The following is a 72,089-nucleotide window of genomic DNA, read 5'->3' on the forward strand; positions in this document are numbered from 1 at the left end:
CCAAACCCGACTTGTGTAAATAGAAATTTAGAGGGGGGATGCGGCAGCGTAGCCTCGTCAGTGATACTTTGTCACGGAGTGGGAGCACGCATACAATGGGCTCCACACTCTCTGATACCAATTCTAGGGGAGGAGAGACAAACACCTCCCCTCAGGTGCCAGACCTTAAGCAGGACCGAGTGGCTAACCAGCGATAGGTCCACGCCTGACCAGTGGCTGACCGGAGACACGACACAGGAGTCGGTAATAAGGGTGAAGGAATTTAATTAGCAAAGCGGAACAACACTTATCATGTCATCAATTACAACAAAACATGGGAACTGAACAGACAGAACAAGTTTTAGATTCTGCACACAAAGTCTAAGATGACAGATGAGAAGAAATACAAGTATACAAAGCACTTTTTAAGGACAGAATTAAGGATAGAGTTCGTAAAGGCGGGAGTGGCGGGGCTTAGCTGTTCGGGTGGTTGAGGTCCGGTCCGAGATGGCGTCGGGCTGTCGCTGCCGGGTCCCCGGAGTCGCTACTCGCTGGCCCGACACTTCGCGACGAGTCGACCACCTCTCGGCTGACACTTCACACACACGCGCGGTTAGCCAGCACACCGCCACATCCAAAATCTCCACCCCGACTACCCTCCGCCGCATTCTACAGTCCCCCCCGCAGCGTCCCCATCTCCCTCTCTCACAGTCCCCGGACAGCCCGGGGCCCGGGACCGACGAATCAGAGGCTGCGACGAACGTAAACTATCGCGCCGAAACGTCCCGCGCCGAGCCCCTGGCTGGCCTCGCCGGAGCCCCAGACGGAATTCCGCGTACAAGAGGTCATCGGCCAAACAACTGCTTTCTCCCGGTCGGAGACCAGACAGAAGAGGGGGGGGGGGTGCAGGCGCGGATGTTTAGGATGGAGCCCCGTCGCCGGGCTTAACCGCCGCGGGGCAAAATCGCAACCAGCGCGAATTCTGTTTCACCACCCCCGCGTCAAGAATGTTATCCCTGATAACATTACCATATCAAAAACAGAAGTCGCGCGCGCTTCGCTGTGTGCGGCATGCATATTGTACTGAATACATAGCACAGACACATCCAGATAATACTGCGAAATACAGGCAAAACCCACTGACATATTACTGCGGAATACAGGCGTGCACAAGCATTTAATAGACACACGCTGAAGAACGAACTCGTTACACAAATTCAAGCGAAAAATTCTTGATCTCTAGAGATCATCAACTCGTCGGGCGACGGGCTCCCAAACCCGGCTGAGGTAATCAGCCCCGACATTGTCTTTCCCACGTATGTTTTCGACCGTGAAATCATACTCCTGGAGTAGGAGGGCCCAACGGAGCAGTCGCGAGTTCATAAACTGCGCCTCGCGGATGTATTTGAGTGGTTGGTGATCGGTCTGTAGGGTGAACTTTCGCCCATACAAAAAAAAATTAAATCGTTTGATGGCCCAAACGATTGCGAGGCCTTCCTTCTCGACTGCTGAGTAGGCTCGCTCTCTTTGTAGTAGCTTCCTACTTGCGTAGGCGACGGGGTGCAGCACCCCCTCTTTTCCCTGGAGGAGCACCGCCCCAAGACCCTGGTCGGAGGCGTCTGTGCGAAGGACGAAATCTTTTTTGAAATCAGCCACCTGTAGGATGGGTGGCTCTGAGAGCAGCCGCTTCAGTTCTGTGAAGGCGTGTTGCTCCCGGTCCCCCCACTTAACGGTGTTGGGCATCAGCTTCTTAGTCAGGTCCGTCAGGGGAGCCGCAACACTGGCGTAGTTTGGTATGAACTCCCGGTAGTAACCCGACAGTCCCAAGAATGCCCGAACTTGGCGCTTGGTCTTCGGTCTCGGAGAATCGCGGATCTTGCCCAAAATGGCCTTCATTGGGCCTAGGCTGCCCCTTCCAATGGTGTGCCCGAGGAAAGAGAGTTCCTCAAAACCCAAGTGACACTTCTTTGGATGGATCGTCAGTCCGGCTGCCCGTATCCGTGCGAGAGCGAGGCGGAGTGCTGTCATGTGGTCCTGCCAGCTTTCTGTCGCTACCAAAACATCGTCATAATAGTGGTAGACGTTGTCAATTCCTTCGAGCACTCTCCTCATTAGCTTTGCGAATACTGCCGGTGCCGTTTTTATGCCGAATGGCATGTTTTTGAACTGGTAATGTCCGCTGGGAGTTGAAAAGGCGGTCTTTTCTTTTGACTCTTCCTCCAGGGGCACTTGCCAATATCCCTTTGCAAGATCCATTTTAGAGAAGTACCTTCTTGCCCCAACTTCGGCGATTAGGCAGTCCGCGCGAGGAATAGGTTCCGCATCTGTTACCAGCACATCATTGAGTTTCCGGAAATCCACGCAAAACCGGTAGCAACCGTCCGGTTTCTTAACCAAAACGACCGGGGCGTTGTGCGGGGAGCGTGACTTCTCGATCACTCCCATCTGTAGCATGCTGGACACCTCTTTCTCGACTGCTTGCTGGACTGCCTGAGGTAGTGGATATTGCTTCACATAGATGGGCTTATTCGTCGTCGTAGGTAAAGAGCACTCAGCCCATGTCGTGAAGCCTGGTTGTTCCGTGAAAACGTCCTGATAGGTTAACGCCAGTCCCCGCAGTTCCTTCACCTGTTGCGGTGTCAGTTGGCCCGCTATGGCGATGTCTTGGGGGCCCACCTGCTCATCCAATGGCCACATCAGCTCGGTGCACGCCTCGTCCGCTGCTACTGTAGCAACAGTCTGCACCGGGAGTTCTGGTCGCGTCTCGCGGGCATTATATTTCTTTAACATGTTGATATGAAACATTCTCGTAGTGCCCTCGACGTCAACAACGTAATCCACTTCGCCTTTTTTTCCCACGACTGGATAGGGTCCCTTCCATCTCATGGTGAGTTTGTTATGCTCAGTGGGCAATAAAAGAAGCACTTGGTCCCCCTCTTGCAGCTGTCGTGGCCGGGCTCGATTGTCATAGTATGCCTTGTACCGCTCTCCTGCTTGGGTCAGTGCTTCGTGAGCAATTTGGCACGTCGTCTCCAATCTTTCTTTAAGGTCAATGACATACTCGTAAGCTGTCTTCACCTCTTCCTCAATCCTACTGCCCGTCCACAGTTCTCGTAAGATGGCAAGCGGCCCCCGCACATTGCGTCCGTAAAGGAGCTCAAATGGTGAGAAACCCGTGCTCGCCTGGGCTACCTCCCGGTAAGCGAAAAGAAGAGGTTCGATGAATCTATCCCAGTCCTTGGGCTGTTCAGCACACATTCGACGCAACATCTTCTTCAAGGTGCCATTCATTTTCTCCACCAGACCATTCGCCATGGGGTGGTAGGGAGTCGTCGTTTTCAGCCGCAGAGATAAAAGGCGCCCCACCTCAGCCATAAGTTCGGAAGTAAAGTTTGATCCTCGATCGCTGAGCATCTCTTCCGGTACTCCTACCCGTGCAAATATATGCAGAAGTGCCTCGGCGACCCTCTCTGTCTCGATACTTGGCAGGGCTACTGCCTCTGGAAATCGGGTGGCGTAATCTATCAACGTCAGAATATAGCGGTTGCCTCGGCGTGTGGTAGGCTTGAGGGGTCCCACTATATCCACAGCGACTTTGCTGAAGGGGGTGTCAACGAGAGGCACCCGCTCCAAGGGAACCTTCCGCACTGCGCCTCGCGCCACGGTTTTCTGGCATATGTCGCACGATGCGACAAACCTGCTCACATCTCCCTGTAAACCCGGCCAAAAGAAGTCCGCGAGAATGCGGTCTGTTGTCTTTTTTCTGCCGAGATGCCCTGCCATCAGCCCCCCATGTGCCAACTGGAGAACCCTCTCGCGATGCTTCTGGGGCACCACGAGCTGTGTCGTCTTCGCTCCGGTGCCGGGAACGTACTCTCGGTACAGCAGGCCATCCCGGAGACCGAATGTGAACGAACTGCCTCCCTTGCACCTCGTCCTCTTTCTCTGCTTGTCTGCCTCGAAGCAAACTAGGAGGCTACTGTCCTCCCGTTGGTCTTGCCTCATCTGGTCAGGGCTGACATCAGGGAGAGTAGCAGGCGCCCGTAGCTTACGGAATCCCTCTTGGGATTGTCGGGCCGCTTGCTGGCGGGTCGTGACCGCCGCCGTGGGCATGGTAACCTGGTCGGGGCACTTGTCGCATGAATCATGGTGCTCCTTTGGAGGAGCTTCTGTCTCTTCCGAAGTCTGCGGTTTCCACTCAGTATCTGGTGCTCCTGGACGTCGTACCCCTTCAATGTTTCCGAGGACAAGGTCGAAGAGGGGCTCCTCCATGCACCCCGCTGTAACTTCCCCTCGGTAGTATGGGGTGTCGATATGAATGCGGGCCTCAGGCAAGAACTTAGCAGAGCGGTCTACCAAGTACACGATCCGGTAGTCCCCGGTCATTTCTTCGTCCTTCACGAAGCTGCGGTTGACGATCACCATGTTACAACCTGTATCCCTGAGCACTCGACCCTTCCTTCCACTGATCAAGCCCTCTACGACCGGCAAGTCAGGCGCCCCTGACAACGCAGTCATGCTGACGACCGGGACACGTTGTCCACCCTTCAATTCTAAATAGCCATCCTCAATACATGTAGACACGTTCCCGGAGGTAGATGGTGTCCGATTCTTTTGCACTGGAGGGCCACGGTTCGCCCTGCACTGTGCCGCAATGTGCCCTGGTCGCGAGCAGATGTAGCACCGTGAACGCGTCCCCGGGCCACGCGGCTGTTCGGTCATCTCGCCAGCGACCAGGCTATCCGTCTTGGAGCCTCTTCGGCCAAAGTTGATGGTCCCTCGTGCCATCACATATTCATCTGCTCGTTGAACCAATTCCTTCAGGTCCGTGCTCCGCTTTTCTCTTATAAACGTCACCATTGCAGGCGCACAGTTTTCCAACAATTGCTCGGCTAAAATTAGCCCTTTCACCCCCTCGTATGTCTTGTCTGTTTTCGACAGTTCTATCCATCTTCCCCAGTAGTTCCCCAGTCGAGACACGAACTGCGAGGGAGTCTCGTGGTCGTTGGGCGTTTCGTTCCGAAACTTCTGGCGGAATCCCTCTTCTGTCAACCGAAATCTGAGGAGCAGCGCAAGCTTCACTTTATCGTAGTCATTCGAGTCAGGAGCCGGCATTCGGCCAAACACATTCAGTGCTTCTCCTGTGAGGCAAGTGCTAAGCGCAGTGGCCCACTGCTCCCGTGGCCACTGTTGGGCTGCCGCCACCCGCTCAAACCGCGTCAGATACGCGTCCAGGTCATCACCCTTTTCGTTAAATGGGGCCATCAGCTTGTGTGGACGAACTCCAAGCGCTCGGGTTGGCATCGTCGACGAGCTCGGTTCGCTGACCGAACTGCCACTAATGTTGGAATTCGCCCTTAACTGAAGGAGTGCCATCTCCTTATCAATTTCCTGGAGTTTTCGATCAGAGCGCTCCTTCTCCCGCGCATCTCGCTCCTTCTCCCGCGCATCACGCTCTTTCTCTCGCTCGTCTTCCAGCCTGCGGCGCTCGCGTTCCGCCGCTCTCTCTTCCCTCAGGAACTCGCGCAGCTCTGCTCCCTCCAGACCCAACTCCTTACCTAGTGCGACTAAGCGTTCTGTTTCCGCCATCGTGTTCACACCAGCAGTCAAAAAAAAAAAACGTATACGTCTGTATCGCTGTCTCGCGGTCAGCGCCAGTCAGGGTTAGCACAGGGTCCTGTCGCGGACGCCAGTTTGTCACGGAGTGGGAGCACGCATACAATGGGCTCCACACTCTCTGATACCAATTCTAGGGGAGGAGAGACAAACACCTCCCCTCAGGTGCCAGACCTTAAGCAGGACCGAGTGGCTAACCAGCGATAGGTCCACGCCTGACCAGTGGCTGACCGGAGACACGACACAGGAGTCGGTAATAAGGGTGAAGGAATTTAATTAGCAAAGCGGAACAACACTTATCATGTCATCAATTACAACAAAACATGGGAACTGAACAGACAGAACAAGTTTTAGATTCTGCACACAAAGTCTAAGATGACAGATGAGAAGAAATACAAGTATACAAAGCACTTTTTAAGGACAGAATTAAGGATAGAGTTCGTAAAGGCGGGAGTGGCGGGGCTTAGCTGTTCGGGTGGTTGAGGTCCGGTCCGAGATGGCGTCGGGCTGTCGCTGCCGGGTCCCCGGAGTCGCTACTCGCTGGCCCGACACTTCGCGACGAGTCGACCACCTCTCGGCTGACACTTCACACACACGCGCGGTTAGCCAGCACACCGCCACATCCAAAATCTCCACCCCGACTACCCTCCGCCGCATTCTACAGTCCCCCCCGCAGCGTCCCCATCTCCCTCTCTCACAGTCCCCGGACAGCCCGGGGCCCGGGACCGACGAATCAGAGGCTGCGACGAACGTAAACTATCGCGCCGAAACGTCCCGCGCCGAGCCCCTGGCTGGCCTCGCCGGAGCCCCAGACGGAATTCCGCGTACAAGAGGTCATCGGCCAAACAACTGCTTTCTCCCGGTCGGAGACCAGACAGAAGAGGGGAGGGGGTGCAGGCGCGGATGTTTAGGATGGAGCCCCGTCGCCGGGCTTAACCGCCGCGGGGCAAAATCGCAACCAGCGCGAATTCTGTTTCATACTTCAAGCTGCCGAGAGCAACAAATTTTCCTGTTCCAATAATATGTAAGGTGCTCATAATCCGCCGATGTTAAAAGTGATGTGTCTTGCGTGCTTAAAAACGCACGTCGCCGAAATCTAGGTGCTGTAATGTAGGCTGTAGCCGGGATGATTGGCAACACGGGGCCGCTGAGGGAAGCCTTTGCGAGATTATCAGCAATCTCATTTACTGTCACACTGCTGTGGCCGGGAACCCATACTAAATGAACAAGTCTCAAATGCGGAGGAAGTAGGGATAAGAAAGTTGATAAAATGGGACCGTCAACCTGTGCAGCGAGGGACGAACACAAATATAAAGAATCAGTAATTACTGCAACTGCTGTAATAGAGGGGTCTAGCTTGCGTAGAGCAAGTACAACTGCTAGAAACTCTGCTTGAAAAATAGGGGCGAAGTCTGGAAGGCGCAGAGAAAAGGACCAGTTTAAATGCGAGCAAAATATTCTCACACCTGCTTTTTCATTGCATTGCGATGCATCAGTGGCTATTACTATATCTGTTGGTAGGGTCCTCAGATGATCTTCTAGAAGACCATTTAGAATACTCAGTGGCAAAAGGTTTGCATTTTTTGGGAATATGTCGTCGAAATAATGTGGATAGTGGGCCCATTCCGAAGCGCAGGAAGGATATCATAAATGTTCACATCTAAAGGCTGAAGTAATCTTTGCACAAACACTACCTGGGGGGAATTGAAACGAGACCAGGGGACACCAAAAAAGGAGGTCGGCTGAGAACAGAAAATGCTTTGGGAACGGTGGAAATGGGATTCATAGATCCTGAGGTAAGTTTGCACAGTTAAAAATTGAAGTCGTGATAAGAGAGACGGAATGCGGGCTTCAAGGTACAGCACATTGATAGCCACAAATTTTGGAAGGCCGAGGCACATGCGAAGTGCTTCCCTCTCTAAAAGGACGAGAGGGCGAAGTTTATATGTAGCCGAGCCTGAAAACAACACTGATCCAAATTCTAAAATTGGCCTGACATACATTATGTAGATCATTAATAGCGCATCTCTGCGCATGCCGTACCGGTGATGACATAATCTCCGTAACATGCCCACGGCACGAGCCCCTTTCGCCGCGACATGGTCAATGTGAGGTCGCCAGGTGAGTTTGTTGTCATAAATGACCCCTAGGTATTTTAGGGATTGAACCTGCGGTATTATTTTTAACTGGCAAGTGAGAGAGACCACTACAGGAGTGAATAGAGGGAAAACAAGAGTAGCGCACTTGCCAAAATTTAACTTCAGGTGTAATGAGCTCAACCAGTGCTCAAGTGTATTCAAATATGACTGCAACAGACCATACAGAGAATGAATATCCGGCGCAGCAGCAAAAAACGCAATGTCGTCCGCATAGACGTAAGTGCGTACATGGCGGTGGAGAGGAATTGAGCTTAACAGAATATTAAAGAGCACAGGAGAAAGAACAGCTCCTTGCGGTACACCTCGCGTTTGTCTATACCTCTCTGAATGAACACCATTATGGACGCAAAAGAATTCCCTGTTATGAAGAGATGCAGATATCCATGCAACTATATAAACTGGAAATTGAAGAGACTGTAGCCTATGTATCAGGATGGAGTGTTCTACACTGTCGTAAGCTTTGGCGACATCTAACGTAACCAAAGCCGCGACCAGGCGTTGACGACGAGCAAGGAGAATTCTGCTCTCAAGATCAGCATGTACAGTACTCACGGATTGAAATAGGACATTCGGAGCGCTAGCCTTGCAGTGCCACGCAGGCATGTGGTAAACCACAGGCCGGCTGATTGGCTACTGGAAGGAACAATTCTGCTTTGTAGATGTTCTCCCTCTCACGCCATACCACAATGCACCACCTTGGTTCCATGAGCGTCTACGGGCGGCGCTCCATGAAGCGACGGCCACGCGCTCCGAATGTCCTATTTCAATCCGTGAGTACTGTACGTTCCATATTGAACACCGTGGCCGGAAACCGAGTTGGCACGGGCTGAGTATACTTTTGCGGTCCACAATGGCTGACACCCGAATTAGTAACAACATTTCTATCAACTTTACCACGTTTGATGTTAAAGAAAATGGCCTAATATTATCCAATTCATAGCCTCCACCCTGATTTTTAAGTAAAGGGATCACCTTGGACAGCTTCCACTCAGAAGGTATCCAAGCGTGTTTGAGAGAGTAGTTTATTAGGTGCAATAAGGAGTTGGGAGACTCTTCAAATAGAATCTTGAGCATCTTTCTGGTAACACCATCAGGGCCAGGAGCAGCAGCTGGCAATCTCTGGACAACTTGTGAAAGCTCTGATAGATTTACTTGTGAGGCATTATCATTTGGTACGACTGGTGCAAACAACAATGGTCGCATAGGTATTAAAGACGAGAACCGCTTTTGCAGGCCTGTGGCTATTAATTCAACCGCCTGGATAGCTTCTACAGGTGACATAACTAATGACTGAAAATTATGAGAGGACATGAGCTGTTTCCTAGACCGTAGAAAACCGAATAGTGCACGTCGGTTGCCCGCCTTTGAAAGATAATCTAAGTGTTCTGAGTCATATTTTTCCTTTGCGCGAGAAACTGTGCGTTTAAAGGTGGCTGCAATAAATTTATAATCACTCCAATTATTCGGACATTGGTTATGAAGAAGCTTTTTCCATGCTGCTTTCCTCCGTCTGTAATCTCTTGTACAGTCCGCATTCCACCAGTTAGAAGAATTCCCTTTTATTGGCCTCACCAGGAACTCCGACTTTTTACGGCTTTCCTCAATAGCCAGACATATGCTTGCTGACTGGTGGACCTCGGCGATGTTAGACACTGGAGCAAGGGCAGAGCGCAACGCCATCTGAAATCTGTCATAATTTACATGGGACCGTAACTGAGAAGACGCCGGAGTAACACGACATATGATATCAAAATGAATAGGTATATGATCACTTGAAGTGCCGCTATCAACTGTCGACTAATTCGTTACGCCAATTCCAGGACTAATGAACGTGAGATCTAAAACAGATTGAGTGTGTGAGCGAAGATAAGTGGCCGATCCTGAATTTAAGCACATCAGGTTGTGATCAGAAACCCAGTCCCAAAGGCGCTTGCCGCATGAATTAGTCCTAAAACCCCAAGACACATGGTGAGAATTAAAGTCCCCAGCCACGAGAACTGGGTTTTTACAGTTTACGAGTAAAAAATCCAGAGGTCTAACATCCTGGACTCCATTGGGGAAATAATTTGCTATTGAAAATGGAGAGCACCCAGGAAGTACAAAGTCTATTGCCAAAATCTCACAGTCAGGAGACATTTGTTGAAAAGATACCACAGCCCTGTGGCAAAATTTTGAAGAGACTAAAGTTAGTAAACCCCGGCCTCTTGACTGGCGGTCTAGGCGAAATGACCGATAATTATTGATATGAAAATGTTTGTCGGTTGAAAGCCACGTTTCTTGCAGAATTATGTCATCCGGATTAAGCTGAGTAGAAAGGCAGTGTAAATCTGTGGAAGCGGAAAGAATAGAGCGACAGTTCCACTGCAGAACTCGCAACGACGCTATGGTTGCGAAAGTCTAGCAGCAGCAACTGCCTGCTCCAAAATGGTATCCTTGGGTTTAGTGCCAAGCTGCTGCTTCTTTGATTTGGGCTGGGTGCCCTGAGAAGACAACGAATGAGACATGGGGGACCCACTGCGCTTAAGAAGCCGCGCATCAGGCTCCACCATCTCGGAATCATACATTACATCAACATCCCTCGAAGTACCCGAGGTAGGTACAGCGGAAGTGACAGAAGTTTGTTCCTGGGGTTGTGATGCTACTGGAATTTGAGACCGGATAAGAGGAGAGGGAATTATTGTCGAAAGAGGTGCCAAACTAGCCTACACGGCATGTGTAATCTGAGTCGCTAGAACATTTGTAAAGCACTCCGACACACTTGCGACAATCTTTTCTACCATTTTAGACATCGAAGCCTCCACAGCAGCCGCAATTGCCAGGGACAGCGTTGAGTCTAGCATGACACCTTGCCGAGCGGTCACACCGGCATAACCGCGGGCACGTTCTTTGACCTCTGAAATAGCGTCACGGCGCGAACAGCGTTTCCTGTCAATTATTTCCAGAATTTGAATTTCCTGAGCTCGAGAGGGACAATTTGAGTAGTTTGCAGAGTGCGCACCACCGCAAAGGCAACACTTCTCATTCTTCTCAGTGCAGGTGCTTATTGCGTGACCATCCCCACAGTTGCAACACCTCAAGTTGGATTTGCAACCGCCAGCGCTATGTCCATAACGCCAGCAGTTGTTACACTGCAGAGGCCGAGATGATAATGGGTCTACCCGAAAAATTAGAGGCCATGCCTTGATTTCAGAGGGGCAGAAAGTGCCGGCAAAGGTAGCAATCACTGATTCAGTGGGCATCCGCACGTTGTTTACATCCCGGCTACAGCGGTGCACAGCAACAACACCTGCAGCCGACAGAAGCTCAAGAGTCTCTGCCGGAGACAGGGAATAGTCTACACCTCGTACAATACCTTTCGTGCACGCCAGATGAGAAGGGATGAAAGAACTTACCCGAAGGGAGGCAAAGGATGAGGAGTTTAGTAAATCTCTTACACAGGCGAGGTCTGGCGATCTGCACAGAATCCCACCGCGTCCAAACTGGCGAACCTCTGAGATTGACTCATAATGAGAAGTCGTCGACTGGAGAGCAGCCCGAACAGCACCAGGGTTGTTCATCCTGATAGCACCACCATCCCTAGGCACCAGCGCGACAGGGATACTGCCGACACCACTGCGCAAAAAAGCTTCCAACGGTAGGAGATCAGTTGACAGAGAAGCCGACCAGAGGGAACTCCCCTGGCCGGGAGACTGGGTGGACATAGTCCGGGCTTACTGCCTTACCGCGCAAAGACGCAGAGAGAAGATGCCACAATCAGCCACCCGAAACTTAGCCGATCGTTCCCAGCAGGGCGTAAAGAAACTCCGAGAGCAGGTTAGCGCCGGCGATGCTGAACTCTACGACAGGTCCACGTAATCCTTGTCGTCGTCCTCTTCGTCTTCTTCAGACCTCTTTCCTTCACACTTTTATTTCAGACTCCCTATTATATGTGACGGGCAGGTAGTTGCAGCTGATCCGGATCACGAGAGGGAAACAAATAGAATAAGAATGGGCTGGAGCGCATATGGCAGGTTCTCTCAGATCATGAATGTCAGTTTACCAATATCCCTAAAGAGAAAACCGTTCAACAGCTGCATCTTACCGGTACTCACCTACGGAGCAGAAACGTGGACGCTAACAAACAGGATCTAGCTTAAGTTAAGGACAACGCAGCGAGCCATGGAAAGAACAATGATAAATGTAACGTTAAGAGACCGGAAGCGGGCAGAGTGGGTCAGGGAACAAGCGCGCGTTATTGACATCCTAGTCGAAATCAAGAAGAAGAAATGGGCTTGGGCAGGGAATGTAATGCAAAGGCAAGATAACCTCTGGTCCTTAAGGGTAACGGAGTTGATTCCAGGACACGGCAAGCGTAGCAGGCGGCGGCAGAAAGTTAGGTGGGCGGATGAGATTAGGAAGTTTGCAGGCATAGGGTGGGCGCAGCTGGAAAATGAGAGGGTTAATTGGAGAGACATGGGAGAGGCCTTTGCCCTACAGTGGGTGTAGTCAGACTGAAGATGGTATGTCTCCATAATCTCACGTACGAGCTGCATGATCGCGATGTCTGAAAAGTATGGTGGTTCTAGAGAGAACCGGTGTACACTTTTTCTTCTTTTGCTCCTCGGGATGATCCTGGGAACGATCTTTTATGGAGTTACGGTGTTCACATAGCCTAATGTTGAGGCATCGCCCCGTTTGCCCTATATAAACAGCTTTGTGTCGTAAGTGGTAGCGAGCACCCTTGATTGCGACGGAGGGTCGTGCAGCTCAGAGAACTAACCCAGGGGTTTGTTGATTAAGAGTCCAACACCTTTCTTGAGGGTCCGACAGCAGGAGGATAAAACACTATCGCAGCAGGACTCTGCCACGAACGATTAGGGGAGCTGATCGGAGGCAGTGGAAGTAATGAGGGCTCCAGTGTGCAACCAGTGCCGCAACGCTAAGTCCGCGGGTCCGAGTATGGGATATTTACACTGCCTCGACCGGGAACCATCGGATCAGTGAGGGCTTCTGGTGGGCGCTGTTGTATTATGACAACCTGCCGATCAAGCAGGGGGCGTTTTTAACGGCTATTAATAAACGTGCTGGGGCCGGCCTAGTCATTCGGGCGCATGCGCTGACATTGTCGTGTCATTCCTTGGGCGTGACAACTGGCGACGAGGATGGGATCCCGTGGCAATTGGTTTAGTTTACTGTGGGGCAAGCAAGCGCCATTAACAAGTGAAGATGACCACCGGAAAGCTGGAACCGTTCAACGCGGGCACAACCGAGTGGGCGGAGTAGCAGGAGCGCGCTCAGCTGTACTTCGCTGCAAGCAACGTCACCGAAGAAAAGCAGAAAGCGGTATTCCTGACAACCTGCGTGCCGACAACATATCCGCTGCTGAGAAGCTTGCTTGCGCCTACGAAGCCTGCGGATGTGACGCTCACGGCAATTTTCACAGTTCTGAGTTCCCACTTCAAGCCGAAGGTGTCCGAAGTCGCCGCAAGCTTGAAATTTTTTTCGAGGCGGAGGCATGAAAGTGAGTCTGTCAGCGACTACGTTGCGGCACTTAACAGGCTTATGGATGATTGCAATTTTGGACGGGCGTTGCGTGACCGCATGATGAGGGATCAGATTGTCTGTGGTATCAATGATACAGGAATGCAGACACGCCTCCTGGAAGCCGCGAATTCAGCCTTGGAATCGGCCAAGCAGTTGGTGACTGTCATTGAAGCCGCGAGGAAGGATGAAAACGTATTGTGAGCGCTAGCACCGTCGACAAGCGAGATAGGGACGGCAATTTCGCGGAACGACCGCCGAGAAGAGTTGCGGTTGAGCGGCGGAAAACACTCGGCGACGCGGTGCAGGCACAGCACTGGTATTTGCATCAAGTGTGGGCAGCAAGGGCACCTTGCAAGGGTCTGCAGCGACCCGGCGGTGGACCAGAGAAACCAGATGAGTCCGCGTTCAGTGCACAAAATGGACGAGATTTCCAAGCCACAGGAGGACGACACGGATGCACCTTACGACATGTGGGCGTTACAAGCGGCCGGACCCGAGCCCATGCAGGTCCAAGTCTTCGTTAGTGGTTTACCAGCATTGGACACCGGAGCCAGCGTCTCCATCATAGGTGAGGATAAGTTCAACGTCATGTTTCCTGGAGCACAATTCGAGCACTGTGACGTCAGATTGAAAGTTATCTCGGCAGTCTTGGGGAAAATTACGGCCTTTGCAAAGTTAGCAGCCCGCGAGGCAACGCTGCCACTGTTCGCTGTGGAAGGACCATGTCCGACGTTGTTGGGAAGAGATTGGATGGAAGCATTCGCGATTACCGTAACGAAACGGAAGGAGCTTAATGCAGTCTGTTCTGTGACAAGCCTCGTCAAGGAATTCGCAGACGTTATCTCGGAGTCGCGTGGGTACGTTAAAAGGCGCACAGGCCATGATTTCACTACAGGAAGGGGCAGAACCAGTTTTTTAAAGCGAGGCAGGTGCCATTTGCACTCCGAGACAAAGTATTAGCAGAACTGCAACGCATGCAAAGAGAAGGCATCGTACGCCCTGTCCGGACGTCAAGGTGGGCCGCACCTGTCGTGCCTGTGGTCAAACAAGACGGCAGAGTACGCATCTGTGGTGATTTTAAGTTCACCATTAACCCAGTAACGGTCAGCGAAAGGGCACCATGAGAGAACAGCACACGACGAAACAGCATACGTCATAACAGCGCACAAAAACAGCGCAGCGACGAAACAACAGACCGACAGAACAGTAGAGGAAAAAAATTAGCAAGCGCCAAAACAGCAAAACGACAAAACAGCACAGCGTAAAAACAGCAGGACGAAAGAAGAGGGCAGGGAAAAAGTAGCACGACGACAAAACGGCACATCGGAGTGCGGTGCAACGCTACTGGAGGGGTGAACAATCATAGCCATAAACGAACGGTACATGGCAACACATACGGCAGCGACCTATGAAATTAGCGAGTGCTCGTTTCACATACTAAGTAAGGAACAGGGTAGGGTAATATTCGTGATCTCAAATATGTACTTTTCTGGCGGGTAAGGGAATGAATAACGGTGAAGAAGTTGTTCTGCAAGCATGAATTCTGCGGGTTGACAATCATGATGTTGAATTCGGACAAATACGCCCAATCTAGGGCTCTAGAAGTACAAAAAGTCTTTATTCTTCAAAACTGCCGCTGTCGGCAATTTAATGCTCAGCAACATTGTTTGGAGCGAGGTGCAGGGCCTTCATACACTGAATATATCCAGTATGTGATGCTTACTTTTAGCGATGGCAGAATTGCCCGAGCCGAGATTTTCAGGTTGTTTGGTGTTTTACCAGGGCGCTGCACAGTGGCTGTCTGAGGCTGACCGGCAGTTATTGTACTTTGCGAAACGGGCTACTACAACTGACCTGAAAATTGATGCACAAGCGTGCATTGGTTGAATGTAATTTTATATTGAAGCTGTTTTTTTTTCACTTCAAAAAGAATTATCTCCAAATATATATTTTCGCGACATAATAATAATAATAATTATTGGTTTTTTGGGGAAAGGAAATGGCGCAGTATCTGTCTCATATATCGTTGGACACCTGAACCGCACCGTAAGGGAAGGAAGTGAAAGAAGAAAGGAAGAAGAGGTGCCGTAGTGGAGGGCTCCGGAATAATTTCGACCACCTGGGGATCTTTAACGTGCACTGACATCGCACAGCACACGGGCGCCTTAGCGTTTTCCCTCCATAAAAACGCAGCCGCCGCGGTCGGGTTCGAACCCGGGAACTCCGGATCAGTAGTCAAGCGCGACTTTTGATCAAAGCTACGTTTTCCGCCTAGGAGGCAATATCTTTAAAACACCAATTTTCGACAAATTAGAGCCTTCTTCCCAGGAATCACAAGAAACACCTAACCTAACAAACACAGGTGGGAGTAAACTGAAGCAGAGTTGGAGAATTAAATCAGGGAATTTCAAGCAAGCAAGGGCTATACATAACCACTAGTTCTGCCATATGCACCGTTCAAGCAACGCTGTTCCTGTCCCTGTTCCTGAACACTGTTCCTGAAGCAACGCTGTTCCGAGCACTCGCTAACTCCAAATGTCGCTGCCACAGGTGTTGTGATTTGCCGTTTGCGGTTATGGCTGTGATAGTTCACAAATCCAGCAGAGCTTCACCGTACTCCGCTATGCTGTTTTGTCGTGCTGTTTTTTCCCTGGGCTCTTCTGTCGTCGTGTTCTTTTGTCGCTGTGTTTTTTTGTCCGGCGTGCTGTTTTGACGCGTGCTGTTTTTTCCGTATGCTGTTTTCTTCGCCATGCTGCTTTTTCCCTCTGCTGTTATGTCGCTGCGCTGTTTTTTGTGCACTGTTTTGACGCATGCTGTTTTGTCGTATGCTGTTCTTTCGTGTCCCCCAGCAAAGGCTATCCGATTCCCAGAATAGAAGAACTGTTTGTAAAACTGCACGGTGGTGTCAAGTTCACCAAGCTTGATCTAAAAGATACGTATCAACAATTACAGTTGGAACCAGAGTCGCAGGAATGGGTCACAATAAGCTGAAAGGCCTTTTCCAATTCAACAGGCTTCCATTCGGCGTAGTGTCAGCGCCCGCGTTGTTTCAGCGCAAAAAAGGACAACTTGAATGTTGGATGATCTGCCGCAGGTTGCTGTTGACTTCGATGACATTTTGGTGACTGGCCGGACCGATGAGGATCACTGGAAGAATGCGTGCAGTGCCCCTGGACGCCTTAAGGAAGCAGGGCTCCGCCTGAAACAGGCCAAGTGCGAGTACATGAAGGAAACAGTTGAATACTTGGGCCACGTCATTACAAGCAAAGGCCTGCAGCCGAGCCCTAAGAACATTCAAGCGGTCCTTTCGGCTCCAAAACCACGAGATTGCAAAACGCTCCAAAGCTACACCGGCCTCATTAATTTCTACAGGAAAATCATTCCCCAGCTTTCGACAGTGCTTCACCCGCTCAATCACCTGCTGAGTCCGGGCACACCGTGGCCTTGGAAGATGCATTCTGTTGAAGTAAGGAATTACTGGAATCAGCGTCGACGTTTGCACATTGCGGTCCGGGGAAGGCTACAGTGTTGGTCACGAATGCGTCGCCCTATGGCATTGGCGCGGTTCTCGTACAGAGGGAAGCAGACGGAGTGGAGCGACCGATAGCTTTTGCGTCGCGAAGCCTGGCCTCTGCGGAAAGGAACGACAGTCAGCTTGACAAAGAGGCACTCGCTGTTGTATTCGGAGTTACGCGCTTCAAGCAGTACCTTTGGGGTCGCAGATTTGAAGTTGTGACGGATCATAAGCCGCTGTTGGGTCTCTTGCCAATATACAGGCCTATACCAGAGTCATGTTCTCCGCGTGTCCTGCGCTGGGCATTGTTCTTATCAGGATACAACTATGTCTTGAGGTATAGGCCTGGTGGACAGATTCCTCACGCGGATGGCCTCAGTCGGCTGCCCCTGCCCGTGAGGGAGGCTAACGTTGAATGCCCTTCAGAAGTTTTCATGCTCCAGGGTTGTTATCCAAGGGTGCTATCAGCATCAGTCGTGGCAGCAGCCACTAACAAAGACCCATGTTTGATACAGTTGCGAGAAGCTTTGTGGACGGGTAGAGGGCCTCCCTTGGGAGAGCCTTGGTAAGAATTTGAAGCTAGTTTCCCGGAGTTCAGCTTCCAGAGTAACTGCATTTTATTAGGGACAGATTGGTGACCCCTGCATCGCTACAGGCTGATATACTGCATCTTCTACACGAAAGTAATTCTGGGATCTCAAAAATGAAAGCGGTTGCCCGCAGCTATGTTTGTTGGCCTAGTCTGGATGGAGACATTACGGCAGCGGTCCAGGCATGCCTTGTTTGTCTGGAGAACCAGTGGATGCCTAGGCCATGGCCTTTTTCCGAGAGGCCGTGATCTCGTTTGCGTGTAGATTTCGCCGGCCCAGTGCGGAATGTGCATTTGTTCATCGTGGTGGACGCATTTTCAAAATGGATAGAGGCCTATCCGGTGACGACTCCATACGCAGCAGTTACAATCCAGAGCCTGAGAGATCTTTGCATGTCAGGGCTTGCCATACGTCGTCTTATCGGACAACGGCCCGGCGTTTGCGTGTGAGGAGTTGAAGGTATTTTTACAGAAGAACGGCATCCAACAGATACTAGTGCCACCATACCACCCAGCGTCTAACGGCGCAGCGGAGCGGGCAGTGCAGACCATCAAGCAGAAACTGAAGAAGGCCGGATCGGGAGATATTTGTACACAGCTGGCTAGAATCCTACTAACATACAGGACCACACCGCACGAGGTAACTGGCTGCTGTCCGGCTGAACTGCTACTGGGCAGGAAGCTGAAAACAGCCCTTGACATACTTCGGCCCGATCTCCGGAAGGCAGTCATGGTGAAGCAGCTACACGAAAATGTTCGCAGGAACTGGATGTCAGTCAGGATGTCTAACCTGGAGCCAGGAAAACAGGTATTCGTGCGGAATTTCCGACCTGGGCTAATTTTGGTGCCGGAAGCGGTGGAGTTGGACGAAGGGTTTGCAGCAGTGCTGAGACTCCCGGATGGCCGCGTGTGGACGAGGCACCACGATCATGTACGAGTAGCACCGCATGCGGTTCTTCCAAGCATCTGGCTGGTGAGATCGTTGCTGTGGAAGAGGGTGTACTGTCACCTGATACTACGATTGCAACTAGAAACATCGACTCAGGCCATTCTGAGGAGAACGCGAACTCACCACCGGAGTTTTCCTGTGCGGATGCTGACGCCTCGGGGTGTACCGGAACAACGCAGCCAACGCAGCGGACACCCCTTCGTCGCAGCGGCCGAACCCGGAGGGCTGTGGTGCGATATTCGCCATAAACCATATTTTCGGGTTGTGTTTCTTTCCGTTCATGAGCTTTATTGTGCATGTCCCCTTTTATATAAAAAGGAAAGAGATGTTGTGTTATAACAAACTGTCGATCCGGCAGGGGCATTTTTAACGGATATTAATAAACGTCCTGCGGCCGGCCAAGTGAGTCGGGTGCCTGCACTGAACAGCTGACATTGTCGTGTCATTCCTTGGACGTGACAGGCACCAGTACCGCAACGCTGACTCCGACGGTCCACGGCAAGCGTAGGGAAGAGAGGGGTAGGACCAACGCTTCCTTGTAGCCCGGGGACTGCTGCCTCTCGCCGCTCCCGACTGACCTTCTTTATATCCTTCGGATTGCACCACGGGAGTGAAAGAAGCCGTTAATTATTTCAAGGTTTCATTTGGTGACTGTTAATTGTTCCTCCTTTCGGTCCTTACACTCAGGCAGTTCTCACTTTATTTCTTCTTCAGGAGTACAGGTGGCGCTGCTGCACTACATTTTTGAGGAGGAATATATATATATATATATATATATATATATATATATATGAGGATGTGCAAAAGAACTATAATGGAGCGCGTAAAGGGTGATAAGCGGGTAGCAGTCGGGGAATTTCCAGGCAGGACAATGGACACAGCACTGAGGGAGACAAAAAGCGAACTTTCTCAGAATGTTGCAGAGGGCAATTTGGTGGTGGTGGCGGCAGGGCTAAAGGATGTCCTGAATGGTGAAGTCGCAAAAGTATATAGTGGAAAGATTAGCGGAGGAAGTTGATTTAAGGGCGATAGCACAGCAAGTCCAGATCGCTGTGTGGACAGTGCCGGAGGTACAAGGACGGAACCGAGAAGTTGCCTAGGATGTTGTGGCTGTTAATCGAGAGATAAGGAAATTAAGCCAGGAGAACGGCTTTGAAGTAACAGACATAAACAAGGAAGAGGGAGCTGATGCTGTGAATCGCATCACGTCGGTTATAGCTGAGTCATTTAGAAAAGACGATAGGGCAATCGCCCCAAATGAGGGAGCAACCCCGGATAGCACAATAGAAAACAGCTTAGAATTGATCAGTCTTAACTGGGAAAAGGCGGAAGCAAATATTCCAAAATGCACGTCCGCAAGGATAGATGAGATTCCAATGAAGTTAATTAATGAACTTGGCCCAAGATACAAGGAAACGCAGATAAAAGCATTGGAGGCAGTCATAACAAATGAGCAAATTCCACGCAGGTGGAAACAGAGTAAAATGAATTTGATCTATAAAGGGAAAGGCGATAAGACGAACATAAAATCCTTCCGACCAATTACGATAACATCAGTTATATACAGGGTGGCAATGCAGGCGGTGAAAATAAAAATGCAGTCATGGGTAGAAAGTAATAGAATGCTCGGAGGACTTCAGCAAGGGGTCAGAAGCGGTAGGCGCTTAGATGATAGCCTGTTCGTGCTTACCCAGTGCATAGATACAGCTAAGGCGGAAAACAGACCTCTGTATTTAGCCTTCCTGGACATAAGCGGTGCATACGACAACGTGAACAGGGAACTCCTGTGGAACATATTAAAAGATGAAGGTATCGGTCATGAGATAATTTATTTTCTACAGGAAATATATCGAGAAAATAAGGTTGAAATAACATGGGAAGGACAACTGTCGAGGCACGCAAAGGATTAAGGCAAGGTTGTCCTCTATCACCGCTGCTGTTCATGCTTTATATGATAAGTATGGAAAGAAGGCTACAAGGAAGCAATCTAGGTTATAATCTGTCGTACAGATTAGGCGGAAAGGTTGCTGAGCAGCGACTACCAGGTTTATTGCATGCGGACGATATTGTACTGTTAGCAGATAGCCAGGAAGATTTGCAAACTCTGGTTAACTGCTGTGGAGACGAAGGAGACAGTCTATAGGTGTCAGGTTTCAGCGCAACTAAGTCCGGCGTGATGATTTTCAACGATGCAACTGATCAGGAGCTTACAATACAAGGCCATGAAATAGCCCGAGCGGCCGAATACAAATATATCGGGCTATGGGTAAACGAAGGGCAGATGTACACGGAAAACCACGATAAGTCTCTGAAAGCAAAAGGGCGAAGAGATGCCGGGATAATGAAACATAGGTCACTGGGGGGGGGGGGGGGGGGGGGATGGTTACAACAGGTAGAAATTAGTGAGAGGTAAGGTATTTGGAAAGGAATAATGGTGTCGGGGCTTACTTTCGGGAATGCGGTTCTGTGCTTAAGGGCAGAAGTTCAGCCGTTATTAGAAGTAAATCAGAGAGCTGTTGGAAGATTGGCACTAGGTGCCCACGGGTAAACCACAAATGATGCAGTACAGGAGGATATGAGCTGGGCATCATTAGAAGCACGGGAATCTCAGAGTATTATACTATACGTAGAACGCCTGAGGAAATTGGACCATAACAGGTGGCAGCTAAGGTATTAAATACCTATACAGAAAGCGCGTTGACTCACAATGGCGGAAAAGAACTATAGCTATAGGAAGCTAGCTAACCAGTAAGTATGCCAGATACGAGGCCGGAGAAAGAGCATTAAACGATAGGTTAAAAACGCGGAAGGTATAAATTGGATAAATTCAATGAAAAAGAAGCATAGTGTAGAACTATATCAATACTGGAAACAGCAGATCAGGAAGGAAGCGTTTTATGATAACTCAAGAGGCAGTGCCCTACTCTTTGAAGCTAGGTCAAGGTGTCTTAGAACGCGCAGCTATAAAAAGAAATTTAACGAAGAGGACACATGTGCTGTGTGTGGTAAATCTGTAGAAACAAAGGAACACCTCATTCTAAAATGTGATGGCATCCATCCCGATGTCAATGCTGGCACAGTCACTCATCCTGAGGCCCTAGGGTTTAGGGATAACAATAGCCATGTAAATAAATGCGGTGGAAATTAGCAAAAAGCGATTGGGAGATTTGGGGCTCAAAAGCAGAGCGGTGTCATAGGGTTAAAAGTGTAGGAAGACGTATTTAAAGAAAATGGCGAGATTTAATAACTCACAACGCAGTTAAACAAAAATAAAAGAAAAAACAGGATGGTGGCAATTGCTATCACCCTGTTTCAAATGGAACGCTCCTACCTTCCATCCATCCATCGCAAGACATCAGCAGTTTGCAAACTAGGCTCATGCTGCAGGGTACGACGGGCAGATGTGGTTTGTCAGAATAATCCTTCATGGAAATTCTGTGTTTTTATCGTTCCTCAACAGTCATCGGTTGGAAGAAGTCTTCATTCACCTTGCAGGTGTTTCTATCGGATAGTGCATAGCCCCCATACTGAGCAGCATTTTCCTCGCACAGATGGTGGACCGAAACATTCAGCGTAATTCGATAGGATTGATTAAAAAAAATTGCAGGAATCTTGATGACTACCTTGTGTTTTCTTCTCAGTCTGAACTAAATCGGAGAATTCCTGACATTTTGAAGGTTTTTAAAGAATTCAGCTCAGGGTGAAATTTCACCGTTGAATCGCCCAAAGAAGGGGTTCTACAGTTCTTAGACTCATCGCCGTCGATGTACCAGGATCACATTTGCTGTACTTGCAGCCCCCGGTCTGCCAAGCTCTTCTTGATTATGCCTCTGGGCACTCAAAAATTTTCAAAAATGGTATCGCGACGTCCTGTATTAAGGCGGCCATCACAAAATATTGCATTCACTGTTTCGAAAAAAGCGTCTGTGCACAGGCAAACAGGCTCAAGGAATCGGGGTATCTCATGCATGTTATCTTGATGACTTTCGCCAAACTGGTGATTGGATTAAAGGGGGTCAAAATCCCAAGATGTTGGACGAGAGCGCCAAAGAGCTGACGTGGTGCCATATATAGAATGACACATGGGCTAAAGAAGGTATATATAGGAAGTCGCTATAGCGTCTCAGTAGTTTTTTCCGGGCCGAATAAGTTGAGCAGTTTGTGCTCACAAATTCGGAACAGGCAAGAAGGTGATGGCGACAAGAGAAATAGGCTTAGGTGCACCATTAAGCACCGCTCCCCGTTTGTACCCTGCAGTATGGGTGTAGTGTACGAACTGCCATTGTCTTGCGGAGCTCTGTATATAGGGCAAACGGGGCGATGCCTCAACATTAGGCTAGGTGAACATCGTAATTCTCTAAAATATAATTTCGGGGATCTTCTTGAGGAGAAGAAAAAGTGTACACCGGTTCTCTCTAGAACTACCGTAATGTTCAGACATCGCGATCAGCTCGTACGTGAGATTATGGAGGCATGCCATACAAGCTAGGAAATGTCAATCTGTGTGTCAGCGAGTCCTCTGTTACCATGGCAGACTGTGAAACTGATTTTTTAGTCTCCGCATTTCATTGATATCATATATGATAACGGATCTTTTGCTAAATTGTTTCTTCCCTAGCGATGAGTGGCACGTGCTGCTTACAATTCCTTTTTCCCTTTGACTTGGGCTTCTGAGGGGCGGGGGGGGGGGGGGGGGGCTGCTTGTTTTGGGTTTTTTCATAGTGACTTCTATTAAGTGCGTGTTTAAATATCAACAACAAACCCCAATTGCGAGTTCGCGCTTGTCTGCGTCGTTCCCTTTCCGTCTCTCGATCGAGTTCCTTTCGCGCTATTTTTCACCATGTTCCCACCTGTCATAGATGCGGCAGACTGCACGCGCCAGTGGGTTGTCCTTTTCTCAAATTACGCGCTTCAAATGCTCAAAGCCAGGTCATGTACCGAAATTGTGCAAAACAAAGGTCGTACACAAAGTTGAGGAGATCGTGTCTGCAACCGACTTTCTTGCAGTTTGTACAATGAACAAATTTCATAGCTCTCGACCTGTTGTGCTTAAAGTAAAAGTAAACGGCAAGGAGATTCTGATGGAATTGGACGCAGGAGCCGCTGTAACCATAATGTCTGAAAGAGACTTCGACGAAAATTGTTCAGACTACCCATGCCTCAAATACGACGCACGTCGATCTAGGAGTGTGTAATGTCACTGCACTGAAAGTGAAAGGCGCAGCGAACGTCAGTGTCTCTTATAAGAACCGAAGCTACGATCTGTCTCTGATAATTGCGAAGCAAGAAAATGGAGCTCGCATGCCGACGCTTCTAGGTCGCGAGTGGATAACAGCGCTTAAAGTTGACCTGCAGATTTGCTGTACAGAAGTTGCAACATCACGTGGATAACGTACAGGGTGGCAGCCAGGTGGTAGCAGCGGAAGCCGAGAAGAGGTTAAAACAGCTGTACGGCGATGTGTTTGAGCCAGGCTATGGTTCTATCCAAAGATTCACTGGTAGCATCAAAATGGAAAACGATGCGCAACCAATCTTTTTAAAGGCAAGACCAGTTCGATATGCCCTAAGCGAACAAGTGGAGAACGAATTGCGAGACTGAGAAACCTAGTGTGGTGTACAGAGTCAGGCACAGCGCTTGGTCTGCACCACTAGTGATCGTGCCAAAGAAAGCGGGAAAAGAGATCAGGATATGTGGGGATTACAGAGTCACTGTAAATCGGGGTATTGAGCTCGACCGCTATCCACTGCCCATATATACTAGAGGTCATATTCGCATCACTGGTTGGAGGAACCATGTTCACTCTACTGGATTTGTCCAAGGCTTACCTGCAGGTTGAGCTGGATGAGCATGCACAAAAGCTGCTGACGGTGAATACGCACATGGGGCTTTTCAGGTTTCAGCGATTGCCGTATATTAATAGTGCCGTAATAGCTATATTATGGAGCTGAAAGCCTTTACAGAGTAGCAAGCGCACCCGAAATATTTCAGGCCGTGATGGACCAGGCTTTACAAAGCATCCCCGGTACTGCCTGTTACCTGGATGATGTGTTAATAGCCGACAGAAACCTGACAGAGTGCTATCAGCGTTCTGAGCGAGTGCTACAAGCTCTCAGTAAGCACGGAATTTGCGTAAACTCGGGCAAATGTAAATTTTTCCAAGGAAGCGTTTGTCACTTGGGACACGAGCTAGACAAGAACAGCGTACACCCAGCGGCGGAAAAAGTGAAGGCGATTCGAGAAGCGCCAAAACCATGTAATGTGACTGAGCTAAAGGCATTTTTGGTCCTAGTAAACTACTACGCCAAATTTTTGCCTAATCTAGCAAACGCTCTAGAACCTTTCCACCAACTGTTGCGTAAGGGCAGCGCATGGAAATGGTCGAGTCAGTGTGACGAATGTTTAAATCGCTGTAAAAACTTGATCAATGAAGACATGGTCTTAGACCTGTACGATGTAACGAAGGAAATACATCTGACATGTGACGCTTCTGCTTATGGCTTAGGCGCAGCGCTATCTCACGTGGTTGAGGGCGTAGAGCGACCGATTGCATTCGCATCACGCGCGCCAGAAAGAAATAACATTTATTAGCACCCGTCAAAAGGTTGACGGGTATCCGAGGCGCAGCTCGGCTCGAACCGTCTCGTGTTTGTGCGTTCGCGAACAATTTCACTCTCAGCCTGGCCTAACTTGGCATGACCATGTTAACACAATCTTAGCATCAGCAAACCGCGCACTCGGCCTTCTTAGGCGTAATCTCAAACACGCGCCTTCACACTTGAAAAAACTTGCTTACATCATGATAATCCGGGCAAAAGTTGAGTACCCTTCTGCCATATGAGATCATCAACAAGCATACGTCATAAACAACATTGAATCCCTGCAAAACCGTGCTGTTCGCTTCATCTTTTCAGATTATTCACGCTCACGGAGGAAGGAAACCATAGGAGAGGCCCTCGCTCACGACCTACTGTATAAAGGGCGACCTGCGCATGCGGCGCTGCTCCAGCGCCGCTGATTTGCTTTTGCTTGTGTGGTTTTTGTTAGTTTTCCAAACCGCCGCCGCGAACAGTGGCGCTAGTGCTCACCCCCACCCCTTGGCCGCCCGCACGCACGTGCGCGAAACAGTCGGTTAGCTGAGTGCCTGATGGTCTGTTGGTGTGGCTAAATCTTGATTGCCAGATTCTATTTCCGTGACACTGTGGTTCTCAGCCCCGTGGGCGCCGGCTTTCGCGTTTGCGGCTTCATGCACGATGGTTTACTGCTGCGTGCCGTTGTGCAAGTCAAGCGGCCGAGCATCAAGAGGAATTTCATTTCATGAGTTCCCCGTGACCGATATTCGGAACCAATGGTTGAAAAACATCTCTCGGCAAGGCGAAGGTAAGTTACTATGCTGCACTTAGCTTTGAAACATGCTTTTAATGTGCATTTCGAACGACGGCGCCCGCCGAGTGGCGATCGAGCTTCGGAGCTCTCGTGCGCTCCAGCAGTCGAGTTTGCGTTGCATTGAGCGGTACTCGGAACGTACCCGCGTGAAGTAATTAATGTATACCTATTTTCACGATGTCCCTCTTTTTTTCCCGGGCCAGGGAAAGAGCCCTGGGTTCCAAGCGACCGAAGCAGGGTCTGCAGCCTTCACTTCAGGCCAGAAAGCTATCGTGAAGGCCTTAAGCTGAGGAGGTTGAAACCCGATGCTGTGCCAACAGTTTTTCCCGCATTCCCTGTGTACTTGCAGCCATCACCAAAGCAGACGCGACGCCTACTGAAACGAAAATTTCCTGCATCAGCTCCTTCTGTGAGCGAGACTCCTGGGCTTGTGAAAAATGACAGGTAAATACAGTTCTTTTGTTGCCGCATTTTTTTATCTGTTTACCTGTAAAAACAACATATGCTGGTTCTAAGTATGATGCTTAACTGTATAGCAGTCTGTTGCCGCTGTTGTAATAAAACTCGTTTGTTTATTGCATTTCAGGCAAAATGAATGTATTCCTGACACAGCTGCAGCAGAAGCACTATCCAGTGATGATGGAAACAACGAGGCTGTAACTGTTCAGAAATCTGGGAGTTCTGAACCTGCAGGACAACCTCCGCCAGGAGCTCCAATGGAGCCTTCAGGAATGTCTTTGCTAGAGCCAATCCAAGAAGCCTCCCCTGGCCAGCTTTTGCTTCCCACCTTTCAGTTAGCTCCAGAAGAAGCACTGAGAAGCGACCTGTTGTCTTCAAAGCCGGCAGCTAAGGGAACACAAACGAGGCTCTCGGTTTCCCGAGTTTCAGAACTATTCAGGCAGGTAGCAACACTCTCGAGAAAATGCAGACGGCTTGTGGAGAAAACTGTAAGGCTACAAGGGGAGCTCTCATTGCTCAGACATGAAAAGAAAAAAACAGGCAGTAATGAAGAAAACAAACTTCACGGTCCTTCAGGTATGGTATCCGTTATTGGATTGTCAATTACAATTACTGTTCATTGAAATTTTGCCTTTCACAATTTTGGACTCTTTCAGGAAAAAGTGGAGCAAAATGATGCAAGAGCCCTTTTCATTCAAGAGCAGCTGGCTTTTTTGGGCTCATCAAAGCGCTGCTGGCAGGAAGGAAACTATACGCCAGTGTGTACTCTGGCATGCCAAATCTCCATCATGTTACCAGCTGCTGAGAGACAGTGGCGTGCTGAAATTACCGTGCAGGTCGACATTGAAGAGGTACATCGGTGCTTGCACTGGAGAGGTAGTCTCTTCACTGATAAAGCAGCGGCTCCACGTAGAAGCAAAACTGCACTCCGAACAGGTAAAATACTCCGTTGCACATCAAGAAATTATTTATGTATGTTTTTACATTAATCTCTGCAGGCACGATGTGGTTCCCTTATTATGGACGAGATGTCTATTAAACAGGCTACTATATACCACAAGCAATCAGATGCTGTACATGGTCTGGTCAACTTGGGAGGTGCTGAAGTTGATTACAACCTAGAAGATGAATTGGCAACACACCTTCTATGGTTTGTTTTTGTTGGCCTCTCCACTCATTACAGGTATGTTGTTTTTAGCTGTGTCAAAAGATGGCAGAAAATTCATGATATCTGTCAAATTTGCAACTGTTATATTCTTTTGCAGGTTACCGGTTGGGTATTATTTTTCGAAGGCCCTAACTGGAGGACAACTAGAGATTCTTGCCCTTAAAGTAATGGCATCTGTCGAAGAGGCAGGTTTTCAGGTGGTGAGGCTAGTTGCAGACAACCACCAGGCAAACTGCAAATTTTTTTCAAGCTTGTCAGGAGGCCCTATCAAGCCTGTCATAATGTGAGTAGTCATTCAATGTTGCCTCATGTAATGCATGTGTTGCTATGAATATTTCTGTGCTAAATCTGCGGTCATGTTTGCATTGCGGCTGTTGTGTATGGAATTTATGATGTTGCTTTAAGCTGACATAATAATCATTATTAAACATTGCTTTTCTAGACACCCTCTAGATGAAAGTCGGCAGCTCTACTGGTCATTTGACTTCTGCCATATCCTGAAAAATATCAGGTCGCAGTTTCTTGATGAAAAGAGAATTTTCAGGAACAAAGGGAAGCTTATCCTGCCAGATTACTTAAGGTAACAAACAATGCTTTTTTGTTTTGTAACTTTTGTAGTATTATACTAACCCTTTATTTTTTCATAGGTTGGTCTGCAAGGTGCAGGAACGGCAGGATGCTTTTAAAATGGTGCAGTGCCTGACAAAGAAGCACCTCTGGCCAAGTAACTTCGAGAAAATGAATGTCAGTAGAGCTGTTGACATTTTCTCGCCGCAGGTAAAATATGCATTGGTGAACTTTATTGTGTGAACTTTGCATATAAGTATAAATGGTAGTCAGTCACAGTCTCTAGTACTGCTTAAAAGCCATCAACTATTTGTATCTCTTCAATATCCAGTTTTAACTCCTCAAACCTACGGCTGAAGTCAGCTTAGATGTTCACTGCTGTTTTTTTTTTAAGGTCACTTCAGTCCTGAGATTTTTGCAGCAGCACGGACATCGTCTTGGTGCTCCTGGATTCGAGGATAGCTTGCCGACAGTTGAATTCATGGAGACAGTGTACAAGTGGTTTTCGGTGCACAATATCAAGAGCACTACATTTTGTACCATCAGCAGGGATGCTTGGAAGATGCCCTTCTACACTGCAAGTAATGAAAGGTATATTCCTCATGGTTGAAAGATGAAAAAGCGCTTATCTTTCTGAAGTCTTAATTTGCGAGAATGCAAGTAAACTTGAAAGAGTATCCATTTTTTTTTTATACTGCAAAAAAAAGCTCGGTGCCATTTTCTTGCATCATGCTTCATTGTGCGTTTTTTTTATTTATCTTGTAGGCTTCTATGGTTGGAGGCAGAATGTCTGGACTATTTTGCCTCATGGAAGGAGGGCACCATTTACAAACTGGAATATCTCACTGTAGAGACTCACGAGGCACTGACAGTAACAACCAAATCCACTGTTATGTGCACAAAACACCTGCTAAATGCAGGATTTCACTTCGTGCTAACGGAACGGATTAATGAAGTCCAAAATTTGTATTTTATTGGACAATCAAAATATGAGCTTTAAAAAGGTTTGATACAGCATAACACTTTTTACAAAACATAGCTTGCTACCTGAAGCAAGCAAAATCTTTTAACAAAAGTGATAACACATGGAAGGAGAACACACATAAAAAGGATTCAACAAAAAAGACCAGAAGAAGAAATGCACAACTGAATTAGATCACTTTGCAACCATGAACCATTCGAACAGAGAGAGTAAAACATATATAGGAAGGCAGTAAATGGGGGCTTTGAGACAAAAATATTTGTGGACCGATCTTGCCAAATTGTGTGAAAGCTTTCATTCCTCGGTAGTTGTTTCTGCATCACAAAGTTGATAAAATTTAAGCGATGCAAATGCAATGTAATTGGAGCACTGCATAGAAGTGACTTGAAAAATTGGTAACGGTTGTCGCAGCTAGTGGAAAAAGTGAATCATTTTCCTCCCTTCTGCTTCATGTATTCCTTTCTGTAATATATGTAAAGAAAGAGAGCACCCTGCTGACACTGTTTCTATTGTTGCATTGTTGTATTTGACTCTTATCTGCCTAGCCTGAAACAGTATAGAAATAGCATAGTTTTTTTGTCCAATTTTCTGTTCTGTTTGTTGTGTACTATGTGGTACTTGTGTGCACATGCTGTTTTATATTTGTCAAAACCACGAGCCAACCAACATAGTCTGCACATATGTCGGGCATTTGAGCTGTGCACAACTAAGGCATGATGACAGCTAAAGAATGTTTAATATAATGCACAAATTGCGGCTGGTAGAATGATAAGGTTGTCCTGTATGCATGAATGTACCAAGTGCACGTGGAAAAGTGTTTTCATCATTTAAGAACATGAATTTGTTGCAAAACTTATATGCTAGTGCTTACTCTGTTGCTGCGTGCAGTGGGATGACCACCCCCTTTTGACACTATTACTTTGAAAGGCCAAAATCACCTTCAGTTGTGTTTAATATGTAGAACTAAAATTGTAAGTATGGTACACTAATTACTCTCTTGATTATTCTGGCTTCTATGATATGAAAAACATGCACTCCATATTTTTTACAAAATATGAGATACTTCAGTCACCCTGTACCCTAAAGGACAGTAGTGCAGGCACGCTGTAAAGAAAGCTCTGGGAGACTGCTAACTGCAGCCCCTATTCTTGAACATCAGTGACCAATAGTACATGTCCATCTGTGAATCTACAGCATATAGATTCATGAACAAGAACTAGCATTTGCGCTCTGGACATGTACTGATTTTACTTAACTGACTTCTTTTTTAAAATGTGCGTATTGTTCATTTACCACAAAAGACGAAAATCTGATTTTAGGAAGCACGTAATTTCTGGTTGATTCAGTAGCAATCAAGCTAAATCAAAACCCTGATTACTCCTGAAAAAACTGACAGTGACTGCCATCAAGCATGAGCCTAAGTCGGTGGTGTACATGACGCATTCACATTAAAAAGCTATTCTTTTCAATACTCAGTATGAGAGGTTGTAATGTACTCTAAACTGTGAGCGGTCGTTTGAATAAAATTTTATTCTGACAAAGTCAGACATGAAAGTCTGTTACATGTAAGATTCTTATTCAGCTCATATTGCGGCAGCAAGCTGCAGTGTCAACATGAAGCATGGGACCCCTATGGGCTGGTTGCATTCATACTCTACGGTAAATTAAGACGTGCTCACGAAAACCAAGTCTGATTTTTGAATTCTCACTGTCGCATCAGTCACTGCCCCTTGAATTGAGTTATTTTTTTAAACATCTGCCAGACCTGAGCAGTGTGCAGGCTCTCGGTTGCCTGCTTGCCAACATGAAACAAGCGCATGTTGATGTAATTTTCTGCAACACTTCTGACAAGGTGTATGTAATGATTGTCGAGTGGAGAGTTGTCGAACATGTGCTCATGAAGTTCATTGAAGAGCTCTCTACCGTGAATGCGTAAAGAACCTCGTGGAGAAGATCAGTGAGTAGTGTTCTTGGTGCCAATTTGTTCAGGCGCACTGCCGTCCTGATCACCGCCTCCGATTTTTGGCAGATCTTCAGTACACTTTCTGATGGGTATTTCAGCCCTCCTCTGCTTTTCCTCTTAATTAGTGAGTAAATGTTTCCTCGTTCTGTTGTGAGTAGTGCACTTGTGCAGTGCTCACAAGTCAGCTTTGCAGCCAATTTATGAGCTACATAACCTGCCATGTAAGCCACAATTCGGCCTCCACATTCACTGATGTAGCCTGGAGCTATGATGTAGTCATGGTCTGCAGCTGTTACCTGAGACTGCTGAACAGAAGTTGCCTCCTTGGTGCAGATATATTCAAGACGTGAGAAGAAATAACTGTTGCACTGCTGCATGACAATATGGAGATGCTGTCCAGGCTCAGACAGTTGCCTGTTGATACATCAGCCAGTTCACTTTGAACAATCACTTTTTTGAAGGCAGCACGAAACTGCTGTGTAGTAGGGTTGTCATTATGCCCGCCATGTGCTCGAATCAGGCCAAAAAACAGTTCCAAATGGTCCTGGCAAATTTTGTGGGCCGGAATGTACTTCAGCACTCGTTTTTCAGTGACAAGAAAATGAAAAAGACTAATCAGGCTTTGCATGCAGATGATAAAACCTAAGAAACCTGTCTTTCGGTTTGTTTCAATCATTCGTCTTCCATTTGCAGACTCCTTCAAGGAAGAGAGGTAATGGGTTGTGGTTTTGAACATGCCTTCGAAAGCTTCAATGTTCTTTTCATTTATAGGTTTCTTCCAACCTTTCTGATATGGGCTTCTGGAATTTAGGGCATCAAATGTCTCATTAATTTTCAACAAAAAATTCTCTGTTGCCTGTGTGCCAGAAAAACCTTCCAGGTCAAGTTCCTGCACTCGGCTAGTGCTGTCGCAACAGAAGTGCTCATTACTTGGGCAGCAAGTCTAACTTTCATGGGCTGCCGCTGCCACTCAATATGAGCTCTGCGCAACTTGTTAGCCAAATGTAGGCCTTCTTTCTGCTGCACAGTATGCAGCCACTCAATATGCTCCCATGACACTGTCCTTCCTTGGTGGTCAATAAAGTACCTCTTGTGTGCCAGTGCATTCCTCACAAGTTTTAGCATATGGCAGGGATCCAAAAAAGCTGCCACTGGTTCCTGGGTAGCTGGGTGTCGAAAGGTTGTTTTTAGGTCTCCCACATGTTGGAAATCACACCCAAGCTCTTGCAACATAGCTAGATTTGCGGGCGCCCCGTCACAAGTGAGTGAAGCAACCATAGCTCGAGCAACATGTGCCTTATGAAGGCACTGGGTGACAAGGTTAGCCCTCTGTGTTCCAATTAGGCCATCAACTAGGAAGTACCGAAGGGGCAACTTCCATCGCCCATTAAAAGCCACAGCCATTATAACGAATGCAGCCTTTGCTTGTGGCAAAGAGTCGCTGTCAATGCCACTGCCAAACTCAACAAACCCTTCAAAGTTGCGTTTGTTCCACTGGATGTTTTGCCGAATAGCCATTTCATCAACCATGAGGCTGCAAACTGTTCGGTGCCCCTTGCTTGCTGTTTCAGCATACTTCATTTTTAATGCATTGAAAGCTTCTGTTGAAAGTCCTGCCTGGCCATCAACAGTCTCATACCATTTTCGCAGAGTTCTGGGATGTGGGAGGCACGTGTCAAAAACTTTCCTGACATACTGATAGGCTCGTGGGGAATAGAAATTTAAAGTTAAGGCAAAAGTTCTTAGTTCAGGGGAGTACTGCTTTGGAGTGCCAATTCCACCATGCTTTCCGGCTTGTCTTTCAAGTAGGTCCTTATTTACTTTACCCAGGCCATCTAAAACAGACACTTGCTCTGTCAGGAGGATATTCTCCGTAGTTAAAGCTGACAGAACAGATTTTAGTTCCGCATTTTTCTTTTGTAGTCTCCGCCTTGTTTGCTGCAGCCTTTTTATGCTTTTTCTTGACTGAGCATGCATTGCAGAAAACCATGCAGCCCTTGCTCTCAAGTAAGCTTTTTCGGGTGTGTCCTCCTATGAAGAGAGATAGAAAATGCAATGCAACATTAGAACAATGCACACCCAATCCTTGCATACCACAGTTACAACAGTGTGCACATATAAAACACAAAGCATTCTGAATGTTCCATTAAAAGAAGGATGAAGGAGCTCAGTTAACCTTCTCGTCCTACTTTAATATCAAAGTGTTTCACCTCTGATGGAAATGCTCAGCATGCCATCACTCACAACGCACAGAAAATTCACTTGATCATCTTTTTCTCGCACATTGTACCATAGCAACAGATCATTTGCCCTGGCACATATTTTACCAGCACCTCACCTCGCATCAAGCCGGTAATGCCTACAAGGGTAACCCTGTTTTTGTCCAGATGGAAAAGTACAAAAATTCACCTGTAACCTTAATGATGAAAGAATGCAATGATTTACCTTCCAGGATTGCCATGATAACAGCCTTTGTTATTTCAGTCAGGATCACTTTCTTATATGGATTCCTCACACTTTCAGTAACAAAATTTGATTTCTCAGATGACTAATTCGCACCTGCTGTTTATTTTTTCTTTGTGAATTTTCGTAAGAATATTTACTTGGCAATGATGTTTCTCGACTTGCACCTGAGTGCCGTACCTACGCTGCTTTTTTTGTTTCTGAAACAATTTTGTTCCGCTTTGAGTCCCCCCCCATCTCCCCCTATGTAATGCCCCTAGTGGACCCTTAGGGTACTTGAATAGATCAATAAATGAAGCTGTGACTCACCGATTCTCCTCTGGTAGATGGAGAGGTGTCCAAGAAGAAGATTCCATAATGTGCTCCTCAGCTTGATATGCAGGCCACTCGCACACTTAAAAATTCATTGGTTTATTGATTCATCATTGCATACAATATACCATGCAGATCAGTTAGTAGATATTAGTAAAAAGTGCCACGGCGAAATCAAGCTAAGTCCATTCACACAGTCTGGGTGCCTGCACATGCTGTGTTAAAGATTATGCTAATAATGCATGCTGTGGATGGGCCACTCACGCTATCAAATACGCTCTTGGCATATGCACAAGCATTTGACATTCATGGTGCTGAATTCTGCTTCAGAAATAGGCACATTTGACAGGTCCATTTACCATTGCTGGCCTCCTTCGTGGCGTCCCAACAGAGGCTGGGGCGGTTGACAAAGTCGGAAGTTCCTGCATAAGATAAACTGTTTAGTAATGCAGCCCACCTTAGAATGCCTGTTGCCCTGTTCTCCTCCGCCATGCATCAAGGCATAAGAAGGAAAGCAGGACATGAGGCTAATCACAAAATTACTCGGCATGCCCACTACTGGGCCACGCAACAGCTTCAGTGCATATGTACTCAATGCCTTTCGATGTCACTGCAAAGGAAAAACGCTCGCACATTGTTAAGCTCATATCACCAAGCATGTTAAGGTAATGATATATGTCTACACATTTTATTTTTATTATACACTCAAAGTGTTGCAGAAATAGAGCAGGGTTAATAGCACAACTGTGTAGAAGCGTGAATACATACAGCTTTAAAAATTATTGCATTAAATTTTGTGTCGTGCAATCTCCTTTTCTGAATGCCCACTGGAAGTGACGTTAAAGAGGTTGGCATGTACCCATATAAGAAGTATTTCATGAAAACTTATACAAGGAACAACTGAAAAAGAAGAAAGCATGACAGTACAAATTTTTCATGTAGCACGCATGCCAGTTTGCACCGAATACTTTCTACATAGCTGTCAATGACCTTGTCCAAAATCAGTAAAACCAGTTTGGAATAACGTGAGAAAATTTTGTAGAAAAGATATCACTGACCTGGTGGAGTATGTCTTGCATAGCCAAATTTTTCTTGATACTGACAGATTATTTGTATTGGAACTCTGACGAGATGACTATATTGATTTGTGTAACGAACATAAGCAATGAAGGCACATGAAAGAATATTGTGGCAGTTACTAATGTGCTTATGTGGTTCCACAAAAAGGGACCATCCTATATGAAGGATCTTTGCAGAACCTACTGCACTCTGCTACTGTCTCCGAATAGCACGGGGCCTGACAAACAACTGCACGTTCTACTGCACTTTACATTGCAGAATTGCAACGACATCCTACCTCATGCAGTGAATAAACCTGGATGGAAACCACGCAGGACGATATGAAACTTACTGGTGTAAGTTGAAAGGCTTGAGATGGCCCTGGCTGAATGTCCAGCATTGTGGCCACATCCGTAGATGCCTGTAAAAAAATTTTGTTCAGGAGAAATGTGTGTGTACCGAGACATAACAAGCGTTCAGTTTTAAGCACCTAGTGAAAAGTGGAGAAGCATCACACTACTAGACCGTTTTGAGTTATGCCTGAAGGAATAAAGATATGACTGGTGTGCTGAGGTGGCTTGGTCAAAACTTCTTATGAGCCTGCGCCAGGAAGCTTTCTTTTACATAAAAATTCACCCGTTTCGTGACTCGTGCTGCGAGTTAAACTCAGACACTGTCAATCTTCTAGCAGTTGCTGTCACAAAATGGTATATCGTAACATACCTGTTGTGATGGGCCTGGTAAAGTTTCCTGGCTTTCAGTGACATCCATAGGTGCCTGTGAAAAAAAATTTTATTCTTGAGAAATATGCTTCTACCAAAGCATAAGATGTATTCAGTTCTAAGCAACTACTGAAAAATAGAAAATCATCACACTGCTAGGCTGTGTTTTCAGTTCTGTCAAAAGGATTATAAAAATGACTAATGTGTTGAGGCAATTCAGAGAAAACTTCCTCTGAGCCAGTGCCAGGATGCATTCTGTTACAGAAATCTGTTTTTGGTCGCTCGTGCTGCGACATAAACGCAGACACTGTTGTTCTTCGAATTGATGCAGTCATAAAATGGCATATTGTAAAATACCTGTTGTGATGGGCCTGCCAAAGTCTCCTGGCTTTCAGCGACATCCATAGGTGCCTGTAAAAAAAAATTATTCTGGAAGAATGTCATCATTGTCATCATCAGCCTGACTACGCCCACTGAAGGGTGAAGGCCTCTACCATGTCTCCAATTAACCCTGTCCTTTGCCAGCTGCGGCCACCGCATTCCCGCAAACTCCTTAATCTCACCCGCCCACCTAACTTCCTGCCGCCCCCTGCTACGCTTGCCTTCTCTTGGAATCCACTCTGTTACCCTTAAGGACCAGCGGTTATCTTGCGTTTGCATTACGTGCCCTGCCCAAGCTCACTTCTTCCTCTTGATTTCAACTAGGATGTCATTAACCCACGTTTGTTCCCTCATCCACTCTGCCTACTTCTGGTTTCTTAACGTTACACCTGTCATTTTCCTATCCATAGCTCACTGTGTTGTCCTTAACTGAACCCTCTTTATTAGCCTCCACATTTCTGCCCCATAGATGAGTACCGGTAAGATACAGCTGTCGTAGACTTTTCTCTTTAGGGATAATGGTAAACTGCCATTCATGATCTGGGAGAACCTGCCATATGCGCTCCACCCATTCTTATTCTAGTTATTTCCCTTTCATGATCGGTATTAGCGGTCACTACCTGCCCTAAGTAGGCATATTCTCTTACTACTTCCAGCACCTCGCTACCAATTGCGAACTGCTGTTTCTACTTTGGTTTTCTGCATATTATTTTTTAGCCCCACCATTCTGCTCTGCCTGTCTAACTCATTGATCATGCTTTGCAGATCTTGTCCTAAGTGGCTTAGCAAGGCAATGTCATCAGCGAATCGCAAATTACTCAGGTATTCTCCATTAACTCTTAACCTCAAATGTTCCCATTTCAGGCCGCGGAATACTTCCTGTAAACAGGCAGTGAATAGCATTGGCGAGATTGTGTCTCCCTGCCTGACACCCTTCCTTATTGGAATTTTATTGCTGACTATATGGAGGACTATGGTAGGCGTGCAATCGTTATAAATATCTTCCAATATTTTCACATAACACTCTTCCACACGCTGATTCTGCAGTGCCTGCATGACAGTTGAGGTTTCCACTGAGTTAAATGCTTTCTCGTAATCAATGAAGGTCATATATAGGGGTCGGTTATAATCTGTGCATTCCTCTATCACTCACTGATAGCGTGAACATGATCTATTGTTGAGTATCTTTTACGAAAGCCTGCCTAATTATTTGGTGAGATTAAAGCCTAAGGTTGTCCTGACTATTAGCGATTACGTTAGCAAATACTTAATAGGCAATGAACAGTAAGCTGATCGGTCTGTAATTCTTCAAGTCCTTGACGTCTCCTTTATAAAGATAATGTTAGCATTCTTCCAAGCTCCTGGTACTCTCGAGGTCACAAGGCATTGCATATATAGGATGGCTAGTTCTACTAGCACAATCTCCCCTCCCTCCTTCAACAAATCAGCTGTTACCTGATCCTCACCAGCTGCTTTCCCGCTTTTCATTCCTACTAAGGCTTCCGTTACTTCCTCTTCTCTTACTGCTACGGGATGTCCCATTGCTGTGCGCTGCGGCTTCTCTCATTAACGTTCTGATTGCATTGGCTACTGCATAGATTTGTGTCTCTTTGGCTATTTGATATCTTATCCATATTGCTAATGATATTGCCCTCTTTGTCTGTTAACGCATACATCATGTACCAAGCATACAAGGTGTTCAGCTTTAAGCAGCTAGTGAAAGATGGAGGTGGAGCATCACACTTTAAGACTGTTTTGAGTGCTGTCTGAAGGGTTAAGAAATATGATGACTAGTGTGTCATGGGATTCGGATAAATCTTCTGGTGAGCCCGTGCCAGGAAGCAATGTTTGTAGCTCCTACTCCAACATATACACAGCCACTGTGATGCTTTGAATAGCTGTAGTAGTCACAAAACAGCGCTGTTTGAAAATACCTGTTGCAGTGGAGACGCTGGAGATGTGTGACTTTGTGTTAGTGCTTGCTGGGCGCCATGCTGAGCAGTGGCAGCAACAGCTGTGCCATCGCCTGGCTGCTGTGAAAGGGGTTCCTGCTGTAAATGAATAATGAGGTGCATCACATGCTCGCAGTGGAACGCCAGCCTTAGCTAAAAAGATGCATGTAATTCAACAGACAGATGTACCAATCTGAGACTGTCAATATGGAACACAGCCAGTGGGCGAGAGTGCACCCATTTCTTAAGAAAGCAACAGCAGAGAAATGCATTGTTAGTACAGCAGGTCTACCATATTTTTGAGAAGGGAGAGTGGGGTGTCTCTCCTCAGGCTCACCCAGCTATACCCCATGAAATGTGTATGGTATGTGTATGAGGAATTATATATGCAGAACTGCCGTATCTGTATAATAAGGGAGCTAATTATACTCATTGGCATCCACCCAAGCGCAGCTATGCGGCTAAAGGAAAGCTATAAATTGTTTCCACAGAAACTTCGCAAAAGAAAACGGGATTCCCCTAAACATTTGGCCAAGCTTTCTGCCTGTGTTTTGTCTTTTTTTCTTTGTCTCATGCTTCCCTTTTTCCTTATGTGTATCACATTTACCGTATTTACTCGCGTAATTTACGCCCGCACATAGATTGTGCACCCCAAAAAGTTTCAAACTTTTAACCCGATAAAAAAAAAAACTACTCGTACATTTTGCGCACTATGCTGAGCCAGACCACCAGCATGTACGCGGGTGCGAACTGTGCCGTTTACCCGGCTTGCTCGCGCTGGCGGTCGCTGTCCCGGACGAACAGTTGCGCGCGCGCCCGAATCCAAAACTCTACCGTACCGTTTGCTATACGGTTTGCCGCTAGTCAGTCGGGCCACACGCAAGGGCCCCGTTTTATTGCCCGTTATCTCCTCCCACGGCTGACTTCGAGATTGAATCTTTGCGCGTTTATTGCTTTGAGCTAAGCACGTGCCGTCATGTCATGCCACCCCGCGGGGTGGCTATAGCGTGGGGAAGGGGGGGGGGGGACGTGTCAACCTTGTTGCCATGGGGCGAGGGGTGCCAACCTTTTATTTAGGACGTGTTCGGATAACTCGCTTGCGCGTAAATTGCGCACCCTCTTTTTGGAGCCCTAATTAAAGAAAAAAAGTGCGCAAATCACGCGAGAAAATACGTACGGTGCTCTATGCCTTATGGAACTTCTTTGTGGTTTCCTTTGTAAACGAACTATAGTTTTAAGGAATTACAGTGCTCTCTCAGTGACACTTCCCAGGTGCTATGGCCGAGATGACAACAAAAAATGCACCGCCTACTGCTAGGCGCAAATATTTGCACACTACAAGTAATAATTAAATAGAAATGATGCCCCAAGGAAAACTGTGGTGTGCTCGATGCTCTCTTTTTTATTTTCTTCTAATGATGGAGTGCGTAAGCTAATAAATAAATAAATTATCATGTACAGTAAGCAGAATTTCACCAGAGCCATATATAAACCGCAGCCAGTTTAGGAGTATAATGACACAATTACTTTTTATCAGTGCGGGAGTACTGTAGCCGCGCTACTCGATCATAACGTCTAGCTAAAGCCATTTATTCACAAATCGTTCTATTTCTTGCACGAACACCTAAAACATCATATTGAACGCATGCTTATGCAGTCAAGTTATAATAAAGCACCTTCTCAATAAGAGCATTTCTTTCCAATCTCTTGAGAATGTATAGAAGGTGGTTCTTCACCTGAAAGGGGACGGCATCCGCACGTATACGAACTACGAGCGGCGACATCCGATCGAAGTGCTCGGGCAGGAAATGTTTTGAACATACGCAGGTCCATTTTGCTGGCTCCCAGTCTCTTTGGCCTGGTCTAACGGCCTCAGTCCACTGCCTCCTTCGCTCTGGATCTTTCGGAAACCTGTTTGAAAACAATACTATTCACTGCACTCGGACAAAGAGCCACCAATAAGGCCGGGGCGGTACGAATACCACGTTCACGCCGTGTCGTGCATTATGTTCTGCGAGCATGCATTTTACGTGTGGAAAGTGACGCCCGGTTCTTGTCCTGGCGTGCGCGACCGACACCCAGGAACGCAGCAGCTGGGCATCGCAGCGTCTTTGTTGTCAATGGGAGCAGAAGTCTCACTTTCCGCCGTGTCTGACAGCTGCCGACAGCCTGGCGCGGCGCGAAATCGTCCGCTCGCGTTGATCTTCGCGGCGCTCGCATGCCATTGGCTGAGAAAACGGCCAAGTGTCATGGCGGAGCCCTCGCTTCCGGCTTCAAAAAATGTGACGTAGCAGCCTCTCCTCTTTTCCTTCTTTCCTCCATGTTCACGCTTAACCAGTGTCACAGCATTAAAACAACGTGCTAAGTTGGAACCACTATCATGTCGACGCCATTTCGCTCGCCTAACCTTACTTCCAAATTGTACCGTCATCCCACCCTCCACGGTGTCTTCTTTTTGCCTCTTTCCTCGCCGTGACCATGATAACAAAATAAAACGCATAGCTTGCCGTTCATCACTTTACGCGAACTTATTCATTCCTCGCACCATAATAGACTGGAACAACCTGCTATCACACATACCTACTGAGGTTAACTTTCAATCCTTTCAGCATTCGTTAAAGCAAACCATGGACTAACCGATTTAGCATTTTTGTTTTATTGTGTGCATTATAGTATTACTGGATATTTTCTTTTGCGTTGTTTGTTGTTTTATTTGTGCACTCTACTAGCTATATTTCATACCTCGTCATTACATGCATTATTTGTTTCATTTCGAGTGCCTGTGCTGTACTTTATTGCTTGTATCCCCCCCCCCCCCCCCATGTTATACCTTCGCACGAGAGCCCTTAGGGGTACAGTAAAGAAATAAGTAAGTGTTAAAGAACCCCAGGTGGTCGAAATTTCTGGAACCCTTCACTACGGCGTCTCTCATAGCCTGAGTCGCTTTAGGACGTTAAACCCACTTAAACCAAATAAATAAATGACCCTGACCGAGAGTAACTACGCGCAGGTGGAAAAAGAAGTCCTTGCAGTAATTTCTGGAGTTAAGAAATGTCATAAATATCTGTACGGACGTAGTTTCAACGTGATCACTGATCACCAGTCACTCGCCGTCATTTTTGAGGCAAAGCACCACACAAATGCGGTAGCTGCAGCTCGTGTGCACCGCTGGGGAATTTTCTTGCAAGCTACAACTTTCGCGTTGTGCACAGAGCAGGAACAAAGATAGCCAGTGCAGATGGATTGTCACGCCTTCCTCTGGCAGAGACCGGTGATGAAGCAGAAGTAATTTTTTTTAATTTTTCGCCCGTGAATAAACTCCCCTTAACCGCGAAAGATATCGAGCGTGAAACTGAAAGATTCAGTCGTCAGTGCTGTTCGTGAAGTGGTATGGCACGGATGGCCACGTGCTGTGGACGCGCCTTATCAGCTCCTTCGTGAGGCGATTTCAACCTTCAGTAGATAGCGGTTGTTTGCTGTGGAACAACATAGTTGTGATACCACAGTCGTTTCAATGGGAAGTCATGTGTTTGCTGCATGAGCAAAACATTGGCATTACAAAGATAAAGGCACTATCAAGGTCGATGGTTTGGTGGCCACAGATAGACAACTGCATTGAACAAAGTGTGAAGCAGTGGAAAATTTGTCAAAGCACAAAAGCTGTGGGGCCGCTAGCACCACTTTCATCTTGGAAGTGGTGCACAAGCAGTTGGAAGAGGGTATATTTAGACTTTGCAGAAAAAGAAAATTTGTTTTTCTTATTTAGCTGTAGATTCCTATTCCAAATGTTTGGAAATAAGAGTCAAGACTTCAGCGACCGTGCAATGAACGATCGAATCAGTGCGCTCATTGTTCGCAAGACATGGTCAACCGACAAAGGTAGTCACAGATAACGGGACGCAATTTCGTGTAAAAGAGTTTGAGGACTTTCTCTTGGCAAACGGGGTTAAGCAAACGCTTACTCCGCCATATTACCCCCAGTCGAAGGGTTCGGTAGACCAGCGAAATAAAAGTTTCAGGTCACTTCAGCATAGAATCGACCATTTTATGTTCGCTTATAGAACAACGCTGCATACATTCACCAGCCGAACTCTTTTTGAGGAGGAAGTTGCACACACGGTTGTCGTTATTGAAAACAAATCTGCAAGATGCAATAGATTCCAAATCGGAGACTACGCAGTGCATGCAAACAAGCGGGGGAGTTCATCTAGAGTATTTCTTGTTGGGGGGGATACAGTGTTCGCGCATTCAGTACGTCGGTAACAGGTGAAGTGGCGTCCAGGCAAGGTCGTGAATGTGAAATCGGCAATGACTTACCTTGTGGTCGTGGATGGACAGATATTGGTTTGTGCTTGCGGTTCACTTGCGACATTCTTGTGCAAAGTGTACTGTTGTTGTAAAAGAAAATGGGGTTCCTTTACCACTTGCAATTGACCTGCTTGTAAGTGAACGTTTCCTTGCACCCGCCTCAAACCGACAGGTGTTGGATCGAAGTGACGGTTCTCCACTCGCACGTGGAACCCAAAGTGCATCAGCGTCGGATCAAAGTGATACCGGTTCACATGTGCTACCAGTCGCAGCCCTCGTGATAAGCGGAAGCCGATTCGTCTGACTTACCACAGATTCTGATCTTGTTGGAGGGGAAGTATTGTGTCAGCTTAAGTTTATCACGCGTGTTATCACTTAGTTACTGTGCGCCATGTATTTGATGTACGCGGTTTCTGTGCACATGTGCTATTGTATCGCTAGCCAATGGCAAGCCTCGAGTCTTTTGTTTTGTAGATGTCACGTGTTTCAACCGAGAGATGGGGAAATTTTACAATTCAATTTTCTCAAAAATAAATGTTTCTTTTATTTTACTGTTGCAAAAACATCACATCACAGCCAGAAAGAACCATGCAGTCGATTTTTACTAAGAACAAAAATTGTCTGAAGTTTACCTTATCCCCTTAAAGAACTCCTGCCAGTCGAAATTGGTTGATTTATTTTTTGTGGAGGTTCGCGCTGTGCGAATAATGTCGGTTCCCACCTATCTATACTTCATCGCACAAGCTGTTTGCAGTACTGTGGCAGGTATTTATCTCTTGTCCAGTCAGGGTCTAGGAAGACAACAAGTAGTCCCTAAAATATTTTCAAACAATTATTGCAATAATTGAAAAGGTAGTTCGGGATGGTGCTTTGAAATTTCATTGGTTAAATTAGCAGTCTGCACGAAGACTGCACTGCGGAGGCTTGCTGCGAAGTGGTGCGCCGTCATCCGGAAACATGACGTCCGCCAAGGCAGCCGAGTCTCCTACGCGCAGCAGCTAGACACTGGTGTTCTTTTCTTCCCAGTGTTGGAGCCGGGCCGATAAGGTGAAAATTTGTGCGAATATACTGGTTTGTACTGGTTTCTGCAGTACCAGCACGAAACCAACTCGTTTTATGCTGGTTATACAGGTTCCAGTATGGTGCATACTGGTTTTCTGCTGGTTGTACTGGCTCCAGAAGAGTGCTTACTGGTTTTCTGCTGCTTGTACTGGTTCAAAGAGGGTGCTTACTGGTTTTCTGTTTCTTGTACTGGTTCAAAGAGGATGCTTACTGGTTTTATGCTGGTTGTACTGGTTCCACCAGGGTGCTTACTGGTTTTCTGTTGGTTGTACTATTTCCAACACGGTGCTTACTCGTTTTCTGCTGGCCGTACTGGTTCCAACACGGTGCGTACTCGTTTTCTGTTGGTTGTATCGGTTCCAGCAGGTTGCTTACTGGTTTTCTGTTGGTTGTACTGGTTCCAACACGATGCTTGCTCGTTTTCTGCTGGTTGTACTGGCTCCAACAGGGTGCTTACTGGTTTCCTGTTGGTTGTACCTGTTCCAACACGGGGATTATTCGTTTTCTGCTGGTTGTGGTTCCAACACGGCGCTTACTGGTTTTCTGCTGGTTGTGCTGGATCCAGCAGGGCGCTCGCTGCTGGTCCCGGCAGGTAACCTGATGATTTGCGTCTGGCTCTTGGTTCCAGCAGGCAGCTTACTGGTTTTCTGCTGGTCACAGCAGGTAACCTACTGGTTTTCTGTTTATTTTATTGCTTCCAGCAAAGAATGCTTTACTGTTCTGTTTGGATAGTTTTTAATTTGTTTTCGTAGTTATATTCCTCAGCTAACAGAAACTGACGGCTAAATCTGATCGACTGTGAGCACTAAAAATTGTTTATGAATAGTGCCCAAATTTAAGGAAGAGCTTTGCTTAGTAGGGACCTTTAGAATAGGGTTACGCTAGCGGTTAGTGGCATAGGGGAATAGCTGGGGGGGGGGGGGGGGGAGGCAGTGCGCAGGCGCAGGGCAATAATCGGAGGGAGGGGCGTTATTGACCTGCGCACTGGCCCCCCGCTACTACCCTATGACCCCAACCGATAGCGTCACCCTATTCTAAAAGTATCTAATAATTGGTCCCTACTAACACCTGTGGAACGCTTATAATGGTGGGAGATACAGGGTGCTTCACATCTCAGGCGCTACAAATTAAAAAAAAGGCTTTTTGGGTTAGAATAGCACTTTTTTCGGCATATCACTGTCAGCAGTTTAGCACATCAGAATACAGCTAAGACGGGCTGACTAGCACGATGGTTAACTAATAATGAATAATTAACATTATAGCTAGTTCTGTTAGGCTCTTAATTATTGAGAGGCGGGCAGGCCACCGTAATTAATAAACATAGCAGTTTTTAGAATTCCGAAAACGCGATTACTCTCGGCACTGTGGTCCAACAAATTTTGGCTATTTAGACGAGTTAAGTGCACTGGAAAGGCTGCTTTGCGTGCAGACTTCTCGAAAGCTCGTGTATCTTAACGCGATGTAGCCAAAATTTGCTGGCCCACAGCGCCGAGGGTGACCGCGTTTTCGAAAATCAAGAAACTGATATGGACATTCATTACAATGGGCTACATACCTCTCAACAATTAAGGAACCTAACTGTAACACTTAAAAAGTTGTCTTTCAATATTACTTAGCCAGTCTGCTGTTAGCACATCTTAGCAGTACTGATGCATTACACCGCTGACAATGTTATGCCGAAAAAAGCGCTCTTTTAGCTCAAAAAGCCTATTTAAAAAAAATGTGTAAAGTCTTAGGTGAAATACTCTGGCAGCCTGTTGTATAAGAATTTTTAAGCTTTTAACCAGTGCACATCGTGGAATCACAGCGCTTGCAGTCGAGGACTTAGAGAGGACACTCGCACGTCGTCGTCGCCTGCAAGTGGTGTGATTCCACAATGTCTGACAAGAATAAACTAGCCCAGCAGCACACCTTGAACGAGTGCGCAGCCTAAGTAAGACTCGGAGGGAGCAAGTACCACATGACAAATTACTCCATGAATTAATGCAAAAGTTATGGGCGACCAATGCGATGGATGGAGCAGAGTGTGCGGTAGCTTTAGTGCTGTCCAGTACGGAATAGCTCCTGCCGTTGACGGCTTCATACCTGCGAGCGGGTGCCTTGATTCAGTCCATCACCGCGTGACACGCCATACCACCACTTCATTCTCCCAATCCAATCCAGCAATCGCAGTGTGACACGCCGTACCCACTTTTTATAACACCCGCCGCCTCCCACTCTCAGTATTCCCTCCCACACTCCCTCTTCCTCCTCGTACACGAACGCTGAGCCGTTGAGCTCTGTAACAAAAAGTGATCTTAACATTACAAAACTGGCGACTGGGAAGTTGCAACATGGTTGGAATGTCATTCACATGGATGTATATAAAGCAAATGGAAGTGTGGTGAAAAAAAAATTGCGGTAATTACTCGGGAGTCGAACTTATAATCCTTGGATTGGAAGTCGGACACGCTACCTAAAGTTTTATAAGTTAATCGTGTGGTTTCACATATTATGGAAACAGTATCCGTGTCTGTGTGGTCAAGAGGAGCCGGTGAAAACACAGGTCCCGGGGATATCCGAATCATAGCCGCAGATCCTTATCCTTACAAGAACTTCCGAGGGATGACCTAGGGCTATACTTGTTCCTGATGTCCAGATAGGCTTTTCATCGGATATCCCGTTAGCTGGATATCCCGGACACTTTTACATCATATATTTTTTCTTTGTGCTCTGCACATTTAGGCATGATATTTGCTCCTAAAGTACCTTTGTCCGTAAAGTTTCGAGACTAATTTATTTTCTTCTTTAGAGATAATTCCCCAAAACAAATGTTGGTGCGTATGTGTAGCGCCATTTTTTGGGGCTAACCTGAGCTATTTATGTTAATTGCTGTGACAGGCGCTAGATGGCACTACACGCAAAATGTACGTTGCCACTAGTCGTCTGCGCATTCTACCGGGAGTGAATGTGGCGAGATGGACGTCCACCTCGAACAGCGTGTAAACATAAAATTCTTTGTGAAGCTTGGCAAGACAGCCACACAGACGTGTGAGCTCCTTCGTAACGCTTACGGCAACGTGACATCATCGCGGGTGCGACTTTTCGAGTGACACATGTGGTTAGTTTCGGGGAGAACGTCGGTGGAAGACGACACAAGGCAGGGGTGCCCTTCAACCTCACGGAATGAAAACAACGTGGCTCGGATTGGGGAAATCGTACAGCAAGACCGCGCCATTACAGTCCGCATGCTCTCAGATGCTCTGGACATTAGTAAAACAACATGCCATCAAATTTTGGGTGAGAGCTTGGGGAAACGAAAGCTGCATTCCAGACTTGTGCCGCGCTTCCTCACACATGACCAGAAGGACAAGCGGGCATCAGTGAGCGCTGATTTGCTCTCCGAGGCACAGAAGAAAGCTGCATTTGTCGACAGCATCATTGCTGAAGACGAAACATGGTGTTTTCAGTACGATCCTCAAACAAAGAGGCTGAGTGCCGATTGGCGGCACACAAGCTCTGCTGCGTCGAGAAAGGTGCGGCGACCGAAGACCAAAATGATGTCGATGCTGATAGTTTCTTTTCGATGCTTGATGTGTAATACACCACGAATTCGTCCCACAAGGGCCGACGGTGAATTAGAAGTTTTATATCCGCGTGCTCCAACACATGCGTGCTGCACTGCAACGCCGTCGCCCTGACTTATGGGCATCTCGACAATGGAGCCTTCTCCACGATAACGCAAGGCTGCACACTGCTCTCAGCGGGACAAAAGTTCTCGGAAAGCACGGTATTACAGTACTTTTCTATCCGCCATTCTCGCCTGACCTCTCTCCATGCGATTTCTTCCTGTTTCCGCGTGTAAAGAGAGCCCTAAAAGGTCGCTGGATAGGGAGCGTAGAGGCCATTCAAGACGCCACGACAAAGTAGCTGACAGCCCTGCCAAAAGAAGCGTTTTCCAACTGTTTCCAAGACCTCAAGAAGCGTTGGAAGCTGTGTATAGACTGCAAAGGAGACTATTTCGAAGGAACGCAGCACAAATGATTTCAATGTTAAACGCCTTTGTGTTTAATGAACTCAGTCTCGGAACTTTGCGGACAAAGGTATTACTTTTTTTATTTAGAAATGGTCAAGTGACCCATTATTATAAGGATGCGTTTCTAAAAAAAAAGCTATACAACGATGTTCGCAATCTGAGCTGCACATGACCTTAGGACGCGCTTTTGAACCCGATCACGCAACCTTCATGGCCAGTTTACCGAAAAGTGTGCCCAAAATGAGCCAGTACGTTCACCACCGTTCTCAAGCCCTGATTGATTGTAAAGCGTTTTATTCGTCGGAAAGAACTTGGTGCTAAGAGGTCGCGTTAAGTGGTACATAGCTTTTTACGACTTTGTCAGTCCACCCCACCGCCAGAACTTGCGTTCTGGGGTCAGAGCTAGCCAGCATGGCCTCCCACCGCTCGAGAGAAGAAGCGGTAAAGAGATCACCCGTAGGTGGCTCTATTTTACAATCCCACAGGATGTGATCGTAGTTTGCTCGCTGGCCACAGTGTTTACAGCTGGGGTTGTATAGATACGGATACACGTGCGCGAGGAGTGATGGGGTGCGTATCGATCTCGTCTGTGGACCACGCCCGTAACCTCTTCTCCTTTAGTCAGGCTTTTGTGCGGAGGGGGGAAAGTTCTGCTTTCTAGTTTAGAATGATTGGTTAAACCATGATACGTGATCATAAGGTCCTTCGTGAAATTCAGGGAGCGAGATCGACTCATCCACTGCCCGGTCGACGAAACCTCGGGCTTTATTGTGGGCTGCCTCGTTCCCCGGATTCCCCGAATGGGCTGGGACCCATATCAGTTCGGAGTAATTTGGTGAGAATTCGGTAGTGTTAAGGATTTTAAGGGAGGTGTTTGTAATTCGCCCATTTGCGAAATTATTGATAGCCATTTTAGAATCGTTGAGAATGGTGGTCTCTTGGAGATGCGCTAGGACGAGGGCTCTAGCCACCTCTTCTGCCGTTCAGAGGATTTGGTTTTGATCGTTGCGGAGAAGATGCGGTAACCATTCTCGTTCCCAGTCACAATTGCAAAGGCATTCGTATGCTTGTATTATGCCGTATCTGCATAGATGTTTCCGGCGCACTGTCCATATTTATTATGTAAGGCTTTGGCTCGTGCAATTCTCTTCTACCCTCGTGGTATATGGGGTGATGTTTTTGGGACGGATTTGATTAACAGGGCTGCCCCATAGTCGCGAGGCAAGTCTACTTTGGCGTCTTTATTCGTAGGTTTAAAGTTAATTCCAAGCCTGGTAAGAATACTCCTGCCAGTTTTGGAATTGGCTTTACCGAAGCCACCTTGTGGTAGAGCATCCGCCTCGCATTCGGGAGATGCTGGGTTCGATTCCCGGTGCCGCCGGGTACCACCGATTTTCTAATGGGTACAAGGTTTCCTCCGGCCTGATGCTCGGCTCTTCTGGGGTGAGATGCTTGGGAAAAAGGTCTTGACCGCAGTTGCCCTGACGGATCAGAGATGTTCCGCCGTCAAGGAACCTTAAATCCGCCTCGTGCGGTAGAAACCCATTTGTGGCCTTTTTTTTCTTACAAACTCGGACAGCCGGAAAAATCGGACTTGTCCAGGAACGCAGTGATATTCTGAATCGCTTCTGACGAAGGATCGCTTACTGTTGAACTTGACGCTGGTTAGAGCGTACGAGCCTTGAGTCGAACTCACCACTTGGGAGTGAAACACGAACCACCTTTGCAAGCTAAGTGTTCGAAACTGGGTTTGCCACCGAAAGGGCGCAGCGAGGTTTGCGGAGCCTCCTCCAAGCACACACCCCTAAAGAAACCGGGCGCCGGGCCGGAGGTGGCTTGCACCCATTTTTACCGGTGGGTGTCCGGCGGTGGGTTTCGAACCAAGTACCTCCCGCAGCTGAAGCGGACGCCATTAAATGGGCTTCTTTCAGTTCATTGCAGGTTTTGTGCATTCCTAAATTTATAAGCCTTTCGTTTGAGGCATTTAGTGGGACCCCTAATACGGCTTTGTAGTCCTGCAGTATCATGTATCCACTTTGTCCTGTTCTGCATTCGCAATTTTGAGATAAGGGGTGTCATAGAGTATCCTGCTTACCGCAGAAGCTGCACTAGTCAGCATAAATCTTTTTTCTTCACCTCTTGTCTTCAATGAGCTATGCGGCGGACTAACCGCGCCGTCGCTTCTTCCGTGGTTTTTAGCTTAGTGAGTGTGCCATTATTCTTTCCATTTGTTTGTAAATACAACCCCAGTATTCTCATGGTTTATAACTCTTTGACAGATCGTCCATTGACAGGCGTTTATTTGCGGGGGGGGGGGGGGCGGAGGCAGGGGGGTATGCTTGTTCTCCTACCTCTTTGTTTATGTCTTATCATAAAGAGTTCAGATTTTTGCTCCGAACAAGTGAGGCCGGGTTCCCGTGCGCATGCCTCACTAATGCCCACTGCTGGTGGTAGCAGTTTGCCTTTGTTTCTAAGCGGGTTGTTTACATTAAGGATGAAGAGATAAGAGATTTGCGTCGCCTTTTTATATTGATACTATTTCGAATAGGGCGTAATCTTCTTCTGACTCGTTTATAAAATGATGAATCGCGGTGATGTTACTATGCATGAGCGTGGCTGTGAAGGAGCCGGCTGCGTTACTAGTGTCATAATTAGGTGGCAGATACGCTCTGTAGCCTGGAATTGTAGTCCTGCCGCTAGCTTCTTGCAATTCAATCACGTCTAGGGTTGTAGCTGATGGTGTTTGTTGGATATGGAGCTGCAAGTGGGTCCGCTTACGGCAAAAACCTCTGCAGTTCCTCTGCCAAATTTCAATTTTTTGTCGCGGAGCCATGTTGGCTTATAGATGGTTGTGGCGTCGTGGACAGATCGAAGATGAGGGGTAGGCGGGCCTCGATGTTTGTTAGTCTACCGTTGTTTGCGGCATGTAGGGGGCTATTTGGGACACTTGTCCCTCTATTGTTGCAAAGCGAATATCTATTGATGTCTGGCCTTAGTTTGGTAGGTGCTTTCGACGGCTTGGCCTTTCATTTGGATTCTCCGACATCATTTGTAGGAAGGGGTCTCTTAGTTGCTACTCTGACGTCTCTTTCCATCGCGTTATTGGTCGAAGCCTGAGGCGCGGTGGGTGGCGTTCTAGCCGCAGTGGCTGTTTTTGCAGCGAGAGCTACACTGGGCTACCAGTCGAGCATTTCGCGGTGGCCGGGAGAGGACAGTTGTGCGCATGCGCCGTTACCTCGGCAACCTGAGAGGTGCCGCAGGTGCGGCGTGCGCTTCGCCGTCCCCGCGCCCGCGCGCCCGCTCCACCGTCGGAGCCATGCGTGACCTCACGCGGATGAGCAGTAGTGCACATGCGCCGATACCGTGGTAACCAGAGAGACCCCACAGCTGCGCGGCGCGCTTCGTCGCCGCCTCGCCGTACGCCGCTATATCACCAGAACCGCTCGTCGCATGCACAGCATTGCGTATAAAAGGCGGAGGTGTAATAATCGGCTGTATCACAACGTTTGACATGGATGCAGAGAAGGAGAGTCCGGCCGCTGCTAAACGGCGGTATAGACAAGCGAAGATTAACTCTTCCGATCCTGAGGTTCTCGCCTGGCAGTTGCCTACTCAACAAACAGAGAATGAACGTCAGAAGGCGAAGAGAAGCTCGAACAGAGAAGAGCGGCTTGCGAAACGAAGATGCCAGACTGCCTAGCGTAACAGACGGCGCATAGCCGCCGAGATGGAGCCCAATGTCTCTCATTGCTGAACATACAGTGGCCACAATAAGCTCAGCCAGGGAAACGTACCTCTCGCTACGTATATCCTGGCATAGTCTAGCTAAGCCGCTGCCAATTTTGGCCTGAGGCGCTTGTAAGAGGTGATTAATTTCAGCCAACTCTTTCTTAAGGCTAGGAATTTCTTGGTCTCAGATTGCAGCTGGATTTTAAATTCCTTCTCTCGAGTATGTATGTGTTTTGAGGCCTCTGCCGGCGAGCTTACCTTTTTTTTTGTTGGAGCGGCTGTCACTGCGTCCGCGTCTCGAGCTTCTCTACTCCTTCCCTGCAGGGCTCCCCAGGGGTGGAAAGGAGCTGGGAGTGTTCCGGCTCTTTTTGTTGGGTCTGCTACTGATTGTGCCACGGCTTGAGCTTGCGCTGGTCTTTCCATCGGCCGCCCCGGTCAGCGGCGGGAAGGAGCTGAATCTGTCTCTGGCCTGGTTCCTTGCTTGGTTCCTCGCCCGGCTCGAAGATCGCTGCCTGGATCTCGGCTGATGACCCACGTGGCGCGGCGGCGCATCCTCGTTAGGTTTATGTTTGAAGCTTGAAGGTTTATGAAAAAGAAGCAAAGGAATCATAAGTTTCATAAAAAAGTACAGTAGTAGGTCCCAAAGTAAAACGGTCAGGGGGAGCTCCCATGAGACATACATGAGTAAAGTAAACAAGTTTGCCAGATGAGCTGGAACAAAGTTATTGATCAAATTAAAACCTATTAGTATAATTTGCGGCAGTGAATAAGTTGTACACTAGTAGGCGGGCATAATTCATAAAAAAACGGCATAAAACAGCAAAGCGTAAGAGCATGAGAAATAACACGAAGAACATCAGATACCTATGGGCAATGAATAGATGCAGAGATTATAAAAACTGAACCGGAGGCAAACAAAAGAAAAAAAATATTTGAGATGAGTAGCAACATGACCGTTCGCATCCGGAGTGGGGAACAGAAAATGATATTCAGGCAACTTTAGGTATGACATGAAGCTGAATGAGTTGATAAGATATTTTTTTAGTCCAGTGTATAAAGAGGGCTGCGAACGTGCGGATTTTACTGCTAGTGGTAATGAATTACAGGTTTTTATGGCGGAGAAGAAAAAAATTGTTTTCCATAATTGGTGTTCACTTTTTGTAGAAGCATATTGTTTTGTTCAGAGAATCGAGTGTATTAGCAATGAAAGATGCGGAGAAACAGAGAAGTTGATTATTGTCTTTGCGAGCGCGGTAAATAAGAAGACATAGCCTAAGATAAAGGAGAAATTTACCGGCACTATGCTTAGGTCAGAGTAAAGAGGTGGAGAAGAGGCTGTGTATGGGCAGAAAGATATAATTCGAAGCGCTTGATTTTTGAAGACGAGAAATACAAGACTAATGGCATGAATAGGTATTACCCACGATGATATGCAATTATTAAAGTGACTGTTAATGAAAGCATAGTACAGAGATAAGAGAACATGTCATTGAAAGAAATGTCTAGTTTTTATTAACATCCTTGTTCCAAACGAAATTTTTTTACTGATAGATTTGGTGTGTAGAAGAAATTTTAGATGACAGTCAAGCGTGATGCCGAGAAATGTAACGGATTCGGAGGCAGTGATAATATGATATCCCAGATCAATGTCTGAGCTCGTGATGACATGGTTTTCATAAAAGCGGAATATCATGAAAGTGGTTTTTGTCAGATTAAGTTGTAGCAAGTTATTATCACACCATAAAAAATATTCTGCAAGTTCATGTTTAATTGGTTTATTAGGCGCGTGAAATTGCTATCCTGAGTCAATGTTGTCGTGTCATCCGCGTAAAATATACATGTTGTCTTAAGGACAAAGGTAAGTCTTTGATGAAAATGAGAAAAAAAAGTGGAGCTAAAATGGTGTGCCTTGTGGCACTCCTAATTAATAGCTATGGGGTAAGAGAGTGTTTCTTGTGACAGGACAACTTGTCTACTGTTAGTGAGATAACTGCGTAAAAGAGTTAAACAGGTCCACAGATGCCGAGAGATTCTAATTTAGTGTAATGTATAGTGCGGTTAATTGTGTCAAATGCTTTTGCGAAATCTATGAAAACGGCACCGGCAAAAAACCCATTATCATTATATTGCTTGATCCCGACTCTGAATTCGATTAGTGCTAGCTCTGTGGAGTAATTAGGGCGGAATTCAAATTGCTCATCTGCTAAGAGTGAAGTGAGAGAACGGACGAGGAACCAAGATCAAAGACAGGAACAGCCGAATCTTCCTCTTGAGGCCGAGCCTGAGCACAACGCGAACCATTGCATTATGCACATGCATGCATAAGCTGCCACGTGGTGTCCTTTTAATCAGGTCTTGCGCATCATTGCATAGAGATGCAACACCATACAAATTTTGTGTATGCTTTAATAAAAAATGGATGTGAATAACGCGCTACACACTGACAAAAACGACAATTGGAACAGCGGACACAGGAAAAACGCGCTATTCACATCAAATATACAACCAACTAGCCCACATTGCTGCCTTGTTTAGTAAAAGCTCGTGCCATTCTAAGTGGGTCCTGAATCGGATCACTTGATTTCGTGTTCAAGCAACCCTGCAAAACTTCCTCCACTCCCGCGTCACGCTAATGCACTTCCATCGAGCGAGCGGCCGTGCCCGCGCACCGCACACGCCGTCTGTCAAGAACCAAGGTACTTCTGAAGCACTTAGCTAGGGTTCATCTGTGCCGCCGTCTCAACACTGCGCCAACATCGGAAAATAACGAGCTTACCAGTGCATTAGGGTAAATAAGAAAAAAAAATACCAAACCTGTTTCGCACTTACCATGAAGGCTTTTATTTGTAAAAAGAAAGGGAGATGCAAAAGGTTTTCCCTCACAACAAAAAAGTGCACTGAGCTCCATCCGCGCACCGAGGACACTGCCCTGCTGCAGTCTCCAGAACCGGTCTAAACTGTCTAATCGGTTCTGCGCTTCTCTTCATTAAAGCACCCTTGGAAAAGGAGTGCAACGAGGAAGCGACGTGAATTGCAATCGTTTGGGATTCGGAAATCTAGGCTCTCTGCGTTTTTTCTCTGCCCGCGCTAGCCTAGCTGTCAATTATTGAAAACGGACATCACTAATAAGTTCTCGTGCTATTTATAATTCCTTCTGAACCCGAATCTTCATGACGAAGCTTCGGTTTCTAAATTACGACGACGTATGCAATTTACCGCTGAAGTTCCGAGATATGCGCTCGGCCAGCCGCGCAGGCCCAATGAACAGCCGGCCTTTCTGGCCTATCAGCAGTGGCTCTATTGGCGTCTGGTTGGCCTAAATGGCCTTCAGGGGTCGGTAACCGAGTTGATGCGCCTGGCTGGTCATGCTGACCGGTGCACTTGCAAAGCGGGGCGAGCCGACTAAATCAGCATCCCGTCATAAGCCGAGCACGCGCCAATGGTCGGCAGTCGGTCAGTTTTGCTTGCGATGTGGTGGGATCATGGGGGAACAGACTCCCGCATTTTTACTTTTTATGGCTAGTCTTGAAAATTACCGCCGGACGCTCCCTGCTGAGTTTTCTTTTCCTCCATGCAGGCGAAGACGGCACGAAGGAGCTTATGCTCTGTCCTGTAGCCCGGGCGGCGCACGCTCAGTCCTCGCGCAACTGCGAGCCGCGCTTGTTGCGTGATCAGCGCGTCCGCATGCAGTATGCGCCTCCCACGCCGTGTAAGCGGCGCTGTACGATCGTTTTTTAGCCTCATGCGCACGCGTCCTTACGACCGTGCGCACGGGCCGAACAATGGGGCGCATGGACGCATCCGCCCGGGCTCACGAGGTTGGTCATCTTCAATATTTGGACGCACGTGCGGATGGTCGCGTCACGCTATTGGTTGCTGTCCCGTGACGTGCCAGTGGTGCCAGGCCTCGCCTCTTCAGCAAGATGGCCGCCCACGAAGCGGGGTGAGAAACCAGGCCTCGTAGGTGGTAGATGTGCCAAGAAACACATATTATTGGCTGCGTGTAACTATTAAGAGTGTTGACAGCGACTTCGAACTTCGTCGTGTGCATCAGCGGCAAGCGGCAGCTTCCCCCAAGCTGTTTTGTCGCCATCTACACTGAGATGACCGGGTGGCCTTCAAACCTGCGCTGTCTACGCAAGACGTAACAGTGCCGGCGTCGCGAAGTGTTTACTTGGAGCTGTTTGTGATAGTTGCATGTGTTTATTCGCGCGAGGATCTTCACGAACAGCAGCGAGAAGCAGCTCCCCAGGGGGCATTTCCTGTGCAAACATGCAAACAGCAAGCTTTACAGCGCTGTGACAAGTGTGAGCGCAGTGGTTGCGGTCGGAACGAGCGCTTTTGCGTCAGTCAGTGATATCGCCTGCAGGCATAATTACGTTTGAAAAGCTCACTACGCACGGCTTGTTTTCAGAATGCTGATATAAACTTCGAGCTGTACAGCAGATCGTGGTTTATGCGCACGCATGTGTGCTGTATTTGAGAAATGCCGTGATTGCGAGGTGACGAAATGAACGTCGAGCTCTACTGCTAGTCGCATTCGTTGCAGCGGTTGCAGTGATCGCGAGCACAAATTGTCCCTGCTGTGTAGGCATAGCCTATATTGATCGTGGTTCGTGTGTACTATGTTAGCAAATCGCCGTGAGTGCAACGTGACCATCCTGAAGGCTGTGTTTTGCGTATGCGAAACGACCTCGGCGGCACGGCTGTTGAGCTGTTTTCTGCCGGGAATACAGTAGCGTCGCCACCATTCGGCGGCATTGTGCTCCGTAATGTGCATTTTGCGACTATGTGTGGCCGGATTGCGATGGCGTGCCGGCGGCACTGTGTAACCTATGTGAAAACATCGTTGTGCATGGCAGCTGTCACTTCTGGAGCGTCATTTTATTGCGAAAGCAATACTGCTCGAGGTTTCCGCTCTTGGCCGTCGTCCCGGAGAATCCACCATTGACCTTTAGCGTGACCTTTGTGTGACGTCATGCCAGCTGGGGAAAAGCGGCCCCCCAACTCGGCTCGTCGCGATTGTCCTAGCGAATCCTCCATGCTGCAGCTGCGCGCCGCTGCCGCGAGGGGCTCTCGCTGTACGTGACATCATGCCAGCTGTAGAAAAGCGCCCCCCCCCCCCCAACTCGGCTCGTCGCAGTCGTCCCAGCGAATCCTCCACGGTATGTCGGATGATGTGTATAAGGTGAAGCTGCAACGATATGCTGCAGCTAAGAAGCGGCGGCGTGCGGAAGGAACGGATGAAGAGCGGGAACAACGTTTAGCTACACGGCGTGCATATTGTAGTCGTTATGGAGAGCGCGAAAGAGACGCAACAACGACAGAACGAAGCGAGCAAGAGACAACGCGCTCAAGAGACGCCAGAAGAACGCGCCGCAAGACTCGAGAAGCGTCGTAACGCAGATGCGGCTAGAAGAAGTGACACCTCCCTTAGTGACTCTTCAACTGCGGAAGAGACAGCTTTGAGTTCTCGAGAGCGTCGGAATAAGACGCTGCGTAGATGACGTGCCAAGGAAACGAAGCTTTCGCAATTCGACTTGGGTTAACCAGAGCTAAACCACAGAGAATTTTTTTATTTCCTGCCGGCTATGGAGGCCTCTATCTGCAATAAACATTTGCATGACAGATTGAATGAATCCAACTTCCCCTGCATGTTATCATGGGCGGAGCCAAAGCAGTAGTGTTAAGTTTAGGTTGTGACATATTATCAGCAGATCATGAAGATCTATTTACGAACAAAACTGTTGTTCAAACTTATTCACAGGCGTTTCACAATGTACAAATATCTATGATGCGCTGACTAGTGCAGCTATTTTTCATGAGCATTTCATCTGATATAATGCCCCTCCACCCTCCCCCCCCCCCAAAAAAAAGAAAGGAAGACCAAATCAGATGCTTAACGCTCCTCAAAGCAAGCAACCCATATACAATTGTGCCCTATTAATATGTACATATGAATTATCAGAACTGTACACAGGAATTGTTCCATAATAGTGAATCGTGATTAAAAATAAAAACATTTTCAGCAAACTGCTGTAAATAAAACTCATTTTTTGCTTAGCAGCTTGAAGTTGGGTTTGAGACAACTGCTTGACAATATTAGGTGCATTATTCTGGCTGCCATGGCCGCTGGTAAAATGCAGCGATCCTGAAGTGCTCCCTGAGCTATGACAGGCGGGATAGAAACAGTGCCGGTTGAATCAGCGTCCGATCCCATATTTGTTGTTTCTTTCACTACGCTGCTGTCTCCGAGCTCCTCGACAACTCGGCTTTATTGGTGTCGAACTGTTGTTAAGCAGCACTTCCTAGGTGAGCTGCATCAGCTTGTGTGAGATATTTTCGAAGTCTTTAAAAGCATATGTCATCAATTCACTTGCACACATTCATCTGCTACGTTCATTTACCTGCGACTGCTTGCAATGAACAGTATTTGCCTGCAGTGTGAAGGCGATGGTGGGCCTATGAGAATGTATTTGCAAGAAATGTAAAAGGCTTCTTAGATTTCCTTAGCCTTCCTTGCATTTGCTGCATTCCTAAATTGGTTTGCTGAAATATAGATGCTTGTTTGCACCTCCCATAACCTGTAAGTTTTTCGGTACACTTATCTGTTCACATTTGTTGTATGGTCGTCACAGGGACATTGTTGTGCATATTTCTAAACCATGTTAACAAGGCTTATTTCGATTTTTCAAAATGTGCAATGCGGGATTGTACTATGGTTGGCTCTGCAATGCTGACGTTGAGCCATTTCTGAAAGTCCTGCAGTGCCGGTGCAGCCATCGACCTATCGAGGCAGAACCTACATTTAATTTGAACCAATTTTGTTAATGCTTGGATTGTATTTGCGAGATTCCCTGCTTTGCACCTGTGCTAAGTTCTCCTCCTGCCCGACATGCTTTGAGTTCTAGTACCGTTTTTTTTTTCTGGATGCCGCGAGCTCTGTTCAAAAAAACGTTAACTTAGTTTCGCAAGTAGACATCTGTGAGATTATAACAAAAAGGTCATACTGTACGCGAGCGGTTTAATCCGTTTTGTGAATTTAACAAAGTGCATCAGGAAATGAGTCACCAGCCTTTTACTGCCAATTATTTTGACATCAGAAAGCGAAATTATTTTTTAAACAGTAGCGGTAGGAAAGAGTCGGCATGCCTGGCAGTTCAAGGATTAACCAAAAACTGCACGCTATGCGGTAAGTGATATGATGGCAATTCCAGGTTAAAATAGCCATATGATTTAGTCTGTATTTGTCGCCAAAAACTTCTAACAGTCCTTGTGCTGTGTAATAGTGTAATAGTTACCACAGTTCAGATGTTCGGATTGCAGTCCTTACTAAACAAAAATGAACGGGTCCCAATGGGCCTTGTCGAAACATCAAGTTCCTATGTTAACAAGGCGCGCATGTTTTGATAAAGTTTCGTCCCCAGAAAAACTCTCCATAATTCAAGTCGTCATGTTACAAGGTGTATATTAACAAGGCATGGTTGCACAGCGCAAAATGTGGCAAATTTTTTAGTTCCGATAATGTCACAAGCACGAAATCACTGCACCATTTATATGACTAGCATGTGCTCCTAATGAAAAACATTATCTACTCTCATACTGCTAGACGGTCGTAGCCCATTAAATTGTTCCTTCTAAATCACCGCACTTTTTGAAAAGTATTCCTCTGATAGCCAACTTGTATTTTTTCGTGACATACACTACCACCTCGGTCTCATTGAGAAAGCATGCGATAAAATCCTTTACAAAATAATGCCTTGCATCGTACTGTTCTGAGCGGGATTTAAGTGATCGTAGCCAGCTAACAGCAGTTGGCCCATGCTAACTCTTGCTCATCCTGCCTTTCTTTTTTTGGAATCTGGGGCAACCCCAAAGGCATCGTACTTTGCCCTTCCCCTTTTCTTGCATTCATAAATGATCTTCCTTTCACTGCTTGATTTAACTAGTCTTCATTCATTACTATGTGGTCTTCCATCCCACTGCCAATACCAAGACAGGCCTATTTGCCAATGTTAATAGGACTGCATTGATTGTTTTTACTGGCAACCATACCCGTCTTCATTACTAGCAGATATGTGTCAGTGTTTTCTTTGTGCTTGTATCCTACCCTGTTTCAAGTGAAGCAACACAGAGACTTCCATTATGTGATGTGGTTAAAATGCTAGGTCAGTATGCTTACGCATGTGACTTTTATGTGCGCGTGTCATTTGATCCTTATCCTCATCTCAAATGAACAGCCAGGTATGCTGTGGGCCCAGCATTTACAGAATTTTTAAAAGGGTGCCTCCTTCTCCTCTAAAATAAAGCTAAATTGCACATATGGTTCTGTCGTCATTTATGGAGTCAGATTACAGCTGCAGTGATTTTTTACATTGACGGTATTGAAACAAATGGAAAGGCACAAACATGTGCTCAATGCTAATTTATTCATAGAGATGCTGTTTTCGTTACATTAGTAACACGAGTTTTCATGTAAGGCCTTCATGAGAGTTATCGTTTTGATGCATTATTTTGAAAAAGGAGGACACAAAACAAGACATGTGTTTGCCTAATACATTGTGACGTTCCTTGTGTGTGCTACGAGGGTCCGCGTTCGACGGCGCGGCGTAGACGGAGCCCCCAGTGGCGGCGAAAGCACTCAAGGGAAAACAATTCAGCTGGAAGAGAGGAGAACGGCGACAGCCAGTCTCGTTTTGGAAGCAGCCTGCAGACATGTTTCTACTGTATATGGCTGCAAGCAACTTGAGTGGGATTGCTTTCGGGCCTGCCGCCGTGGACCGCACGGAGACGACCCAGGTGACAGCGGCATCATCAATTACCGAGCCATACTCGTTGAGAGTGAACGACCAGAACGAAGGGGTTTAAGCACAACCGGACCCCCTTTCCATAGTGTCGGCACGAGTCGAACGCCGCCGCCGCCGCCGCCGCCGCGGGGAGACGGGCGTTATCTTCCCCAATTGCCCTGGCCGTGCCGGGGACAATAGGGCCTCGTTTCGGCGGGCCTGGCCCCGTGGCAAGACGGCGGGAGTTGCGATCGTGCCGACTGCGCCAGTGGAGTTTCCCCTTCCGGTGGCGATGAGAGGAAACTACTTGATGATGAAATCGGGGTTTCTTGATGGCCCGGTGGTTCTACTCGCAAACATTCACATTACTCAAGGAAAGGAGAAGGTTAACTATTTATTTACAACATAGGTAAAAAAACGAGAAGAAACAAAGCAAGGATAAAACTATTTACATGACTAAATTGTGGATCAGACGAATTCAGCCCCCGCTCAACCCAGAGCGCTTGGTTTTAAACCCTCTGTCTCCGCCCTTAGCGGGGACAGCAACCAATAAGATAACAAATGGCCCATCTCGCCAATCAGTGGTCAGGGAAAGGAAAATAAGGATTTCCGCCAACTAATCACAGATTGGGGAAGAGTGTTGATTAAACATTTGGGAAAGGAGAGGTTGCAATCAAATAGACAAACAGCACAAACGCGACCACCCTCTCCCACGGCACCCACGGCCAAGCCGTTACCACTTTCTTTCGCACACGCGACAAAACGATCCCTAAAGTGTTTACTGAATACACCGCAGGAGACGAACACAGTCGTTACGGGAATAGTGGGTTTCCGGTCACTCGGCTAAAGTGTTTACTGAATACACCGCACGAGACGAACACAGTCGTTAAGGGAATAGTGGGTTTCCGGTCACTCGGCTAATACTCAGCCGTATCTCATGCACCCCCGAAACCTCGTCAGCCCCTTAACAACCACATGTCGACAGCTGTACTTGGTTCGCGTTTTTCCCGGCGGGTCATCCCCGTGACGGCGCGGCGTAAACGAGGACGTCCGCTGCACAAAGGGGAGGCAGGGACGGGACGGGCCCCTTTGTTGGGGACTTCCGACCCCGCTGGAGCGGCCTTCCTTGCGAACACAAGAACAACGAGTTCGCGGAATGGTCAGCGAACTCCACAGCGGGCATCATCAATCAACCCTCCCGAGCACATCCCAGGACAAGGGACCACTTTCCCGGCCTTTTAGTGACCTCGCGTTCCGGCCTTGAGTGGCGAGTGTCATTTGATGGAGAACGGAGGTCGGTGACCCGCGGGAACCGTCAGCGGGCCAGAGCACGCCTTACCACAGCCGACGCTACCTCGACGACAAACTACTTTCCCTCGGACTCAACACGTGAGGGGGGCGAGACCATAAGTGCGGTGGTGTGTTTGTGCGCCCAAATGAAAGCCCTAGTCCCCTCCTACTCCGGCGTCCTCACCCTAGGGAGCGTGGGGATAAGAGGATATAAAAATCGACAAGGAGCACGGAAGAAGAACGCTCACGACGACATCGTTCGCCAAGGGGGCCTTCAGCGCCGAAGCCCGACGAGGTGCAGCTTCTGCCAGCAACCGTTCGAGCTCAACTCCGGAGCCCCTCCATCGTCCCCATGAAGTCGTCGGCACGTAAGCTCGGACGCCCCAGCCTCTGAATCATAATCATGTATAATTATTGAATATATCTGTTTGTTTAAACTGAGCCATACGGTGTCTCTTTGACTCTCCGTCCCGTGTGGACCTGCGCATTATGGGGGGTCGTCACACTGGTGTCAGAAGTGGGGTCTCAAAAGCAAATGTCCTCTGAATGCTGCGACATTAATGACTTCAAAATTGTAATCAAAAGGGAATCACGGGACTGATCGTGAGACTTTTGCCCCCATTTGAGAGGCTTGATTCACCGGAGGGCTTGAGCGAAAAAAAAATGTCTGTATCTGAGGGAGCTCCCACTCCAAAGCCGTCGCTCGGAGCAAGCATGCTGGCATTAGGAAGCGTCATTCCGACGTTTACGGGAGATAAGACAGGGGTTCCAATCTGCGATTTCTTTTCCATGCTAGAAGAGATTGGGAAAATGGGGGGATGGTCCGATGCTCAAATGCTGGGAATGGCGAGGTGTAAGATGGCAGGAGCTGCTCATGATTTTGCATGGCGAGACGAAAAACTAAAATCCACAAAATCATTTGCGGAATTTCAGAAGCTCGCGTTTGAGCATTTCGACACTGAACCACGTCACGTGCGGGTACAGAGGTTCCGTGACGCCGGACAGATGGTAGGGGAGGACGTGCGAACATTTGCGTCGTGGCTTCAGCGCCTAGCACGCGATACGTTAAGCAGGGAGGAGGAAGGAGACCAGCTAAAGAAGAAATACGCGGAGGATTTACCTAAAGAGGAAATGACCGCTTTGTTCGTGGCTGGTCTGCAATACCCCGTGCGCCGGTTCGTGCTCTCGCGCAAGCCGAGCAATTTCGACCAAGCCGTGGCGGCCGCATTGGATGAGGAACGAAATGAGGCGTTAACGACAGCCGCAGCGAGAGTACGCGTCATAGAGAGAGCGGTGCTCAACCCTGAGGTTGCTCTCTTAACAGAGCGGTTAGATCGCTTAGAACAGCTGCTATCTCAGCAGGTGGAACGCCAGGTTGAAGCGCGCGCTCAACAGCGCCCATTCGCTGGAAACCGAAGACCGCCACAAAGCTACAGGCGCGGTATGCGAGATTTTGAAGAAATCGTATGCTTCGCTTGCCAGGGTCGGGGACACATCGCCAGGTTCTGCCAAAACGTGCGCCGTGGGGAGCCACAAAGAGAAGCAGGCGAGACACGCCCTAAGCAAGCCTACAGCGGGGCTCCAGATACCGAGACAAAAAACTAGATAGTCCTCCCCATCCTGAGGAGCATGGGGAGGGAGCAGTGGATGATGAGGTGGTGGTAGTTTGTGTGGCCGACGAGGCATTCCCTGTTGTGCGTTGCAAGTTAAATGGTTGTTGAATGGAATTGTTGATAGATACGGGGTCAAAGGTGACATTGCTTAAGGGGAGCAGTTTTAACACGCTTCGAAGGAAGGGGGACCGCGAGGTGTTGGAAGCGTCTGGTGGTATGGCAACCAAATTTGTAGGCATAACGGGGGATCCTCTTGGCATAAGTGGACTCTACCGGCTACACTTCTCTCTCGGCGGAATTGCATTGGAGCACCCCTGCTACGTATGCCCGGACACGGAGTCTCTGCCAAACGGAGTGTCAGGTATATTAGGGCAGGATTTTTTGAGAAAAGGGAAGGTAGTAGTCTCATTCTCTGAGGAAGAGGTTAATGCGGGCGGCTCAAAAGTTCCGTTTTTGAACAGGAGAGGGGCTGAGATTCGCGTTACTGATATTGACACCCGTCAAACAGTGGGATCATTGGAGAAGGTATATTCGCGGGTTGCCGTCAGGCTGGTCGATGAGGCGGTCGTCCTTCCTTGGTCGGAGCACATTTTGTACGCGTGTGTGCCTTCAGATGTAGAGAGCGGCGCCGTGGGAGTGCTTGAGCTGGTCGACTCTCTCAGCAATGGCCTGAAGGCAGCCGCGTGCCTCGTGACAGTTAATGACGCCCACAGAGTGCCCCTACGGGTGGTTAACTGTAGCCAGCAGCCACTGAGCCTTCCCAAGAACAAAACATTGGCTTTCTTCACCTCTGCGATAGAGAAACGTGAGCCCACCGATACGGTCCTCGCAACTGTAGAGCATGCTGGTCCTTCGGCTGCCCCAAAGGCGTCGTTCGATCTTTCTCACGTAAAATCCAGAGAGAGGGAGGCTCTGGCTGGTTTGCTGAAGGACTACTCGGAGGTATTCGCCGCGTCCAACCGGGATTTGGGCTGCTGTGGCGTTATAAAGCACAGGATAGAAACCGGCACTTCATCGCCCGTTTACCAGCGTGCGTACAGGATTCCTTACTCCCATCGTGAGGAGATGGAGCGGCAGGTGCAGGACCTGATTGATCGCGGCATTGTCGAACACTCAAATTCTCCCTGGGGAGCACCAGCGCTATTGGTGGAAAAGCCAGATTGCTCGTATCGATTGGTAGTGGACTACCGCAAACTAAATGCCGTAACTCGCATCGATCCATACCCCATCCCCAATATACAGGAGACGCTTTCTCAGCTGGGCTCTGCCAGGTACTTCACGGTAGTGGACATGGCAGCGGGATTCTGGCAGATAGCAATGGATCCGGCAGATGCCGAGAAAACGGCATTCAACACGCCCTCAGGGCACTATGAATGGAAAAGAATGCCGATGGGTCTGGCCAACAGCCCTGCTGTCTGGCAGAGAACCGCTGATGTTATCCTGGCAGGTCTTCTGGGGAGGCTGTGCTTCGTGTATATGGATGACATAATCATATACAGTGACAGTTTTGAGAACCATTTGCGCGATATTTAGCAGGTTTTGGTGCGACTAAGAGGAGCGGGTCTCAAGCTGAAGCCCTCTAAGTGCCAATTCCTCAAAAACGAGGTGAAATACCTCGGGCACGTTGTTTCAGCTGACGGCGTGCGACCGGACCCTGAGAAACTAAGGTGTGTCTCGGATTTTCCATCCCCGACTAGCGTCCGCCAGGTCCGGCAGCTTCTCGGCCTGATCGGTTACTACCGAAGGCACATAGAGGAGTTCGCCAAGCTCGCTAAGCCGCTCACCGCCTTAACAGCCAAAAATGTCGCCTTTCGCTGGGACGAAAACGCGGAGGATGCTTTTGGGGCCCTGAAAAGGAAGCTAATGAGTGCACCGCTGTTGCGCCACCCGGATTTTAATTTGCCCTTCGTTATGGCCACAGATGCGTCAAAGTTCGCAGTTGGTGCCGTGCTATCTCAGGTTATCGAGGGCAAAGAACATCCCGTTGCTTTTGCTAGCCGACAGCTGAGCCCCACAGAGCAAAAGTACTGAGCTACGGAAAGGGAGTGCCTCGCCGTTGTCTGGGCAGTAAAGCACTTCAGATGCTACCTTTACGGCCGCAAATTCAAGCTAGTCACAGACTGCCATCCTCTGAAATGGGTGATGAGTGTCAGGGACCCTAGCTCGCGACTCGCTAGATGGAATCTACACCTGCAGGAATACTGCTTTGAAGTGGAGCACAAGTCAGGAAAGACGCATCTGAATGCTGATGCACTCAGCCGCACAGCTGCCGTGGCAGCTATAGATGAGTTTGTCCCCGTAGTCGACCCTGCCGAATTACGCACAGAGCAGTGCAAAGATCCTGACCTGAAGCGAATAATCGAAAGCTTAGAGGGCGCACCGTCTCACCCTGAACAGCTAGGTTATTTCATTGGCAAAGACGGCACCCTGTGTCAGCGCACGAGGCCAACCAGGAAAGGGAGACCAGAGAAAACCGCTTGAGAGAGAGAGAGTCGTCATACCTCGGTCGTGGACAGAAAGGGTTCTTCGCGCGTTTCACGATGCGCCATGCGCCGGTCATTTTGGCGTAGCGAAGACACGCAGGCGTGTGGAGCGTTTGTACTTTTGGAGTGGCATGCGACAGGATGTTAGAGACTACTGTGCGAAGTGTCATTCCTGTCTCGAAAGAAAAACACCCAAGGGACGAAGACCAGCTCCAATTCAGCCGTTCCCTGAGGTTTCGGCTCCCTTCGAGCGGACAGGTATGGACATAATGGGCCCATTGCCCACGACCACTTCCGGAAACAGGTACATTTTAGTATTTGTCGATCACCTTTCAAAATACGCGGAAGCGGTAGCACTCCCAGATCAGAAGGCAGACACGGTTGCAAGAGCATTTGTCGAACGGATCGTGCTCCGACATGGATCCCCGAGGCAACTCTTGACAGATCGGGGAACGAACTTCGTGTCGCAGCTAATGAGGAGAGTTTGCGAGCGGCTTAAGATCGCTAAAAAGCAGACAACACCGTACCATCCAGCTTGCAACGGCGCGGTGGAGCGACTGAACCAAACCGTGGCCGGGTTTCTGTCGCATTTTGTTTCGCGCGACCAGTGGGACTGGGACTTGTGGCTCCCGTATGCAATGTTTGCCTACAATTCCGCAGCACACGAGAGCACGGGCGAATCGCCATTCTTTCTTCTCTACGGCCAAGACCCGGACCAGCCTAGTGAAGTGCCAGAGGGCCCCCGTCGTGTCCCATACGCTTCACTGGACGACTATAAGTTTGAGCTAGAATCGCGCTTGCAAGTGGCGAGGGACATCGCAAAGGAGGCCTTAAAGAAAGCGGCGAAGCGCAGGAAGGAGGTGCACGATCGCAGTGCTAGAGACGCGCCGTTTGATGTGGGGGACAGCGTGTACATTGAAAACTGCCAAAGGCAGATTGGGCTAGCTCGTAAGTTCTAGACGAAGTGGAGAGGACCGTGCGAGGTTGTCGAGAAGCTTTCTCCGGTAAACTTCAGAGTCCTAGACGTGAACCGGCGCTTGATAAGGATACACGCAAATCGCCTCAAGTCAGCACCGGTTCAGTATTCACGAAATAAGGAAAGGGAAAGCGCGGATTTTGATGGGGACAGAAGTGAAGCGGAGCGCGCAGATAGTTCGCAAGAAACGCCCTCTCCTGCATTTGTTCGGCAGGCGCCAGAGGTGACGGCCGAAATGCCACCGGATTTACTTCATGCATTGCTAGAAGAAGAAGAAGCGCGCGAGGTTGCCGCGCAGATAACGCCAGGAGAGGCTCCTGCCACGAGCCCGCGCGAGTCTCAAAGCAGACAAAGGGTCACAGACTTACTTGGTATGACTCATGAAGGCCGATATCAGCTGCGAAATCGGAAAGCTAAGTCGGACTAATGGCGTAAACGGAGTTGTGAACTGGTTAGAATTGTGTAATGCCGCAGCTCATAACATTGCTATGTGCTTATGTGTTAAGATATCGGAGTTGGTAGTTAAACCTTTCTGTCATTAAGTAACACCTTCACAGGAGAGCATGCGGAGCGCATGCAGAACCTGCCCTACTTCCTTTCGTTACCTATATTTTTGTCTGTGCTGATTTTCACGTTTATCTGTAAAAGAAGATCAGTGCTGCCCCTGGAGACGCCAGTTATGACAGCTGAGGCATATGGTGTTGTGCAGTGGTGTTGAGTGCAGCGAAAAGTGTTTTGTCGGAAGCACTGTGCGAGGCGATTCAGAAAGACAAGGGGAGCTGCATGGACTCAAATGTTCGGAGAACATTCTTCTGGAGGGTGAGCGAGTGTGACGTTCCCTGTGTGTGCTACGAGTGTCCGCGTTCGACGGCGCGGCGTAGACGGAGCCCCCAGTGGCGGCGAAAGCACTCAAGGGAAAACAATTCAGCTGGAAGAGAGGAGGACGGCGACAGCCGGTCTCGTTTTGGAAGCAGCCTGCAGACATGTTTCTACTGTATATGGCTGCAAGCAACTTGAGTGGGATTGCTTTCGGGCCTGCCGCCGTGGACAGCACGGAGACGACCCAGGTGACAGCGGCATCATCAATTACCGAGCCATACTCGTTGAGAGTGAACGACCAGAACGAAGGGGTTTAAGCACAAACGGACCCCCTTTCCATAGTGTCGGCACGAGTCGAACGCCACCGCCGCCGCCGCCGCGGGGAGACGGGCGTTATCTTCCCCAATTGCCCTGGCCGTGCCGGGGACAATAGGGCCTCGTTTCGGTGGGCCTGGCCCCGTGGCAAGACGGCGGGCATCATCAATCAACCCTCCCGAGCACATCCCAGGACAAGGGATCACTTTCCCGGCCTTTTAGTGACCTCGCGTTCCAGCCTTGAGTGGCGAGTGTCATTTGATGGAGAACGGAGGTCGGTGACCCGCGGGAACCGTCAGCGGGCCAGAGCGCGCCTTACCACAGCCGACGCTACCTCGACGACAAACTTCTTTCTCTCGGACTCAACACGTGAGGGGGCGAGACCATAAGTGCGGTGGTGTGTTTGTGCGCCCAAGTGAAAGCCCTAGGTCCCTCCCACTCCGGCGTCCTCGCCCTAGGGAGCGTGGGGATAAGAGGATATAAAAATCGACAAGGAGCACGGAAGAAGAACGCTCAGGACGACATCGTTCGCCAAGGGGGCCTTCAGCGCCGAAGCCCGACGGCGTGCAGCTTCTGCCAGCAACCGTTCGAGCTCAACTCCGGAGCCCCTCCATCGTCCCCATGATGTCGTCGGCACGTAAGCTCGGACGCCCCAGCCTCTGAATCATAATCATGTATAATTATTGAATATATCTGTTTGTTTAAACTGAGGCATACGGTGTCTCTTTGCCTCTCCGTCCCGTGTGGACCTGCGCATTATGGGGGGTCGTCACACTGGTGTCAGAAGTGGGGTCTCAAAAGCAAATGTCCTCTGAATGCTGCGACGTTCATGACTTCAAATTTGTAATCAAAAGGGAATCACGGGACTGATTGCGGGACTTTTACCCCCATTTGAGAGGCTTGAGGCACCGGAGGGCTTGAGCGAAAAAAAAAATGTCTGTATCTGAGGGAGCTCCCACTCCACAGCCGTCGCTCGGAGCAAGCATGCTGGCATTAGGAAGCGTCATTCCGACGTTTACGGGAGATAAGACAGGGGTTCCAATCTGCGATTTCTTTTCCATGCTAGAAGAGATTGGGAAAATGGGGGGATGGTCCGATGCTCAAATGCTGGGAATGGCGAGGTGTAAGATGGCAGGAGCTGCTCATGATTTTGCATGGCGAGACGAAAAAGTAAAATCCACAAAATCATTTGCGGAATTTAAGTAGCTCGCGTTTGGGCATTTCGACACTGAACCACGTCACGTGCGGGTACAGAGGTTCCGTGACGCCGGACAGATGGTAGGGGAGGACGTGCGAACATTTGCGTCGCGGCTTCAGCGCCTAGCACGCGATACGTTAAGCAGGGAGGAGGAAGGAGACCAGCTAAAGAAGAAATACGCGGAAGATTTACTTAAAGAGGAAATGACCGCTTTGTTCATGGCTGGTCTGCAAGACCCCGTGCGCCTGTTCGTGCTCTCGCGCAAGCCGAGCAATTTCGACCAAGCCGTGGCGGCCGCATTGGATGAGGAACGAAATGAGGCGTTAACGACAGCCGCAGCGAGAGTACGCGCCATAGAGAGAGCGGTGCTCAACCCTGAGGTTGCTGTCTTGATAGAGCGGTTAGATCGCTTAGAACAGCTGCTATCTCAGCAGGTGGAACGCCAGGTTGAAGCGCGCGCTCAATAGCGCCCATTCGCTGGAAACCGGAGACCGCCACAAAGCTACAGGCGCGGTATGCGAGATTTTGAAGAAATCGTATGCTTCGCTTGCCAGGGTCGCGGACACATCGCCAGGTTCTGCCAAAACGTGCGCCGTGGGGAGCCACAAAAAGAAGCAGGCGAGACACGCCCTAAGCAAGCCTACAGCGGAGCTCCAGATACCGAGACAAAAAACTAGATAGTCCTCCCCATCCTGAGGAGCATTGGGAGGGAGCAGTGGATGATGAGGTGGTGGTAGTTTGTGTGGCCGACGAGGCATGCCCTGTTGTGCGTTGCAAGTTAAATGGTTGTTGAATGGAATTGTTGATAGATACGGGGTCAAAGGTGACATTGCTTAAGGAGAGCAGTATTAACACGCTTCGAAGGAAGGGGGACCGCGAGGTGTTGGAAGCGTCTGGTGGTATGGCAACCAAATTTGTAGGCATAACGGGGGATCCTCTTGGCATAAGTGGACTCTACCGGTTACACTTCTCTCTCGGCGGAATTGCATTGGAGCACCCCTGCTACGTATGCCCGGACACGGTGTCTCTGCCAAACGGAGTGTCAGGTATATTAGGGCAGGATTTTTTGAGAAAAGGGAAGGTAGTAGTCTCATTCTCTGAGGAAGAGGTTAATGCGGGCGGCTCAAAAGTTCCGTTTTTGAGCAGGAGAGGGGCTGAGATTCGCATTACCGATATTGACACCCGTCAAACAGTGGGATCATTGGAGAAGGTATATTCGCGGGTTGCCGTCAGGCTGGTCGATGAGGCGGTCGTCCTTCCTTGGTCGGAGCACATTTTGTACGCGTGTGTGCCTTCAGATGTAGAGAGCGGCGCCGTGGGAGTGCTTGAGCCGGTCGACTCTCTCAGCAATGGCCTGAAGGCAGCCGCGTGCCTCGTGACAGTTAATGACGCCCACAGAGTGCCCCTGCGGGTGGTTAACTGTAGCCAGCAGCCACTGAGCCTTCCCAAGAACAAAACATTGGCTTTCTTCACCTCTGCGATAGAGAAACGTGAGCCCACCGATACGGTCCTCGCAACTGTAGAGCATGCTAGTCCTTCGGCTGCTCCAAAGGCGTCGTTCGATCTTTCTCACGTAAAATCCAGGGAGAGGGAGGCTCTGGCTGGTTTGCTGAACGACTACTCGGAGGTATTCGCCACGTCCAACCTGGATTTGGGCTGCTGTGGCGTTATAAAGCACAGGATAGAAACCGGCACTTCATCGCCCGTTTACCAGCGTGCGTACAGGATTCCTTACTCCCAACGAGAGGAGATGGAGCGGCAGGTGCAGGACCTGATTGATCGCGGCATTGTCGAACACTCAAAGTCACCCTGGGGAGCACCAGCGCTATTGGTGGAAAAGCCAGATGGCTCGTATCGATTGGTAGTGGACTACCGCAAACTAAATGCCGTAACTCGCATCGATCCATACCCCATCCCCAATATACAGGAGACGCTTTCTCAGCTGGGCTCTGCTAGGTACTTCACGGTAGTGGACATGGCAGCGGGATTCTGGCAGATAGCAATGGATCCGGCAGATGCCGAGAAAACGGCATTCAACACGCCCTCAGGGCACTATCAATGGAAAAGAATGCCGATGGGTCTGGCCAACAGCCCCGCTGTCTGGCAGAGAACCGCTGATGTTATCCTGGCAGGTCTTCTGGGGAGGCTGTGCTTCGTGTATATGGATGACATAATCATATACAGTGACAGTTTTGAGACCCATTTGCGCAATATTGAGCAAGGTTTGGTGCGACTAAGAGGAGCGTGTCTCAATCTGAAGCCCTCTAAGTGCCAATTCCTCAAAACCGAGGTGAAATACGTCGGGCACGTTGTTTCAGCTGACGGCGTGCGACCGGACCCTGAGAAACTGAGGTGTGTCTCGGATTTTCCATCCCCGACTAGCGTCCGCCAGGTCCAGCAGTTTCTCGGCCTGATCGGTTACTACCGAAGGCACATAGAGGAGTTCGCCAAGCTCGCTAAGCCGCTCACCGCCTTAACAGCCAAAAATGTCGCCTTTCGCTGGGACGAAAACGCGGAGCATGCTTTTGGGGCCCTGAAAAGGAAGCTAATGAGTGCACCGCTGTTGCGCCACCCGGATTTTAATTTGCCCTTCGTTATGGCCACAGATGCGTCAACGTTCGCAGTTGGTGCCGTGCTATCTCAGGTTATCGAGGGCAAAGAACATCCCGTTGCTTTTGCTAGCCGACAGCTGAGCCCCACAGAGCAGAAGTACGGAGCTACAGAAAGGGAGTGCCTCGCCGTTGTCTGGGCAGTAAAGCACTTCAGATGCTACCTTTACGGCCGCAAATTCAAGCTAGTCACAGACTGCCATCCTCTGAAATGGGTGATGAGTGTCAGGGACCCTAGCTCGCGACTCGCTAGATGGAATCTACACCTGCAGGAATACTGCTTTGAAGTGGAGCACAAGTCAGGAAAGACACATCTGAATGCTGATGCACTCAGCCGCACAGCTGCCGTGGAAGCTATAGATGAGTTTGTCCCCGTAGTCGACCGCGCCGAATTATGCACAGAGCAGTGCAAAGATCCTGACCTGACGCGAATAATCGAAAGCTTAGAGGGCGCACCGTCTCACCCCGAACAGCTAGGTTATTTCATTGGCAAAGACGGCACCCTGTGTCGGCGCACGAGGCCAACCAGGAAAGGGAGACCAGAGAAAACCGCTTGGGAGAGAGTCGTCATACCTCGGTCGTGGACAGAAAGGGTTCTTCGCGCGTTTCACGATGCGCCATGCGCCTGTCATTTTGGCGTAGCGAAGACACGCAGGCGTGTGGAGCGTTTGTAGTTTTGGAGTGGCATGCGACAGGATGTTAGAGACTACTGTGCGAAGTGTCATTCCTGTCTCGAAAGAAAAACACCCAAGGGACGAAGACCAGCTCCAATTCAGCCGTTCCCTGAGGTTTCGGCTCCCTTCGAGCGGACAGGTATGGACATAATGGGCCCATTGCCCACGACCACTTCCGGAAACAGGTACATTTTAGTATTTGTCGATCACCTTTCAAAATACGCGGAAGCGGTAGCACTCCCAGATCAGAAGGCAGACACGGTTGCAAGAGCATTTGTCGAACGGATCGTGCTCCGACATGGATCCCCGAGGCAACTCTTGACAGATCGGGGAACGAACTTCGTGTCGCAGCTAATGAGGAGAGTTTGCGAGCTGCTTAAGATCGCTAAGAAGCAGACAACACCGTACCATCCAGCTTGCAACGGCGCGGTGGAGCGACTGAAGCAAACCGTGGCCGGGTTCCTGTCGCAT

The 72,089-nt window shown here is 48.5% G+C and overlaps 1 protein-coding gene and 1 long non-coding RNA gene across 2 annotated transcripts; both read right to left on the reverse strand.

Moving 5' to 3' along the window:
• Positions 1-1,218: 1,218 nt before the first annotated feature.
• Positions 1,219-5,568, reverse strand: LOC144133765 (uncharacterized). Its single transcript, XM_077666880.1, has one exon. It carries the CDS (start codon positions 5,566-5,568, stop codon positions 1,219-1,221), a length of 4,350 nt encoding a protein of 1,449 aa, XP_077523006.1.
• Positions 5,569-35,360: 29,792 nt separating this feature from the next.
• On the reverse strand, positions 35,361-38,662 carry LOC144134615 (uncharacterized). The gene is made up of 3 exons (XR_013315172.1): positions 37,724-38,662; positions 35,766-35,819; positions 35,361-35,463 (listed from the first exon to the last, which is right to left on the reverse strand). It is a non-coding gene; the product is annotated as an uncharacterized LOC144134615 (long non-coding RNA).
• Positions 38,663-72,089: the final 33,427 nt, after the last annotated feature.

The sequence above is a fragment of the Amblyomma americanum genome, chromosome 5, assembly GCF_052857255.1.
Source record: "Amblyomma americanum isolate KBUSLIRL-KWMA chromosome 5, ASM5285725v1, whole genome shotgun sequence".
NCBI classification, from domain to species: Eukaryota; Metazoa; Arthropoda; class Arachnida; order Ixodida; family Ixodidae; genus Amblyomma; species Amblyomma americanum.

Bases quoted from the DNA above. Each gene is read 5' to 3' on its own strand.
- LOC144133765 (XM_077666880.1), bottom strand. From the start codon at position 5,568: ATGGCGGAAACAGAACGCTTAGTCGCACTAGGTAAGGAGTTGGGTCTG.